At 38.5% G+C, this 72089-nt stretch overlaps 1 protein-coding gene across 4 annotated transcripts; it reads left to right on the top strand.

The window, feature by feature from the left end:
• The first annotated feature begins 21701 nt into the window (after nt 1–21701).
• On the top strand, nt 21702–52336 carry LOC147637431 (MADS-box transcription factor 6-like). Of its 4 annotated transcripts, none has more exons than XM_086798874.1 (7): nt 21702–21954; nt 25357–25435; nt 28558–28619; nt 28749–28848; nt 28966–29007; nt 48597–48733; nt 48844–49078. In XM_086798874.1, exons 1-7 carry the CDS (start codon nt 21758–21760, stop codon nt 48848–48850), a joined length of 624 nt encoding a protein of 207 aa, XP_086655000.1. In that variant the 5' UTR covers nt 21702–21757; the 3' UTR covers nt 48851–49078. The 4 variants fall into 4 exon arrangements, with proteins under 4 accessions (XP_086655000.1, XP_086655002.1, XP_086655003.1 ...); XM_086798876.1 differs by lacking the exon at nt 48844–49078 and adding an exon at nt 48074–48164 and having other exon boundaries at nt 48597–48722; XM_086798877.1 differs by lacking the exons at nt 48597–48733; nt 48844–49078 and adding an exon at nt 52297–52336.
• Nucleotides 52337–72089: the final 19753 nt, after the last annotated feature.

Genomic DNA, 72089 nt, shown 5'->3' with positions numbered 1-72089 from the left:
TGTCAATGGATGCGATGAGATGTGAATGTGATATGATGATATCTGAATGGATGTGATGTAATGTGAATGGATGGATGAGATGTGGTAGATGTGAATGGATGAGACGTGATGTGGATAGATGTGATGTGGATAGATGTGATGTGATGTGATGTGGATCTAGATAGATGTGAATGGATGAGATGTGACGTGAATGGATGTGATGTGATGTGATGTGGATCAGGGTAGATGTGAATGGATGAGATGTGATGTGATTGGATGGAATGAATGTGATGTGATAAGGATAGATGTGGGTGGAATGTATGTGAAGTGATGAGGATGCAATGAATGTGATGGATGTGAATGGGTGTGATGGGTGTGATGGATGTGAATGGGTGTGATGAGATGTCAATGGATGCGATGAGATGTGAATGTGGTATGATGATATCTGAATGGATGTGATGTAATGTGAATGGATGGATGAGATGTAAGGTGGATGAATGTGGATCTAGGTAGATGTGAATGGATGTGAATGGGTGTGATGGGTGTGATGGATGTGAATGGGTGTGATGAGATGTCAATGGATGCGATGAGATGTGAATGTGATATGATGATATCTGAATGGATGTGATGTAATGTGAATGGATGGATGAGATGTAAGGTGGATGAATGTGGATCTAGGTAGATGTGAATGGATGTGATGTGATGTGGATAGATGTGATGTAATGTGATGTGGATCTAGATAGATGTGAATGGATGAGATGTGACGTGAATGGATGTGATGTGATGTGATGTGGATCGGGGTAGATGTGAATGGAGGAGATGTGATGTGAATGGATGCGATGTGGATATGGGTAGATGTGAATGGATGTGATGTGAATGGATGAGATGTGATGAGGATGGATATGACGTGATGTGATGAGGATCTGAATAGATGTAATTGGATGTGATGTGGAGGAATGTGATGTGATGTGGATAGATGTGATGAGATGTAATATGATATGATTGGATGATTGGATGATTGGATGAGATTTAATATGATATCATTGGATGATTGGATGAGATGTAATATGATATGATTGGATGTGATGAGATGTAATATGATATGATTGGATGAGATGTAATATGATATGATTGGATGTGATGAGATATAGTATGATATGATTGGATATGATTGGATGAGAATGGATGAAGACAATGGGAATACATATGACTGGATGTGGGATAAGTAATGTGAATTGATGTAGAAGAATGTGGAATAACGAGAAACGATGTGGAATAATGTGGAAAGATGAGAGTTCGTTAGAAACTTTTATGACCTATTTTTAAATGACTGTTTTATGTTAAGAATGCTAGGGAAGAATTTTGAACATCTTGTGAATGAGGTCGTGGAGACCCAAGTGATAAAGTTGTAACAGCTGACAGAGAGTCAACGGAGGATATCTCACGTAGCAAGGTCGGCCGAGGTCTTGACCAGCATCGGTTCGATTTAAATGGTGAGCTTCCCGTATAGTGGATATGAGGGACCAAGGAAGCGGCCTATGAGTGAAGCGTTAGGTGACCTGCAAAGGAACCTAGAGGGTGCTGACCATACGGTGCTCGAGCTCTGGGTCGCCAAAGACACCCACGCGTGCGTCGAGGAAGAGAAATGGAACAAGGAGTTAGAGTTGGTTTCTGAACTCGGGCATGGATCTGGTTGATTGTCCTTGCTGGTCCTCAAAGGATGAGTCCATGGCTCTTTTTTATGGATCTATTGGTTGATCTTGCTGATCTTCAACAGAGAGTCCATCCGGATTTTCTTATGTGATTATATTGCCAGGTACTATGAGCTAGGAACTATTGAAAAGGCCCCTGAGTGAACAAGTGGTGAGCGTTCTAGTTGCCAATGATGCCACAGGTACACCGATGAAGGAATGATTGAAAATTAGAATTCAAGCTGGATATTTTGGAGGATGATGATCAGTGATACTATGGTTTCATTAAAAGGTTGTTTTAAAGATAGCTGAATTTGTTAAACATGCAATTTCATATTGGGTGTGTAAGTGGTGTGACTATCTTGAAGTTTGCCTGAAGCGCCAGCTAGGGGGCCTGGGAACTATTTTCCCTGGTACCCGGGGCAAAACATAACCAAATTTCTAAATGGATCCTATCACTACAATGGTTGGCTAACCCATGGGATTAGGCTGGACTGATGGATCCCTAAAATGAGACTTAATTCTGTGAGATCCCTGTTCCCACCACGCAACGGATTCGGGGTACTAGCAGCGGTAGTAGCACTTCTAGCGCGAGGCAGGGTCCCACACTCAGGGCCTCGTCCACAGATATTCGGACAAAAGACTAATCCGAAAAAACTTCCCTTATCCGGAAAGCACGGGCGATTCCTCCAGGATAACTTTTTACTCTAACGTAGTCAAGACCATTAGATCACACTGATCCGACTGCACCTATAAAGATACTCGGTCAGATCAAGGAAGAAACTTGCACTTGGATCATTGGGATCAACGCTTTTTTCCCCATCAAGAGGCACAGCCGTTGATTCTTATCCATAGAACAATTACTATCCGGGACTTACTTCATCTATCGTAATAACAGAAATTGAGTCTCGATTTATGGATCCATCAGTCCAGCTTAACCCCATCCAGTCCCATGGGTTTAGCCAACCGCTGTAGTGATGGGATCCAATTAGGAATTTGGTTAGGTTTTTTCCCGGGTACCAAGGAAAAGAGTTCCAAGGCCCCCTAGCCGGAAGTTCATGCAAACATAAAACAAGTCACACCACTTACACACCCAATATGAAATTGCCTTTTTCTTAGCATCAGCTAACTTTAAAACAATCCTTTAATGAAACCATAATATCACTGATCACAATCTTCTAAATTATCCGGTTGATTCTTAATTTCCCATCATTCCTTCATCAGAGTATCTATGGCATCATTGGCAACCAGAACGCTCACCACCTATCCACTCAGGGGCCTTTTCAATAGTTCCTAGCCCATAATACTCGGCAATATAATCACTTATAAAAATCAAGATGGACTCTCGTTGAAGATCAGCAAGATCAACCAACAGATCCATATAAAGAGCCATGGACTCATCCATTGAAGACCAACAAGGTCAATCAACCAGATCCATGCCCGGTTTCACAAAACAACTCTTACTCCTTGTTCCAATATCTTCCTTGACGCACGCGTGGGAGGTCTCCCCCTCCTTACCAAGGTGTCAAAAATTTATCATTTCTCCAAAATATCTCATTTTTTTAGTAATATCTCTTAATTTTTAACTAATAAACCTTGTACTAAGTCAACTCTTCATCTTATGTGAGCATTTACTCATTTTTGGGTATTTTCTTTTATTCTTTGGATTTATCTCATCCCAACACTTGGATTAATCTTATTGGCCCATAGGAACCTTAATTGGACCATAATCCAGAAATTTTTGAAAATCTAGGCTAAGGTCCCTTATATCATTTTTAATTGATTCCTAATGCACATTGGAAAGTTCATTTTGAACTTCTATTTCAGGGGAAACCATTTCAGACACTAGGAGGATTTTTATATCCAAAGATATCTCAATTTTGGATTACCTCTCTCTAGGCCAAAATAGGGTAAAATAAGATCTTTCTCATATTTCAGAGAGGGGAATAATTACAAGAACAGAAGGGGAGGTTCTTACACCTTTACACCACAAAAACTGGAGGGAGGAATCTTACAGGCTATCTGTTCCTTTCCCTGTCCCAAACTTGCATGTTCTTGGGGCTTCTTAGCCGCATCCTCTTTGGGTAGTGCATCTTCTTTTTGGTCTTCCTTCTTCTCCTTTTTGGCTCTTTATTTTGAATTGAACATGGTTGTTGTCAGCACAGCAGATACAGGCTGATCTTCCTTTTGTGTTTAGGCTGTTGATTTTTCCAATTTGGTCCTTCAGGTTATTGTATAGAACCTTGTCCCAAGCCACCTTCATTCTTGCTTCACCGCTTTCACCATTCCAAAGGCCTTCCTCGACATGCAATATGGCTTGTGGGCGAGATTGATCATCTCCACCACAAAGAGAACTTGCTTCTATTGATCTTCATCCATAGTGCCCGTGATTTTGAATTTGTTGGTCTTGCCCTCTAGCAGTGGGCCAAACTCCTTTATTAAATCCCCCTCATTGGGGCTAGCTTGACCTCAGCCTCCCCCTTAGCCAGCAATTTGGATACTTCAGCAACATATAGAGGGTTAAATAATATTTTCTCACCTGCTGATGGGAGCGTGATGATATTTTATTTTTGCACCAATTGCTGGCCTTGAAGTTTTATTGAAGCTCCTCCCACAACATCTCCACAAACTCCTTTAATCCCATCTTATGTAGCTAGTGGGCATGCCTATCTACCTCCTTGTATAAGGTGGATGAGAGGTATTAAAATTCTACCATTGTTCTAGCTTTGGGTGTGCTGGGATTGAGCGACAGCAGGCATGGGTGAAAGAAGAGTTTACAAAAATAGTAGCTTAGAACGTAAGGTAGTAAGAATTTTTTTCATGTGAATTTGTGGCACAAGTGAAACAATATTGAATAAGGCCGCAGATGTACGTTTCCTTCCCCTTCGCTCCAAACTACTGCCTGTGTGAGTGGTGCCACCAGAAACTACCACTGTTACTTCAACACTGATAGAGAAAGGCCTTGAGAAATGGCAAAAAGGGCACATAGAAACCAAAAAATTGGGCTCCACAGGAAACAAGATCTGTAAAATCTGCCCTACTTTAGAATTTACTATTGCTCCCCTTGCAACCTGCGCACAAACTCGCTGTGCTCCAAAGCAAATCCTATCCTTCAGTACTCGGGCCCACGAAACAGTTCCATATTCAACTGACTTCAAGAAATTCATAACCCTCACAGAGATAGTGTAGGTCTTGGCTTGTAACCAAATTGCTTATGGGAACCACCTTAACAATCCCTAACTCCTAGATTGGTGCAGCTAGATAATTATGCTCTCCAATAACTCTTGTCCTGAACTCTGCCTCCATATCCTGTGCGGTCATCGTCTAGACAGCCTGGATGGCACCATCCAAAGGCAATGAAAGACGTTCCTAGATAAGCTGCACAGTCAGCTCTCTACCTTCACCATTGATTTCCACCATGTCACCACCTTGAAGCTGCTACTCTGCAGAGCAGCCAATAAGCCATAGGGTGCATTGGCACATGCAACCAATGGAGGTTTGCAAAAACCCTCATACTCATGTCATGTAGACAAGCATCAGTACTGGGTAGCTTGAGGTTCTGAATAGGAGTCAGCAGTAGAAACTGCGCTAGGGCCATCATGCTTGCAGACAGAGCGCGCGAAAGAGGAGAGAACTCGCAAAATGCTCAAAGAAGCAAGAAGGTATGCAAATGCAAAAGTGAAAATCCAAAAATAGAATTTGCCTCTTTGCATGCAACAACTCGGACAACGGACCACATCTACATGCACACGTTTTCTCAAACTTTGGGCAAAAGATAAGATTGTATCTTTCTCCTCATTATTTGTGAAGGAGATCATCATGAAAGAGACATCTCCCCAATGAAATCCAAACCCCACTTCTGCAAAGGCTCAAGTGGTAATATATGGTGTAAGAGCATGCGGTCTCTCTGTGAATGGCTGGCCCATCCTCTGGCACACATCGCATTTGCGGTCTCTCTGTGAATGGCTGGCCCATCCTCTGGCACACATCGCATTTGCGCACGAACTGCTATGCATCAAAATAAACTGTTGGCCACTACAAGCCATCTTGGAACACTTTGCTTACACTAATCTTCCCCGAAAAATGCCCTCTCGAGATTCTGCAATGGGATTCCCTCAACACGGTCTCCTGATCTTGCGGTAGTACACACCACACAACACATCACCAACATTGCGGTAGTATAACTCTCTAATGCAAAATTCAAAGGAATGACTTCGCAATGCGAGCTGCCTCCGCTGATTCTTCATCAAATGAGTTGGCATAGCACCTGTAGAAAAAAAACAAAACATTTCCTCATACCATGTCCAAGGCACGAAAAGAGGCAGAACTACATCAAGAACTACATCCACTTCATTTGACACAACAAAAAGCAAAGCATTCGAAAACTCGTCATCCACTCTTGTAGCTTGTTCTCCAGAATCTAGTCTTGAAAGATAATCTGCTACTACGTGCTGCAATCTTGGTTGATGAATGAGTTCAAAGTCAAACTCTTGTAGTAACAGCATCCACCTTGCTAATCTTCCTATTAAATTCTACTGCCGCACCAGATAAAGCAACGCAGAATGGTCCACATGGAAATAGAACATTCTCCCCAAAAGATAATGCCGAAACTTCTTCAATCACTGAATAGATCATGCCTAAGCACTCTTGCTCTTTTACTGAATAATTCTTCTCTGGAGGATAGTCTGCGGCTTGCATAATAAACATGTCCGAACCAGCCAACACTCTACTCCTGCATTAACACACATGCCAATTGTTGTATTTGAAGCATCCACAAAGACATGAAAATACTTCTCCCAATTAGGTGGCATCATAAAACTGGTGCACGAGACAGTTGTATCTTCAACTTTCGATATGCCAAATCACATTCTTCTGTTCAAGAAAATTCTTTGTGGTCCACATGAGCCACCACATTTAGCGGAATCACCAAATGCCCCAGAAACCGTAAGTGTCGCCCATGCCACCGAATTTGACCCAAAAACCGCATACGCACCTTCGGATTTACAGGTGCTGGAGCTTGCATCATAGATGCCACCTTATCGGGATCCATAACAATGCCTTCTTGTGATATAATGTGCCCTAGTAACTTCCCACTCTGAACCACAAAGGCACACTTCACTGGATTTAAACTGAAAGATACCTCCTGGCATTTCTGAAAACACAGTCGCGCATATGTTCCAAATGCTGAACAGAGGTCCCGAACACACTAAGATCCCGAACACACTGAGATCATCCAGAAAGACCCGCATGAAGGCTATCAAGAATGGCCCAAAAATTTCATGCATATCCCATTGAAAGGTACCCGGGCATTCCTCAAGCCAAACCACATCACTATACATGCAAACACGCCCCAAGCTGTGATGAATGATGTCTTAGCTTGATCTTCTGGTGTCATCTAGATCTGATTGTAGCCACTAAACCCATCTAGAAATTAATACATCTCATGGCCTTCCACATCATCCAAGATGGTATTCATGTATGGTAACAAAAAAGGATCCGGAAACAATAGCTGCATTAAGTTTCTTGTAATCTACACAGATGCATATCTTCTTATTCTTATTGGGCACAATAACAATCGGAGAAATCCACTCCGGATTCTCTATTGGAGCAATAAACCCAACCCACAGGAGACAATCCAACTATGATCTTTAGCATACTTAGCAACATGCAGATTCATACTGTACCGATGTCTGAGTATTCCCATGCAAAGACATCCATAAATTTTGTCAAAAGATCCACCAGAGCCTCCCGAAACTTATCCAGCAAACTACTGACTTTCACTGGTTTGGATCCCTTATCTTTTCCCAAAAAGACTGTCTCCAGAGCATCTTCCTTTGACTCGGGTAACTTTGCTCATTTGCATCTCAAAAGCTCTTTCTTGGTCCAAAATATCTTTCAGATCAACATCTGGGGAATGACCATCCGTAAAACGAGAAATGGCTCCCCAAGAATCCTCTTCGGAATAGGAGCCGCTACATCCACTACACAGTGGGACCAAATCCACATTAGCCTCTGCAAAAAATGATCTTCTTCATCTTCGTTGAAGCCTTCAGTCATATTCACTATTTTTGCCATCACTGGCCAGACTGCACTACTTAGCTGTGACGATGCTCTCGTAATGATAACTTCACTTTTTTTGACCTCGCCGAACTGTCATCTGACTGTGTCCCCAATTGTGCCACACCTTGGCCTGCCGCAACCATCGACGGCCCAACAAAAGATTCTTTTCCTGATTGGAGTCTTCCATACTAAGAACCACAAAAGACATCACAAACGAAATTCCCGCAACTTCAATCACTATTCCCTTCAAAATGCCAAGAGGATGAACTCGACGCTGGTCAACCATCCAGACCAAAAATGGGGTCGGTTCCCAATCAAACCAACCCATCTTCTCACAAGCCATCTGCATCGTAATATTGACACCCATATCGCTGTCAGGTAAAAATCTGAAAGGTGTTTTGGGTCTGTGTACATATGGGATGCGTGGTGTGTGAATAAACTTTGCCCTGAATGCCCTGGCAAATGTATAGAGTGGGTGGTTTTGCAGTGAGCTAGTATATGCATGTTGTTTTTTTCGGAGCAGATGCTGGAGATTTGGAAGTTTTTATTGCAGCAGTATGGTGTGCGGGTGGTTGCCAAATGCAGGGCACCGACCAATTGGAATGTGAGCCGCCTTTGTGAGCATGGGGAATGGTCGTATTTTGGTAAGTCATTATGCAGCTGATGGAAGGCTGTGGATAGCTCTTGTTTTGGAAGGTCGTGGGCGCCGTTTGTTCAGGAAAAATACAAGGAAAGGAAGAGCCCTTTTAGCATTAGTGTGTGGCCATCATTTTGAGGCTTTAAAAATAAAAAATATATACATTAATTAAGTGGCCACCTTGTAAGGGTCCACATGGAAGCACTGTTTTTTGCCAGCACAATGGAAGCCGCCTCTAGAAGGTTGGCGAGGAGGTGTGAAGAATCGAGGGCCGCCTCGTTGAAAAAGAAGCGCTCGGTTGATAGCTGCAGAGAGAGAGCCGAAGAGAAGAGCCGACGTTGTGTGCTGGGGCTGGGGGGATTCTGCAGACCACGGCGTGGAAAAGAGAGGTTGGCGCCTTGTGCAAAAAGGCTCTCTGCGAGGTGTGCTGGGGCGGCTGGGAGACGCCAAACACAACGTGTAGAGGTGATTCTGCAGAGGTTTAGAGAAGGGCCACCGGGTAGAAGAGAGGAGACCGCCTTGCTGCAGAGGCGCTGTAGCAGACAGGCGTGAAGAGGTTGAGTAGTCACCTGGTGCTCGAAGGTCGCTCTGGAGTGTAGCTGCAGACGCGAAGAAGGCGTGGTGGCCCCCAAGGGTACGAGCGATCGCTCTCTGGTAAGCAGGGCTCGTCCAAAGAGAAGGCCGGGGGTGGTTCTACTGACAGGTACACGGGCTGGTGTGGGCCGCGTGGGTGAAGTCTTGGTGGTAAAGGTGCTCTGGTGAGTCTGCAGCGAGTGGAAAAGGAAGTGGCCACCTCACATGTGTGAAGGTCGCCCTGGTGATTAAGTGAAGATATGAGGTTGCCGCCTTTAGGGTCGTCAGTTGGCAAGGATACTGGTACTAGAGGCGACTGAAGTTGAGGGTAGTTGGGTTGGATGCAAGAGAAGGTGATGCTGCGTTGAGTAGTTGGTGCTGGTGTAGAAGAGATTGTGCAGAGGCTCTATGGTTGGCGAAGCTGCTGGTCATGACACACAGAGAGTGAGAGCTGCTGAAGTTGAGGGTTAACTGGTGGGGCGCCCTCTGAAGAGAGGAGTGGCTGGTTTTGTGTGGGCGACGACTCAGGCAGAGTGGATGCTGACCAGAGAGAGAGCCTTGGTTTTTTGTGTGTGTTGGCTACAGTAGAGGTGCTGATGTGTGGGCTGGAGACAGTGGGGCTTGCCTACGACACTTGGCAGGTAGCAGCTGGACAAAGAGTAGCCGGGCTACAGAGGAAGTGAAGGAGGGTTGCTGGTGGGGCGCCCTCTGAAGTGAAACAGAGACCGGGAGACAGAGGCTTGGTTGTCAGACGTAAGGGTGAATTCCCTTGGCAGTAAATCCTGGCCAGAGTCGTGGTTTGGTGTAATTGCTGAGTTTGTACAGTGTGGTTGGTGCTGTATATGTTTTTACTGAATGATCATCTGTTTATCGTGGTTTTGAGCTGTCTTTATGGTGTGGGTGGGTGGTGAGCCGTGAAAAGTGTTCCAGTCGGTGGCTGGTGGTGCCCCCCTTTGTGTTGTTGTATCAAAGTTTGGGAGGTGAAGGGCTATAGAGGCATGGTCTTTTTTCTTTTTTTCACCTCACATTCTTCTGGTGCCCCCATAGAGGAGAGCTCAGGTATTTCTCTTACGAGGGTGTATGCCCCAGAGTAAGAGATTGAAGGAAGGTGTTTTCTGGTTTTTCTTGGGATTTGAGGTGAAGCTTGAGGATCAGAATGATGTCGTATCCAGAGTTTTTTGGTGGTCCTAATGAAGATGTGGCAGATTTTCTTGAAAGGATGGAGGTTGCATGCATAAGCAACCATTCTTGAAAGGCTGGAGGTTGCATGCATAAGCAACCATATCAATGAGCCGGCACAGGTATTGCGGCTGCTGAATATATGTTTGAAGGGAGATGCGAGGGTATGGTCCAGATCTTATGAGGAGTCATTGAAGGATGCTGAGCCACGCATTTCTATGACTGAGGATGGATTGAAGACTGCACTTTTGAACAGGTTCAAGAAGGTTGAGGATCCAGATAGAGTTTGGCATGAAGTGCAGGGGTTGACACAGGGTGAATTGGAGCCAATTGATGATGTGAAGAAATTCTCTTTGTTGTGGGAGACCTTATGCAGGGCTTTGGGGGATGATCAAGTACCTCCGGACATGATGAAGAAGGATCGTTTTATTGCAGGATTGAAAGGAGGCTTTGGCTGGAAGGTTGAATTAAAGAAGCCCAGATCTTATGAGGATGCGGTGGAGATAGCCAAATCAAAGGATTGGAAATTGCAACGGATGAACCAGCTGGGGATGGTTCCAGTGCAGTGAGGCTTGAAATGAGAAGGGTAGAAGCGGTACCATGAGAACCATGCTAGAAAGAGTGCAACCGACAGAAGTTTAGGTGAATAATGCCATACCACAGGGGACAAAGGTGGTACCCATAGCTATTCCAGCTTCTGATGAAGGGCTTAAACAGGACATGAGGCAAATGGTGGATTGTATGAAGAATCTGAGTCTGAAGATGATGAACATAGGTGGTGGACGTGGCCGAGGCAGAGGCTATAATCAGGAAGGGATTGAAGGTTAGGCAGGCTATGGAAGTGGCCGTGGTTTTGGCAGGGGTAGACGGTTTATTCCTACATGCTCGAATTGTGGTGAATTGGGACATCTAAGTACATACTGTGATAAGCCTCAGCGAATGGGGGGTGATATGTATCCTTTACCCTCTCAGATTCCCAACAGGGCAAATGATTATGGGATTGAAATTAGAGGTGAAGCAGGGACCAGTGGGTTGACAAATGAAGAGAAAGGTAAAACTAAGGTGATAGATGTGGTCACCCTTGAGAAGACAAAGGAAACAGAAGCTGATGTGATGCCTTTGGGGAAACGGATGCCACAGGAAAGAGAAAGCAGGGATGCTGCAGAGCCTAGCAAGAAGAAAGGTAAAGTGAAGGAAGGAGGGGACGTAAAGGTCAAGCAGAAGAGGAAGTCTCGTAGGAAGTTTCAGGTAACTGATTTTCCACTAGGGGTTGGGTAGGATAGCTATAATTTACAGGAGGACATGGCTGGAAGGAAGGCTAATATTACTTTTGGGCAATTGATAGAGTTAGCTCCCAACTTGAAGCGTCAGTGGAAAAGACTTATGAACCTGAGAGAGAAGGAGCCTGCCAGAGGGATAGTGACTGTTTTGTCTGTTCAGGAGTTGCCTGATATATGTCCTATGGTGAATGTATGGTACAAAGGGAAGAATCTGGGAGAGGCATACATAGATGGTGGAGCACAAATTTGTGTAATCACATTAGCAGCTGTGGAGAGGCTTGGTCTTAATATCACTGAAGCGTCTGGTTTCCATATTCGGTTGGCCAATCATCAGAAGGTCAAATGTTTAGGTATGATCAAAGAGTTGGAATTGCAGGGTTTTGATGTAAAGGTGCTTGTGGATTGTCATGTTATGCCGGCAGGACTGGGTGCATTCCCCATCATATTGGGAAGACCATGGCTGAGAGCGGTGAAGGCTGTTCAGGATTGGAGGAAAGGAGTCATTACTCTGTATGACCGGAGAGGGGATAAAAAGCAGTTTAATATGGATAATCAGAAGCCTGTTCATGATGAAGAGGAAAGTGAACCTGATTCAAGTGTTGATGATACGACCAGTAGCACCACTACTAGTGAGGGAACAGAAGACACTTCATCCACCAGTGAGGAGGATGCAGACATGGATGCCCTGGTTATTGATGAGGAAGTGCTTGGTGATGAGGTTGCTCAACAAGAAGAGGCCATATAGGAAGAATGCGAGGAGGTACAAGTGAATCATGAGCAAAGGTATGCATGTGATGTGAAAGAGTCTGCTTTTAAGTATTTGGATGATAAACCTTTGTGGGATGAGTGGGATATAGAAAGTCTGCAGGATGATGAGCCTGAGTTGGAGTTGGATGATCAGATGTGCATTAATGTTAAGAAAGCCATGAGCAGAATTTATGCTATGAAGGAGGAGCAACGCCAGCAGACTGTGAATAATGTTGATGCTATGGATGAGATTATGGATGCTATGATAGATGAATTTCTTATTGGCCGTGATAAAGATGAGCATACAGGAACTGAGGTGGATGCTTTGGCAATGGTGCCTGTTGAAAGGGAGTTTGTTTTGCCTGTGGTGGTTGGCTTTGATGGTGATGCTTCTTATGTTGATGGACCAAAAAAGGGATGTGCACAACAGGTTTTTCTTGATGAAGCTTTCATCAGTTTTTACCCTTAGCAGGAATTGCTTCACTGGTTCTCCAATGTTAGTGTTGACCATATCAGTGATTTTGGAATTGAGATGAGGCAAGATGGTGTGTATGTCAGAAGCTTTGTTTCCAGAAGTTCTTATGATATGTTGTGGGATGTGGGATGGCAAACTATGCCTGGGAAAGATGACAGTGTTTCTTTGATCACCTGGAATAGAGATGTGTTGGTTACCCTGTATGATGCTCAAAGAATTGACGGTGGAGGGAAACATGGTCATATGCTTGCTGCTGATCATGAATGATTCAGCAGGCTAGGGGTTGGGCAAAGTATGTCAGGTAAAAATTTGAAAGATGTTTTGGCTCTGTGTACATATGGGATGCGTGGTGTGTGAATAAACTTTGCCCTGAATGCCCTGGCAAATGTATAGAGTGGGTGGTTTTGCAGTGAGCTAGTATATGCGTGTTGTTTTTTTGGAGCAGATGCTGGAGATTTGGAAGTTTTTATTGCAGCAGTATGGTGTGCGGGTGGTTGCCAAATGCAAGGCACCGACCGATTGGAATGTGAGCCGCCTTTGTGAGCATGGGGAATGGTCGTATTTTGGTAAGTCATGATGCAGCTGATGGAAGGCTGTGGATAGCTCTTGTTTTGGAAGGTCGTGGGCGCCGTTTGTTCAGGAAAAATACAAGGAAAGGAAGAGCCCTTTTAGCATTAGTGTGTGGCCATCATTTTGAGGCTTTAAAAATAAAAAAAATATACATTAATTAAGTGGCCACCTTGTAAGGGTCCACGTGGAAGCGCTATTTTTTGCCAGCACAATGGAAGCCGCCCCTAGAAGGTTGGCGAGGAGGTGTGAAGAATCGAGGGCCGCCTCGTTGAAAAAGAAGCACTCGGTTGATAGCTGCACAGAGAGAGCCGAAGGGAAGAGCCGCCGTGTGCTGGAGCAGGGCTGGGGGGATTTTGCAGACCACGGTGTGGAAAAGAGAGGTTGGCGCCTTGCGCAAAAAGGCTCTCTGCGAGGTGTGCTGGGGCGACTGGGAGACGCCAAACACAACGTGTAGAGGTGATTCTGCAGAGGTTTAGAGAAGGGCCGCCGAGTAGAAGAGAGGAGACCGCCTTGCAGAGGCGCTGCAGCAGACGGGCGTGAAGAGGTTGAGTAGCCATCTGGTGCTCGAAGGTCACTCTGGAGTGTAGCTGCAGACATGAAGAAGGCGTGGTGGCCGCCAAGGGTACGAGGGGTCGCTCTCTGGTAAGCAGGGCTCGCGCGAAGAGAAGGCCAGGGTGGTTCTACTGACAGGTACACGGGCTAGTGTGGGTCGCGTGGGTGAAGTCTTGGTGGTAAAGGTGCTCTGGTGAGTCTGCAGCGAGTGGAAAAGGAAGTGGCCGCCTCGCGTGTGTGAAGGTGCCCTAGTGATTAAGTGAAGATATGAGGTTGCCGCCTTTGTGGTCGTCAGCAGCTGGCAAGGATACTGGTACGTGAGGTGACTGAAGTCGAGGGTAGTTGGGTTGGATGCAAGAGAAGGTGATGTTGCGTTGAGCAGTTGGTGTTGGTGTAGAAGAGATTGTGCAGAGGCTCTGTGGTTGACGAAGCTGCTGGTCACGACACACAGAGAGTGAGAGCTGCTGAAGTTGAGGGTTAGCTGGTGGGGTGCCCTCTGAAGAGAGGAGTGGCTGGTTTTGTGTGGGCGACGACTGCAGGAAGAGTGGATGCTGACCAGAGAGAGAGCCTTGGTTTTTTGTGTGTGTTGGCGACAGTAGAGGTGCTGATGTGTGGGCTGGAGACAGTGGGGCTCGCCTACGACACTTGGCAGGTAGCAGCTGGACAAAGAGTAGCTGGGCTACAGAGGAAGTGAAGGAGGGTTGTTGGTGGGGCGCCCTCTGAAGTGAAACAGAGACCGGGAGACAGAGGCTTGGTTGTCAGACGCAAGGGTGAATTCCCTTGGCAGTAAATCCTGGCCAGAGTCGTGGTTTGGTGTAATTGCTGAGTTTGTACAGTGTGGTTGGTGCTGTATATGTTTTTGCTGAATGATCATCTTTTTATCGTGGTTTTGAGCTATCTTTATGGTGTGGGTGGGTGGTGAGTCGTGAAAAGTGTTCCAACCGGTGGCTGGTGGTGCCCCCGTTTGTGTTGTTGTATCAAAGTTTGGGAGGTGAAGGGCTATAGAGGCATGGTCTTTTTTCTTTTTTTTCACCTCACACCGCCATCAATTAAAACTTGATCAATAACAGTCCTCCCATGATAAACCACCAAAATCTCTAGAATGAATGTGTTTGTCACCAGAACCTCAGGGATTGGTTCTTCCTAAGCTTCAACCGGCCGTAGCCACTACGGGGGACACCATACCTAGATCAGCTATTTTCCAATAGGGACTGGTGAAAATTTGGAAATAGCTTCAGTAATTGTTCCAACTTAATTTGAAGTGGTGCTTGCAAGAGTTCATCCCAGTCATTTCCTTTTGATTGCACCTGTTGTTTGTGGAGGCAGTGTAGATCCTTCCGGCACCTACATTTTCTCAACTTCAGTTTTTGGTACTTGCTCCTTTACCCAAGATGTAACTTGATGCCGCACTTCTTCCTGTACTGGCCAATCAATGCTAGCCTGTTCTACTGCTTTAAGTTGAGGCCAATTCTTCTTTCCAGAGCGTGTGACCATGCAAACTTCTGGATCTCCCTGGTCCACAAGGGGCTTAATTTGAACCATAGACACACTTGGTTGCTTCTCTACTGCCGTTTCTTGTTGCTCTGCCTTCCTGCGGTCGTCATACTCTTGCGCCTCTTGGCACTTTGATCGCCAATTCCCTTCCTTTGTGCAGAACAAATAGATGCGTAGTCGATCGTCGCCTCAGCCACCCTGACCACGACCATGGCCTCCTCCTTGACCCCAACCTCCACTAGAGTAGCCATAAGCATTATCCGAGCTGCCCGCTGCTTGCGCAAATGCCATCGTAGGATCTTTTTCCTCTTTATCCTTCCATCCAATGGAGCCTCTTGCTCATTGGCCCCTCCCATTATAATAGCAATCACTGGTATTATGTAAATTAGAAGTACGGATGGTACACCATTTCTCATTATGTAAATTAGAAGTACGGATGGTACACCATTTCTCATTTAGTGCACACTCCATAGCAGGATGACCCGGATTGTGGCACGTTGAGCACAATACCTCTTTCAATGACTTTGCAACCGAGGATCCCCAAACATTGCCGTGCTAACCTTCCTGCACTTGTGGGTCTTCCTGGTCTCTTTCATCGGTTCGGCATTCGAATCTTCGCTACCACTATTAGAAGAATCTTCATCTGGACTCTCCTCATCCGAATCTTCAGAACTACTGTGCTTCTTCCCATGAGATGAGCTTTTCCCTATTTTTATTTTGGATTTTTGCCTGCTGGGCTTGTCTTCATCCTCCAAAGATTCTCCGGCCAAGATTGCCCTAGCAATCACATTTGGTAGTGCCGTGGAAACCTTATCCACAGTCGCCAAGGCTGTACCCTTCTTGGCCTGCATCTCCTTTATCTTGTCTTGAGTGTCTTCCTCTTCTTCCTTTGTACTTGCGTCATGCATGAGCACCTCAGGATAAACAACCACGAGTTCTCGATCGTTACTCTGGAAAATTCGCTCCATCTATACTTAGAAGAGTGATAGAAGGTCTAGATTCTCTTCCAGAACCTTCTCTTGTTCGTCATCTTCCACTCCTTCCAAGTAGTTTAGGCCTTGTCATAGACTTTATATGCGACGGTGTGAGCATGGTGATCGGATGCTAGTTGGAAATGTCCTCTTTATCTCCTCTCTTGTGAATGAGTTTGATGACTCCACCATGGGGAGGGCTGAATATTTCAAAGGATTCCCTGCATATCTACAATAGCAGGCCTACCATCACATGTTTGAAATACTTAAAGAATTCAACAGGGAGGCTGCTGAGCCAAGGGCTCTTACCATCCTTCATCTCATCAATGGCTGCTCAGATCTTCCTCATCTAATTCTGTATCCAGCATGACTTTCAGAGAGTCTGGTAATGGAGCTTGTTTGCATTCCTTTATTTGTGACTATGATTCAACTCTCTCTCTAGAGTTTGATACAAGTGAGATAAAGATATTCTTGAAATGGGTTCTCACTAGTTCTAGGTTCTCCTCCTCCGTGGACATTGTGGTACCCAAGATGTTTTACAGAAGAGGCGTCTTGTCTATGTCCATTTTTTTCCTCAGTTTCCTCAATTTGTTGAAAGTCTCCTTCGATGGTCTATCTCCTTTGCCTGCCCACCATTCTCTCTGAAAGATGATGAGATCTGAGTAGTCCATCTATTCTTCCTTTCTCAAGTCTTCCCGTATGTGGATGGCCTCACTTTGTAGAGACGAGTCCCCCTCATTGATCTTCTCTTCGATCTCTGATAGCTTGTTATACTTCTTCTGTCTTCTTTCTCTTCAAATTTCTGTGACTTTCCACATGGTACTGACCAAAATCTCCTGAGTTAGGCAAACACCTACGCTCCAAGTCGCAAAACAGGTGTGGGTTGGGAGCAAAAATCTCTCCTCCAGATAGTTTCCACCTTTTCTTTGAGACGGATTGGAGTTCAAATATTTTGGGGTCTACATGGAACCATCCAACTCTCACCCTCACATTGGTTTTGTGCAGTTGAAGGTTGATTGAGAGGTGATCCGACATTTAGATGGTGGTGTGGACTTTCAGCTCAGATTTGAGAAAGGCTAAGTTGATGGATGATGCCACATAAACTCTATCGAGTCTGGATTTTTTTAAGTCATAGCCTACCTGTTGGTTGCTCCATGTAAATAGGGATTGTCCCATGTAAACAGGGATCTCCTGGAGGGCATGGAACTCATCTAGGCATCCTTTTGAGCACCCTAACGACTTTACCCCATTCTCTGTATCTATGTGTGATGTTTTCCACCATATTGAAGTCACCTACTAATATCACAAAGTAGGGGATTGCCAAGAGAAACTCAAAAGGGCTAGTTTGGAGTAGTACGGACCCGAGGCATAGACTGACACCACCTCCCATTTGTCTTTTCGATATGCTAGGAGAAATGAGACCCACCCGTTTCCTATGTCAATCTTGACTTCAGTGATTGAGGCTTTAACAATCAAGTGGACTAGTATTTCCGTCCCTCCATCTCCATGAACGTGGGACGTGAAGTGCCATTCATAATCCAAGGCTATGTTGCTGAGGTTGGTTACCACGGCCAGTCCTGAAGCTTTGACTTCTTGAAGACAGATCACATCAGGTCGAAGGCCCATTTGAGAGAGCCATGCCAGGGCCTATTTTTCGCATGAGGTCCTTCATGTTATAAGACAAAATGTGGAGACTATCCATCTAAGTTTTCTTGCATGTCCCCTTTGGCTTGCCACTTTCTCCGTGGAATGTTGTGATGACGGGTCTATTGTGTTGGGGCATTTTACCACCTGAGTATCCATGGCTAGGGGAGGTTACCATTGAAGCCTAGGGTACTTGTAGATTGACAGGGCCTACGGTACCGTTGAACCCGGAGAGTGCTTCTTCTTCTGCTTGGGAGGGCTCACCGTAGTCCATAGCATTTACCTCTCTTCTTAGGACCTCATCATCTTCCTCTAGTTAGGTATGTCCTCCTCATCATCTTCCTCCAATTAGGTGTTAGGTATGTCCTCCTCATCATCTTCCTCCAGTTAGGTGTTAGGTATGTCCTCCTCATTCCTTGGAAGGTCTGAGTTGGGAAGGCTGCAAAGTGATTGTTATGGTTGTTGCATTGGGGAGTGTGGTGTTAAGTGGATTTTGTGAACTCTAAACTCAGGGGGGTCACTCATAAATATGTAAGCATAACACATGGGTTCAACATAAGGGATTTTTAAAATCCCCTTTTCACACATTTTTTACATACAGAAGGGTACATTTAAAGGGGGTATTCACAGGTTAAATAGAAAAAGGGTGTATTTTATTCATGAAAAAATCACAAATAAGGGATTTTTAAAGTAGGCCTGAACGCACGTGATACAATGGGTTTACATATAGTGAACCTCCTGAGACTCTAATATGCACAAAAAAATGCTGGGATTGCTACGAGGCCTTAGCTAGAATGCATTCTTTAGCTATGATATCATCATTGTACATATAGCATGATTTGAATACATGATGAGAATAGGGTGATATCTCTTTGATCAATATTTCTCGGGGAAGGATGGCTTGCAATAACTTAATGCACACTAATGGAGTTGATATCATGGTGACACACTAATGCCAATGGTTTCTCCTAGACTGGTAGTTAAAATATGTTGAGGATGTTCATTGTGAAGGACACTAAATCACAGGATACAAACTCTCGAAATAACCTAGAAGAACACTTCACATGTATGTTCTGAGAAGCCACCGTGTGCATAGACTTCTTTTATGGCCACCTTTTAATTCTGATCAACAAGTGTAGAGAGGGTGCAACTACTCCCATAGAAGTTTTTTTTGGAAAGAAATCACTGAAATTTTCTGACAACTGATGGGTGTGTAGGGTTGTTGGCCACCTTTTATTTTTTTAGAAAATATATATTATTGAGAGAGCTTCTCTCATATGCTTCTGAGGGCGTCGATTTGCGCAGAATATGATTTAGTTTTTTTTCTCTGAAGAAGACCAAGTTATAGAGGGGCTGGCTGTCTTTGTATAAATTCTATGAAGGCTCTACATGAATGTTGAGAGGTGATCCAGAGAAGATTGGGTTGTGTGTTTGGCTTCATCGTGTTTTCTTTCGAGTTTTTTATTGTGTTGAAGCTTGTCTTGCCCTTACATCTGTTGTGGTTGCAGTACTAGAAGAGAAGCATTGAAGGCTTGGAGGTTCTTGTGTAAGGGTTTTTTGAAGGCCTCCTATCAGAGATTGAAGCTTTGATTGGGGAAGCACTTGATGATTCTCATTGTGGTATCGTTGGCCATCTTCTTGGCACATATCTCTCAGCCTTACAAGTGACTGTCTATAGTTGTTGTTTGTGGATCTCTCTCTCATAGTAGAGAGGATCTCTCTCTCATAGTAGAGAGTTGGCACATATCTCTCAGCCTTACAAGTGACTGTCTATAGTTGTTTGTGGATCTCTCTCTCATAGTAGAGAGTTTCACACATATCTTTTCCTTATCATCAAAATTTCAAGAAGGAACGCATGCTACAGAGGACATCAGTGTTGTTCCAATTTTTTAGAACAGCAGCCAGCAAGGAAAAAAATACGGGCTAATCTTCGCCAATTGGCGGGGTTTTTCAATATAAAAATCGCTCGTATCTTAAAACTGTTTTTTCGCCTAAATTTTGGCCATTTTGAAGGGTTTTAGAAAATATTCGCCCAATTTTGGACATTTTAGGCCATTTTTTGGAAACATTCATCCTCCTAGTTTCTATAATTCTAGATTTATATAGGAGGAATAATCACCAATCCACCTACACTTATATATTCATGCAAGCATCTTTTTCTTTACTCTCGCGGCGGCCAGGTGGTTTCCCCCCATTCTTCCCCTTCTTAACTTGCTGAAAGACATATTCCTCAACCTTCGTGCCTTTTACTTTGCTCTCGAGGGCCGTAGTTCTGGGTATTTGATAGGACAGTATCTAATGTAACGGTCCTTCGCCCCACACTGGAAGCACACATTAGGGAGGTTCTTGTAGTGCACAAGTTGGCTAACAATTTTTCCCCCTCCTACATCTATGTGAATAATCTCAGGGAGATCCATAGAGATGTTGAGTTTGATAAGGGCTTGTAGATGCCATTTCGGGTTGAACTCTTGCACAGGACGGGTTCCCGAAAGTTTGCCCAGAGGTTGGGTGATGTGTGCCACCAAGGGATGCAAGTGCATAGGTAGGTTGGGGAGTATCGACCCACACAGGGCACAACATTGGCTTCGGGCCTTGTGGTGGTGAGAACTTGGGCGACCGTTTGAATAGCACCCCAGAGGAGAGTTCCTGAGCATCCTTTGACCCGTCCCCTATTGCATTGAGCGCAATGTCAGCTGATTTGAACAGAGAAATAAAGTAGTTATTTGGGAGATAGTAAGTTTTCTCTACCCTCGGGGCCTAGTTGGTTCTCATACAGCCCTTAATGCATAGGCTAACCATAGCTCTAGTCTGGTAAATGCTTTGCCATTCCTGTATTAGGCCTACAGCAAGAGCAATAGACATTGAAGTGCCTATTCCAAGGGACCCTCTAGGTTCTTCCGCATTTGCAACACCTCCTCCAACAGGGGTTGGTAGGTCCCGTAAAGTGTGCTCCAGTATCCTGTGCTCCGTTTGGCCCAGTATAGTCAAAGATGGGGACAATAGGCGCTCCGTTTGCTCCATGGCTTAGTCTGCAAGTTTCGTGGTGGTGAGGTCTGTAGGCGAAGCTTCCCCCTCCACCTTGGTTACCACTAGCAGCTGCACAGGGAAGCTCATTCCGTGGTGGCAGCGGTTGCAGAGGCACCCGAACTCCTTGTTGCATGTGTCGAGAACGAAAGTGATTAACCTCTATGGCAGGGAGGGAGACATTATCACCCCATGCATTCCAACCTGTCACTTGCATGATTTCTGATTGATTACGAACCAAACCACCACAAAATTCGGTGGACAAAAGGTCAACTATTTTGCAATAATCGTTTCTTTTCCAACCTTTTTTTTCAGTCTTGCTTCCTTCATGCCCAACGTTAGGCCTCCATCTCTCTTCCTCACCTCGTGAAGCACCTCCTGCATCATGCGCCTTCCCTGTTGTTGGCGATGCAGGGGCAGCTCTCAATACTTGCCTCTTCCTTCCACTACCCCCTACTTACTCAACAAAATGAGCTTGCCTCAGAGCTTGTTAGATATGGAAGTGTTCAACCTTGAGACATGTAGCCTTATTAAAAAGATTGTGGTATAGAAGTGTTTCTATTTATAGATGCAAGCCTTTACATAGGAAAAGGAAAGCATCATTATGTGATGTGAGTATTATCTCCAACAGGAAAAGCACAAATGTAGTGGTGCTCATGGTAGTGCTTTCTTTTTTACTGCAGTAATCTGTGAAGCAGAAGAATAAATGTTTGGGAAGGACTTTGTTGGAGCATCACTCACTAGCTCACTTTTAAAAAGTAAAATAAAATGGCAAAGAAATAAGATAGTGGAAAGCCAGCCCATTATTAAAAATAAATATATATTCTGCGCGCACCAGAGAGAGGCTGTAGCTTCCGCTTGTTTTGTTGTTTTGCTGAGTGATGATGGAGCGCCAAGAAGCAGGCGCCATGGCTATCCGCCAGCGCATCGAGAACCCCGCCGACCGGCAGGTGACCTTCTCCAGGCGTCGCACAAGCCTCCTCAGGAAGGCTTACGAGCTCTCAGTGCTGTGTGACGTCCAGCTGGCGGTCATCGTCTTCTCCCCTACCGGCCGGGTCTCCGAATTCGGTAGCCCCAGGTAGGCCGCCACCCCCCCCTCTCCAATCTCTGCTTTTATTATTGAGTGTAGAGAGGACCTTCTGCCGCTTTCTTTTAATGTTTGTGTCCGTCTCTGTCTTTTATTTTGTTTGTTTTGATTGTTGTGGTGGTTTGTTTGGTGCCTCAACCATGTGGTCTAGTCTCGTTTCTTTTCTTCTCTTCTCTATATTATCTTAAGGAAGAGTTTTACAAAACTGCCGTGTGGCAAGAATTTGGAGGTTCCGGAAGGGAAGAAGGAGGTTTGAGGAAGTCTGGGTAGAATTTGATTTTGAAAGCTTCAAAAAACGTGCGAAACACGGGTTTTCAACTAGTACTATTTATGGACTATCTTCTTCCATCAATATATAGGGATACGATCTCCGAGTGTATTCTCCCAAAAAGAATCATCACTAAGGTTTTTGGCCTTGCTTTTATTTTAGTACCAAATCATCCATTTTAAACACTTGTTTCATGCATTATTTATTGTCTTGTTCTCTCCCTCTCCTCACATCTCTCGTTCTCTCTCTTCACCTCCTTGTTTTTAAGCTCACTACTCCACTCTCTCTCTCTTTTGTGAGAATAACATAATAAAGTGTTCACATTAAATCATAATTAACAACAACTAATCATGATTAATGCTAATGAATGGATGTAACGCCTTCAAAGGTGCAATTACTCTAGCCTACGAGCTTTATAACATGGTACTCATCAATTAGTATAATAACAACTTTTATGGTAAAGCTTACTCATGTATACATGAGTTTGAAGGGTCTCTTTAAAACCTTTCATGGTATGAGAGTTTTTAAAGCTCCAAAGCCATGATCTTGGCAAATCGACAAGCCAAGCCACTTTCGATCGCCCACCCACTGTCCACTCAATATTTCGTGCATTCAACCATCTTTCCACAACATACGACGTTTACTTTTGAAGAACGCTAAAAGTGCCATTATCAAGCTCTCATGGGTGCAGTTCGCCATTCGTCAGGGCATTGAAAAGATCTATCCATTATCAATGCATATAAAGAAAACAATTGTTCATCTTCAAATCTTTAGATTGTCATTTTTGAGCAGAGGTGTATCATCGGGTGGTTGCAAGATCTATCCATTATCAATGCATATAAAGAAAACAATTGTTCATCTTCAAATCTTTAGATTGTCATTTTTGAGCAGAGGTGTATCGGACGTCACATTTTTCATTAAAGCACTACCTCCCTCAAGGTCGTCTCTCAAACGATTAGGAGAAGATCAAAGAGCATCTCTAAACCATCACATTATCAACATACCTACAACTTATGCAACACTAGTATTCAATGACGAAGCCATAGCAAAAATTGTCAAAAATCACCATCGACGGTCTTTGCAATTCGAACCAACATAAATGAAGTTAAAGACAATTTGTTATAACCTTTGTTTTCAAACCTTAATGAAAACTTTGTGTCAATTAACTTAGCTAAGCCCTTGGTAACATGCTCCTTTATACATTTATTAAAACTACTAATTATTAAATTAATAGCCTCTTTATGCAATTCTAGCCTCAATGGACTCTCCATTCCCCAATCATGCATCAAAATGAGATTTCACAAACATTTAAAAAAAAGAGTTTGTACTCATAAATAAATAATGACTTTCATAGCCCTCCTTTAGCCTTCGAGCTCTATAACATTATATTTATCATCAATAATAAAAACTTCATGTTGTTCAATCACATTGTGTCTTGCGTAAAGCTTACTATTGTGTATACATGAGTTTGAAGGGTCTCTTTAAAACCGTTCATTGTTCGTTTGCTAAGTTTGGTTAATTTTCTTGCTATTTTTTTATCTCAAGCTCAAGGGCACTCAACATCAAATCTTTAGATCTTGTAAATGATTGTAGCGTGGTCAGCTTCCATCCATGCAAGGAGGGGGGCCATCCCAAACATTTGCAAGATGACACATATTAGCATTATTAACTCTATTTCAAGTCCTAAGTCAATCAAGAGGGAAAGATGGATGGATGAGATTCCTATATACCATACATCATAAGTGAGTTACTAGTTAGCACGGTACTTCTCATCCATTCCACCAATTGCAAAAAATCTTTTCGCTATTTAATTACTAATTTTGCAAAACGCATGCCTTTTATAACCAATGGGGCTTGGGAGAAGTTTTATCGATCCAATTCTAGGTCTGTCATTTACCTTATTACCTAACCCCTCCATAAACACAGAAAGCTTTTTTAGCAATCCAATTCTAGCTCTTTCATTTGCCTTGCAACCTAACCTCCATAAACACAGAAAGCTCTTTTAGCATTAGTATCCAAGATTGTACTTGTCACCACGCGATGAGAGTATGAGAAATCTCAGCTTTATTATGAGATTTAATATCCATTTTCCCTAACCCACCGATCTACTTAGGTCTACCTAGCTTGGTCCAAGCTAGCATTGCATAACGTCTTCTCCCTTTCACTCCTTGCCATATAAAGGTCTTCATTAACTTGAGAATTTAAGTCTAGTGTCTTCTTTTAAAGTACAATTATGGAGTATAGACGTGGACATAATCCATTAAGATGGTATTCAATATAATAATTCTAGAATGAAAAGGCAAGTCCTCATCAATGACCTTCATCCTTATTGGTGGGTAGCCAAGGTGTTTGAAGTCCTTATTCGTGGCCCTTATCTATTATCTAGTCTATCAAGTCCATATTGTGGGTAGCCAAGGTATTTGAAGACTTAGTCATTGTTTGATAACCTAACACATCCCATATAGAACCATAAAATGTGTCATCTTTAGGTAGCTAGTGAGCCTATATTTTTGTATAAAGCATTTGTACTCAAACACTTCTAGAAAGCATTGTACAAGGAGTAAAAAGCTCTTTTAACATTTTCATACGAAGCTTCCAAAAACAACATTGAGTCACCAATAAAGGATTATAAGAAACATTGATCACAATTGTTTAAAATGTAGCTTTACAACTTGCCTTTATTTAGCATCTAGGCCAAAGTACACAAGTAGATGGCAAGATATAGAAACACAAAACAATGGGGACAAGGGATCCTTGAGAATAGATATTTTCTATAAGGATGAGCCAACCATAAAGCCATTTAACATTAGTTATGCCTTAATTTTAAAGGTGAGAGTGTAGAAGATGTTGGAGATGAGGTATCTACTTACAAAGTATCCTTGTCACAAGAACCACATGGTGAGAGATAGGGAGTTACTTTGTACGTTTGATCATTGCAATTTAATAATGCATAGAAATGTTTTGATTTATTTTCTTGGGGGAGTTATTTGTGATTGCAAATATTTGTAAAGAATTTTAATTTTTTTAACTTATCAATGACATGCTCATCTAGAATAGTCTTACGAATAAAGGTTTCTCTTTATTTAATATTATAGCTCATGATTTATTGCTTTTGTTTCTTTTAGTACATGTGAAATCTTAAAAAGATATCAAGAATCAATTGGAAGGACACAAACAAATGGAAACATGATCCATAATCGAGAGGTATGGTCATATTATTCAAATTATTGTCCACATTACTAAGATTAGGTTGTGATAAAATGCTATAAGTAGTTGTTTATGGGTATGTTCACTTGTATTTTTCCCATCATTGGCCCTTTTGTCGGTTTGTATGTCTCTCTCTCTCTTTGTGTGTGTGTGTGGAGTGCTTGGGTAGTGGTTTTAAGTATCGGTCTTCTAATCAAGCGCCATGCTCGCACTTTGGTGCCATCATATTAATTTCATGTGATATTAAAACTATTATTCCTTCTCCCTCTCTCCTCCTCCTCTCTCTCTTCCTATATATGTATGTGTGTGTGTGTGTATCTATGTATATATGTATATGTACATGTACATGTAAATGTATGCATGTATTTATGTATGTATGTCTACATGTGTGTGTGTGTGTGTGTGTGTGTGTGGTGTTTCTATCTCTCTATATTTCTATCTAAAATTTATACTAGTTTCTCTTTGGTATATTTTTTGGTAGTCCTTTACTTTCTTCAAATTTGTTCATGATGACGAGCTTAGTTTGTATGATAAGATGTTAGAAGATGACACACACACACACACACACACACACACACACACACACACACATACATATATATGTACATTTCTATATGTATACATATGTGTGTGTGTGTGTGTGTCCGTGCACCTAAAAGTTGAAGAGATTCTTCTTTTGCATATTTTAGTTAGTATTTTACTTTGTATCCTCAAATTGAAGAATAGTTTTTGTGAGACACATACATATATACATACATGTATATATACATGCATATATACATATATACATACATGTATATGTGTGTGTGTGTCTATATACGCATACACACTCATACATACATACATACATATATATATATATATATATCATTCCAGCCATATCAAGACACAAATATGTGATGGTAAGACCTTGTGCAAATGAGATTGTGTATGTAAGGTGCATGGCTAGATTACAGAGGGATTAGTGTTTGTAATTGGTTACAAACTCTTCTATACCCTCTTACAACTTCCCTCCCTCCTCCCTCTGAATGAAAGTAGAATAGCAAAACCAAAATTGTGTACCCCACCCCTCCCACATCACCCCTTCCCTTGCATCTCCTCTCTCCTCCCTCCCCTCCCCTCTTCTTCCTTCTATCCTCCCTCCCCTCCCCTCTTCTTCCTTCTCTCCTCCCCCCACCAAAGACCTTAACTCTAGTTAATATTATAACACATCATATATTTCAAGTGTGCATTTCTTATTACATTTGTTCTTAAAGATTGGTTCACTTGCCATCAATCATTCCTCTAAATCTTTATACCATATATGGTATGATGTCATAGTAGGTATAACATAATTTATAACTTTATGTATTTTGATAAGTTGTGATACATGACATCTCTTTATATCTCACTAATAGATATTCCCTTTTTTATGTCCCATATTTATAGATAGTTCATTATAGATTCTTAGTTGTTCCAAATCATGTATCCAGGGATTTCACTGATGTAAATGAGAACATGTGAACATGTTAATAACATATGTTAATAACACAAAAAATCTTGTGATCACATGTTATATTCACAAAGCTTTCACAAGGGCCTAAAAAAATTATCTTTGTCGGGCATAAAAAATCTTCTTAGGTGGCCACTGACCTGCTATTATGTGAAGATGGTAACATGAGAATATGTGAATAGCTTATTCCCATGTGTAGCCAAGCTTTTAAGGGGTTCCCAAATGGCAAGTGACCTGTTATTTTGTAAACGGTAACATGAGAACATGTGAATAACTTGTTCACATGTGTTATTATCACAAAAAATCTTGTGATCACGTGAATATTAAATCCCTGCATGTATCAAAACTTTAACTCCTCTTGATTCAATAAAAATATAACCATGCCAAGTAATATTATTTTTATCAAGTCTCTCAAATTGAGCTCCATCCATTCTCACATCTTAACAGGGCCAAAAAAAGGAAGAGTATGCATAACTTTACTTGATTATTGTCCCTAGATAAGGATTACATAGTTTCAACTTTACTTGATTATTGTCCCTACATAAGGAAGAATGATGGTTATCTTATGGATTCATGCCATTTAATACTTCTTCGCATTTATAATCTTTAATGGATAACATACTCAAATGTGTGTCATTGCATAGGTATTATAATGACCATATATATATATATATATATATATATATATATATATAGAGAGAGAGAGAGAGAGAGAGAGAGAGAGAGAGAGAGATTAACATATGTGAAAGGCCAAATGACCTATGATACTTGATACATAACTAAAAGACCAATATGTATTGAGCTAAATCCATGATCCAAAAAATAAGATCTTACATGTAAAACATCCTGTTAATCCACTAGCCACTTGAGATGCTATTCAAGCATATTGGCTAGTTATGTCTTGAGCTAAATCCATGATCCAGAAAAGAAGATCTTACATGAGAAACATCCTATTAATGAACTATCCATATTCCATGCAAGCATCAAGTACAATCACCTTTGTTAAAAATATATTATCTCTTTTTTGGGTAATGTCTTGGGTTTTTGTTTGGGCCAAAAGTCATCAATGAGGGAACTACCTTCATAGACTACCCACTTGCCCTCTTTTCAGCTACTCTAACTTTGGCTAATTTTGTATTCTTTTGCTTAAGTTACATGAGAGAGAGAGAGAGAGAGAGAGAGAGAGAGAGAGAGAGAGAGAGAGAGAAGGGTGGAAGGAGAGAAGTCTTTTGTTATACATATTGACAATTATGATGTGTTCTAGTATGTACTTGTCTTGCTTCTTTTATTATGTGGTCATTGTGAACCGTATATACATAATATTTTTCTAGATTTGATAGGATTTGTTTTTGTACTTTATTTCTTCTTTTATATTTGGTCATTGAACAATATATGTATATAATTATAGTTTTTATAAGGACTTTTTTAAAGTAAATAAATTCTTACCATTGATACAATAGATATAGATTGAAGAAGTCACTATGATTAACAAGAATAATGAAGATGAGATGAAGATATGATAGTTTATGTGTAGACTTTAGAAAGAAACAATTCAAGTCAACATTTATATTTTATCAATGAATACTAATCTCCTCAATATGTTTATATGAAAATACTTTTGTGATAGTATTGGAAAGCCAAAGCTCTTTTGTTACAAAAGGAGTTTCAATACTTACAAAATAAACAAAGGTAAGAAAACATCTTGAGATTTGGTTGTAATATGAAAAGTTCATATCATTTATTAGACCTTGGAAAATACAAGGCTATATGTATTTGTAAACATTTCTCCTCACAATACGTCTTCTTTTATTTCTACAGATTTCTGATGGGTGAAAACCTCACGTCTTTGCATCTGAAAGACCTTGAGATTCTTGAATCAAAGCTTCATGTTATAATCAATAAGATAAAAGAGAGAAAAGTGAGTATATTTAAAATCAGTTTTGGGAACTTTATTACTAGAACTTTTTTTAAAATCATGTCATAAAGCAATGTGTTAAAATTCACAATCTCTCTTATGTTTTAAACATGGATTTAGATTCAAATATTTGAGGTTCAAGCCAAAGAACTTGGCAAGAAGGTACATTTCTTAATATCTTGTTAGCTTAATTTTTTACTTTTGATAATATGTCAATATTTTGATGTTTCACATGGGTACCATTTTTTACACATAGGTATATGAAGGAAACACAAAACTATGTTAAGATTCAAGTGATGTGGCATTTTTAAACAAATTAATACGTAAAGAAAATTAAATCTTCATAGAATTGTACTCTCACATGCACTCACACGTAGGTGGATATTTTAAATGTATACTTATGCATACACAACCATGTGTGCATGTAAACACCCACAACCATGTGTGCATTTTAAATGTATACTTATGCATACACAACCATGTGTGCATGTAAACACCCACAACCATGCACATGTGCATATATACAGATGTGTTCACTCATACGTGCATATGTACATAAACATACATGCATGTTTACTCATATAGAAATATTAGCAAGCAAGATTGTAGTAGGCTATAAATGTGTTCACTCATATGTGCGAATGTACACAAACATACATACATGTTCACTCATAAAAAATAATTGGCAAGTGAGATTGTAGTATCAATAATTTTCTTTTGGTGTCAAACACTCCTAGGATTGGATAGCACTGTAACACGCGGAAGCTCTGGGAGTCTTCTTTCAGCCCTAAACACTATTGGCAACATGCTGATGCAAAACGCAGATATAGAGAGAGAGTAGAGAGAAATGCTAGAAATTCAGGTATCTTCATATAGTACAAAAAGGTACTCTTACACAGCCCTAGGCTGCCTTCAGAGAGTAGAGAGAGAGAGAGAGAAATGCTAGAAATTCAGGTATCTTCATATAGTACAAAAAGGTACTCTTACACAGCCCTAGGCTACCTTCATCTAAAAGGTGAACAACACCCAAAGCTGTCCCCCTATGGGACTCCTAGAGACCCAATCCCTAGAGGATTGAATGAATTGAAAGAGGAGCTTCTTGGCCTATTTATAGGCCTTTATTTTGCTTGGGGAACTGGCCGACCAGCAGTCACGGCCAGCAGCCCTGGCTTGTCCATTCATAAAATGCAGCTTTGCCCTAGATTTGATCCAGCCGTCTCTGATAGGCCAGCTGTCTCAGTTTGGTCCAGCCGCCCACCTTCTGTAAGCAGTCGACCGCACCATCTTCTCCAAGCCTTTCTTTTCCTCCAAGTCCATACTGCCAATAGCATTCTGTGCTCCTAAATTCTGGTTCTAACTATCTTTTTCTGGTTGCCTTCCTCTGGACTAGCCAGGTACATGGCATTGATCATGCACATGACATCCCCCTCTGCTAAACTTGATGACGGGATTCCAACCTGCTCTTGGATGACTGTCATCATCCCAAATCTTTTCCCAAAGTCCCTCTGTCATCTATCCATCCCTGACAACCCTTTTCTCTGAAAGCGCGGCCTATTCTCCAAACTACTATGTCGTCTCAGACTAAGATCTATGCATCTGTTCCATCTAGTCCACAATCCATTCTTGCCCTGACTCTGAACACCGTCTTGGTCTTCATTCCTGAGAAATGAGTCTGGCACTCTCACATCACCCTTGGAGGATAAACCTCCCTTGGGACCGTCGCCCGAGAACCTATCTGACTCACAAGACTGCCATCCCCTTTGGCTTTGTGGAACACCACCAACAAACCTCCTGGGAGCTCTTCCGATTCTGTGTTCCTTGCCTTGGGCTTTGTATCCTTGTACTTTCTTGTACCTTGGACCTGTACACCATCATATGGGACTGAATCAGTGTTTAGTTTTGCTGAGCCTGATGCTCTGATACCAATGTAACACGTGGAAGCTCTGAGAGTCTTCTTTCAGCCCTAAACACTACTGGCAACATGCTGATGCAAAATGCAGATATATAGAGAGAGAGAAATGCTAGAAATTTAGGTATCTTCAAATAGCACAAAAAGGTGCTCTTACACAGCCCTAGGCTGCCTTCATCTAAAAGGTGAACAACTCCCAAAACTGTCTGGACCCCTATGGGACTCCTAGAGACCCAATCCCTAGAGGATTGAATGAATTGAAAGAGGAACTTCTTGGCCTATTTATAGGCCTTTATTTTGCTTGGGGAACTGGCCGGCCAGCAGTCCTCGCTTTTCCATTCATAAAACGCAGCGCTGCCCTAGATTTGATCCAGCCGCCTCTGATAGGCCAGCCGCCTCAGTTTGGTCCAGCGGCCCATCTTCTGTAAGCAGCCGATAGCACCATCTTCTCCAAGCCTTCCTTTTCCTCCAAGTCCATATTGCCATTAGCATTATGTGCTCCTAAATTCTGGTTCTAACTGTCTTTTCTCGGTTGCCTTGGTCTGGACTAGCCCTGAGAAGGTACATGGCATTGATCATGCACATGACAAGCACCTAGGCTAGTCTAACATGGTTTTCTTCTAATGAAAGGGTAGTTAAAACATGAATAAACTAAAGAATGAACATAAGATAATGTGAGAAGAGCATTGATTTCTAATAGACATCCATTATGTGTATTACAAAAGATTAGAGAAGCCTTTTTTCTTTTACATGTAAATATATGATGAGGGTCCATTTCACTTAAGAATTGATTTTTCACTTAATAATGACACGACATACTACATTTTTAGAACGAAATATTTTTAAAAACATAAAAATAAATTCCTTTATGCATCTTTCTATGCATAAAATCAAAATTAATGAGAATAACTCTTTTGAAATAAAAACGAATTCCTTTATGTATCTTTCTATGCATAAAATCAAAATTAATGAGAATAACTCTTTTGAAATAAAACGAATTCCTTTGTGCATCTTTCTATGCGTAAAATCCAAATTAATGGAAATAACTCTTTTGAAATAAAAATGAATTCCTTTATGCATCTTTCTATGCATAAAATGAGAATAACTCTTTTGGAATAAAAATGGATTCATTTATGCATCTTTCTATGCATAGAATTGAAATCTAATGAAAATCACACTTTTATAATTAAAAATATCCAATATGCATCTTTACATGCATAGAATTTAAATATGATGAAAATCACACTTTTAAAATAAAAAAATATCCAATATGCATCTTTCTATGCATAGAATTTAAATATGATGAAAATCACACTTTTATAATAAAAAAATATGCAATATACATCTTTCTATGCATAGAATTTAAATCTAATGAAAATCACACTTTTATAATAAAAAAATATGCAATATGCATCTTTCTATGCATAGAATTTAAATTTAATGAAAATCACACTTTTATAATTAAAAAAATCCAATATTCATCTTTCTATGCATAAAATTTAAATCTAATGAAAATCACACTTTTATAATAAAAAAATATCCAATATGCATCTTTCTGTGCATAGAATTTAAATCTAATGAAAATCACACTTTTATAATGAAAAAAATATCCAATATGCATCTTTCTATGCATAGAATTTAAATCTAATGAAAATCACACTTTTATAATAAAACAATATCCAATATGCATCTTTCTATGCATAGAATTTAAATATAATGAAAATCACACTTTTATAACAAAAACAAAATCCAATATACATCTTTCTATATGCATAGAATTTAAATCTAATGAAAATCACACTTTTATAATAAAAAAATCTCCAATATGCATCTTTCTATGCATAGAATTAAATCTAATGAAAATCACACTTTTATAATTAAAAAATATCCAATATGCATCTTTCTATGCATAGAATTTAAATCTAATGTAAATCACACTTTTATAATAAAAATATTCAATATGCATCTTTCTATGCATAGAATTTAAATCTAATAAAAATCACACTTTTATAATAAAAAAATATCCAATATGCATCTTTCTATGCATAGAATTTAAATCTAATGAAAATCATACTTTTATAATAAAAAATATCCAATATGCATCTTTCTATGCATAAAATTTGAATCTAATGAAAATTACACTTTTATAATAAAAAAAATATCCAATATGTATTTTTTATGCATAGAATAAAAATAATACTTTTAGAATACACAAACGAAGGGGATTACTCTTTTTGAATAACATAAAGATAAAACTTATTTCTACAAAATTTAAGAAAATTTTGCCATAACCTCTTTTGTATGGCTGATCATTTTTTAATTTTTGCATTCTAATTCTACTTAGAATTTAACCCAAGATGAATTTAGTACTCTAATCTAATCAATTCTTATTTTTTTGAAAGAGCAAACAATACGAAAAGTTTAACTCTATTTAATTGATTACACATCTTGGATAAAGAAGGGCTGAATTCAATGAAGAGAAGGGGGAAGCCTTTCTATCAAGGCATAACATCCAATTTTAATTTAAAAGAAGCAAGAAATCATAAACCATAGAATAGAATTAAAAAAACGTAAAATTTCTAACTTACATGGAGTTTTGTGAGCTATCCTTTGGCTTGATGGATTGAGGGTTCTACTCTTAATTTGGATCAAGAGTGGCTACCAATTCTTTGTAGAGAAAATAGTCAAAAATAAGTGAATTATCAATGAATTCAATGTTTTTGGCTCTAGGGAGGAGTAGAGTAACAGTGCATAAAACACTATTAAACTTTTACAAAAGGGGAGGCTTCTATTTATAGGAAAAAGTGAGCCTCTAACCAAGCAAATTGATTCTAGATCAGTTTGGTCACTATTTATAGGAAAAAGTGAGCCTCTAACCAAGCAAACTGATTCTAGATCAGTTTGGTCACTTTTTGATCATTTTTAGGTCAGTTTAGCTTACTTTTTTATTCTAGTTGAAATAGAAGAGAGGAGAGATGAAATATCTCATTATTTGAGACTTTAAAACTCCACCACACATGTGAAATAGGCGGCGCCTCCTTCATGAGGAAAATTCCCCCACACTGAGGTGTCAAAAATGCATCATTTTCTCTAAATATTTCTTCTTTTTTAACACTAGTTTGGTACCAAAAAAGGACACTTAAGTGTCCTTTTTCGGACGATGCAAATAAAATGCTACTTGCGCTAGGAAAGACATATTCAAAATCCCTCTTGAGGAGTTTGAATATGTGACCTAGTGTGTCTTTAAAAAATGTAACCTTGCAATTTGGATGCTGGCACGATAAGGAATTACACCCATAAATAGGACTTGCATGAGACTGCAACTCAAGTTTGAGAAAACCGGGCACCTAAAACCTTTGTTTCATGATTCTTGAGAGAGAATTTAGAAATTTTAAAAAATGTAGCACGATTGAAAAACTAAGATAGCGCTCAAGTAGCAAGATTTACTTGAGTTTGGGACCCCAAAAAATATGTATTAACTTGGTTTTGAACTATATAATCATTTTTGATTGCCAATTTGCACTCGGATTGACCCTGATATCTCTTAGGCGGTGGAAGGTTGGAATCACCTTCTAGAACTAAAAGCCTTTTGAAAGGTGATGGTGCTGTATTTGGTGGGAAGGCTTGACATTAAAGGTCTTGGAGAAATCCTTTGCCATCTGCACTGCTTCGGCCATGGAAACTGGCTTGGCGTTCTTCACCAAAATATTCAAAGGTTTGTTCAGTCCCTGAATGAACCTGGCCATCAGCTGCGCGGTGGTGGCGAGTAATTAAGGAGGAGATACTTCAATAGTTCTGCTCCCCTGGGTTAGCTCTAAGAACTCGTTCATCTTTGTTTTCAAAAAGCTGGGAGGACAGAACCTCGTCCTTAGGTAAATTTTGAGATCATTCCATGTCTGGGTATTCCGATCAGACGGTTTGTCTCGTAGTGGTTTCTCCATGTGCCACTCTGGCTATTTCTACTATCTTCAGCCTTGCAAGAGCCATTTTGCTCTTCTCATTGTACTCGGTGTCTCCACAGAATCGTGGGATAAAGATACTTGCATTATCATATAACAATTCATTTAGAACATATCATTCATATCTTTAACACAATAATGGTCTATTAGACCGAAATTTCCATCTGAACAGTCCTCCATGGGGGATTTCAAATTTTATTATTATTATTTTTTTAATTTATCATCCCTTAACTTGATCCACTGGGTGAAGATCCCATTCATCCTCATTGTGGTTTTGCTCAGTTTATCGCTTTTCAACCGAAAATTCAAGAATTATTATTTTTCAATCAGAATCCAATTCAACTCATTAGTTCTCAATCAGAATTTTAAAATCATATCAACCACATTCGAATTCATCATCTGGATAGTATTTTTGCTTATAATTTCAAGATCTTAGATTTGATCGTATATACTGCCAGTGAAGAGCTGTAGTTATACCCTCGGTATATACGAGTAGTCACGGCCCTTGGAACTATAAGGTATATACATCATGTCTAGGCCTCAAGAAAGTCAAGGATTCCATACAATTGCCGTACTTCCATCTGAAGACCCAATTATCAATTTAGGAATTTCATTCTGAATATCAATTTGTATGAGTTTCATCACACAATTACAACCTTTTACTGCTACTTCACAAATTTATGACATTCTTGGCTTCTCGGTTGATCCTCATTAGCCAATTTGCTCTGATACCAGCTGTGAGATCCCTGTCTCCACCGCACAATGAATTCAGGGGTGTTAGCAGCGGAAGTAGCACTTCTTGCATGGGCCAGGGTCCCACACTCGGGGCCTCGCCCACGAATATCCGGACAAGAGACCAATCCATCAGTTCTTCGGAAACCGAACCCGAAAAAAACTTCCCTTGCCCGAAAAGCACAGGTGATTCCTCCAGGATAACTTTTCTCTAACGTTGTCAAAAGCCTTAACTAACTGAGCTGATCTGACCAAACCCGTAAGTCCCATAGTCAGATCAAGGGAAAGATTGCACTTGGATCATAGAGACCAACGCTTTTTTGCTCATTGAGAGGCACAACTGTTGATTTTTTTCCATAGAACAATTTTTATCCAAGATTTACTTCATCTATCGTACCAACAAAAATTTAGTCTCATTTTAGGGATCCGTTAGTTCAGCCTAACCCCATCAAGTCCCATGGGTTAGCCCAACCACTCTAGTGATGGGATCCAATTAAGAATTTGGTTAGGTTTTGTCCCGGGTACTAGGGAAAAGAGTTCCCAGGCCCCCTAGCCGGATATTCATGCAAACTTAAAGCTAGTCACACCACTTACACACCCAATATGAAATTGCCTTTTTCATAGAATCAGCTATCTTTCAAAACAATCATTTAATGAAATCATTGTGTCACTGATCATAATCATCAAAATCTCAAGTTAAATCCTTTTTTCCAATCATTCTTTCATCGATGTACCTATGGCATCATTGGCAACCAGAATGCTCACCACTTGTCCACATAGGTGCCTTTTCCATAGTTCCTAGTTCATAGTAACTGGCAATATATTCACATATAAAAATGGAATCTCCCTTGAAGATCAGCAAGATCAACCAATGGATCCATATAAAAGAGCCATGGACTCATCCGTTGAGGACTAGCAAGGTCAATCAACCACATCTATGCCCAAATTCAGAAAACAACTCTTACTCCTTGTTCCAATATCTTCCCCGACGTACTTGTCGGTATCTTCAGCGACCCAGAGCCCCAGCACCATATGGTCAGCACCCTCTAGGATCCTTCGCAGGTCACCTAGTGCTTCACTCATAGGCCACTTTCCTTGGTCCCTCATCCACCGTATCGAAAGCTCACCATTTAAATCGAACCGAGGCTGGTCAAGACCTCAGCCGACCTTGCTACACGAGACGTCCTCCATTGACTCTCCATCAGCTATTGTAACTTTATCAGCTAGGTCCTCATTCACAAGACGGTCAAAATGCTTCCCCAGCATTCTTGACATAAAACAGTCATTTAAAAACAGTTCATAAATACAATTTCTATAACGAACTCTCGTCTTTCCACATCAATCTACATTACTTAATCCACATTAATTTTATATGCATTCCTATTCTCCTCTAATCACATCATTTTCCATCTCAACACTTCTTTTCTCAATTAACCTCATCAGATCTCATCCACTCAAATTTACCCATACATCTCATCACATCACATTCATTAACATCTATCCAGTTTACATCGCATCTTATCACATCCATTTCACATCACATCTCATTCATTCACATCCCGATTCACATCTCATCATCACATCCATTCACATCCCATACTATTCATTCTCATCCCGATTCACATCCCATACTATTCATTCACATCCCTTATCATTCATTCACATCCCGATTCACAGGCTATCACATTCATTCACATCCCTTATCATTCATCCACATCTTGATTCACATGCTATCACATTCATTCACATCCCATATCATTCATTCTCATCTTGATTCTCATGCCATCACATTCATTCACATCCCTTATCATTCATATCTATCCAATTTACATCACATCTCATCGCCTCAATTCTCGTTCATACCCATCACATTCACATCCACATATATTCTTCCACATACATCCACATCCATACTTATCACATACACATCCACATCTTTCCCTTCACATACATCCACATCCATCCTTTCACATACAAACATCTACATCCATTCTTTCACATACATCCACTTCCATTCTTCACATACATCCACATCCATTCTTCACATACATCCACATCCATATCCATTCTTTCACATACATCCACATCCATTCTTCATATACATCCACATCCATCTATCCATTCATTCACATTTATCTGATTCACATCACATCTATCCATCCATTCATTCACATTTATCTGATTCACATCACATCTATCCATCCATTTATTCACATTTATTTGATTCACATCACATCTATCCATCCATTCATTCTTTTATAAAAATCAACTTCAGTGGGAATAACACCTTTTTAAAAATCCTTTTATACATCTATTCATACATAAATTTAATTTTAAGAAAAATAACACTTTCGAAATAAAAATAACTCAAAATTAAATTAAATATACATAAAAGCATAAAAAGCACATGGAAAGAAGCATGCAGGAATAGGTCCTACTCAACAATATTTGACAAGAATCCTCTCACACAAAGAGAAATTATTGAAGACTAATATATTCAAATGATGAATGTCACTTCAATAAATCAAATGAGGAACTGAGAAACACAATCTCGTTCTGATGATTATGTCTACGTTCCTTTGGATCCTTCCTCTCTTCTCCCCCATTCTTCACATATCTTAGCTTCCCCACTAGCAAAAATCACATGTAACTTTGCTTACGATTGCCAAAAACAAAGTGAGCAAAAAACCCAAAAAAATGCTCACAAAATATAGAAATGCAATCACTTGCAAAAAACCCCAGCCCCCCACCCCGTTAGGAATTCCCAATAAAGCACTAACCTTTTCATTCCACTAACTAGCTTTTCTTCTTCCTTCTGGAGGAACAAAGACCATTGAGCGTCACTCTACATCACACAAATCATCTACAAGCTTGTCAATTCTCCCCACACAAAGGTTTTCAACACGCGATCACGATCGAGGACGCAATTGCCATTAGGAAGGGGAGAATGTTAACCCATTCCTAGGGTTAACAAGAGCTCCTACCATTATCTTATATCAAGAAGTCAAGGTAGATACACCAAAAGGAATAACTCTTTTGAAATAAAAACGAATTCCTTTATGCATCTTTCTATGCATAAAATCAAAATTAATGAGAATAACTCTTTTGAAATAAAAACAAATTCCTTTATGCATCTTTCTATGCATAAAATCAAAATTAATGAGAATAACTCTTTTGAAATAAAAACGAATTCCTTTATGCATCTTTCTATGCATAAAATCAAAATGAATAACTCTTTTGAAATAAAAATGAATTCCTTTATGCATCTTTCTATGCATAAAATGAGAATAACTCTTTTGAAATAAAAATGGATTCCTTTGTGCATCTTTCTATGCATAGAATTTAAATCTTACAAAAATCACACTTTTATAATAAAAAATATCCAATATGCATCTTTCTATGCATAGAATTTAAATCTTATGAAAATCACACTTTTATAATAAAAAAATATCCAATATGCATCTTTCTATGCATAGAATTTAAATCTTATGAAAATCACACTTTTATAATAAAAAAATATCCAATATGCATCTTTCTATGCATAGAATTTAAATCTAATGAAAAACACACTTTTATAATAAAAAAATATCCAATATGCATCTTTCTATGCATAGAATTTAAATATAATAAAAATCACACTTTTATAATAAAAAATATCAAATATTCATCTTTCTATGCATAGAAGTTAAATCTAATGAAAATCACACTTTTATAATAAAAAAATATCCAATATGCATCTTTTTGTGCATAGAATTTAAATCTAATGAAAATCACACTTTTATAATAAAAAAATATCCAATATGCATCTTTTTGTGCATAGAATTTAAATCTAATGAAAATCACACTTTTATAATAAAAAATATCCTTTCTGTGCATAGAATTTAAATCTAATGAGAATCACACTTTTATAATAAAAAAAATATCCAATATGCATCTTTCTGTGCATAGAATTTAAATCTAATGAAAATCACACTTTTATAATAAAAAATATCCAATATGCATATTTCTATGCATAGAATTTAAATCTAATAAAAATCACACTTTTATAATAATAAAAATATCCAATATGCATCTTTCTATGCATAGAATTTGAATCTAATTAAAATCATACTTTTATAATAAAACAATATCCAATATGCATCTTTCTATGCATAAAATTTGAATCTAATGAAAATTACACTTTTATAATAAAAAAATATCCAATATGTATTTTTCTATGCATAGAATGAAAATAACACTTTTAGAATACACAATTGAAGGGGATTACTCTTTTTGAATAACATAAAGATAAAACTTATTTCTACAAAATTTAAGAAAAATTTTCCTTAACCTTCTTTATATGGCTGGCCATTTGTCAATTTTTGCATTCTAATTCTACTTAGAATTTAACCCAAGATGAATTTAGCACTATAATTTAATCAATTCTCATTTTTTAAAGAGCAAACAATACGAAAAGTTTAACTCTATTTAATTGATTACACATCTTGGATAAAGAAGGGCTGAATTCAATGAAGAGAAGGGGGAAGCCTTTTTATCAAGGCATAACATCCAATTTTAATTTAAAAGAAGCAAGAAATCATAAACCATAGAATAGAATTAGAAAAAAGTAGAATTTCTAACTTACATGGAGTTTTGTGAGCTATCCTTTGGCTTGATGGTGGATTCTGCATAAAACACTATTAAACTTTTACAAAGGGAGAGGCTTCTATTAATAGGAAAAAGTGAGCCTCTAACGATTCTAGATTTTTCCAGATCAGTTTGGTCACTTTTTTGACCATTTTTAGGTCAGCTTTACTTACTTTTTGGTTCTAGTTAAAATAGGAAAGAGGAGAGAGGAGAGATGAAATATCTCATTATTTGAGAGTTTAAAACTCCACCACACATGTGAAATAGGCGCCTCCTTCATGAGGGGAATTCCCCCACACTGTGTCAAAAATGCATCATTTCCTCTAAATATCTCTTCTTTTTTAACTAATAACCTTGTCCTTAGTCAACTCTTCATCTTATGTGAGTATTTACTCATTTTTAGGAGGATTTTCTTTATTTCTTCAGTTTATCTTCTCCCTACATTTGGATTAATCTAATTGGTCCCTCGGAACCTTAATCTAAAATTTTCAAAACATCTGGACCCTTAGGCTAAGGCCTTTTGAATAGATTATAATTTATTTTTGCACCTTCTGAAATTCTTTTTGAACTTCTGTTTCGGGGGAATTTATTTTAATAAGAAGAGATATTTTTCCATCCAAAAATATCTAAAAATTGAATAATCACTCTCTAGAATATTTTCTCTTAGGTAGAAACAAGATCTGTTATTATTCTGAAAAGGGGGGTTGATTACAGGGGAAGAAACTGGACATCTTGAAGGGCTGGGAGAGGAATCTTACAGATCTTTCCAGAATGGTAACGTGTCTTATGATGTTGCAAGGTCATGGATTACAATAATACATTTTTAGAAGTCAACATGCAGTGGAGAGTGACATGTTGATGTGTGGTGGAAGCTTATCCCAAAAGTCATAATCTTGCATCATGAAACACCCAATAGATTTTATTGTGTTCCTGTCTCAATAAGCTTGATCAAAAGTTTTGTTCCTAGAAAGTGGCGTGGGCTTCCCCACCAGGTCTCTCAACAATCGATTAGCAATCCTTGGTGATTATGCTAACACCATCACTGCCATCCAATATTGTAGAGATCATCTTACCTTTATAAATGATAGGTATCATGATGTTAATTTCATCTCTTTCAAAGTAGTTTCCTAGCCTGTTCATGGGCACTTTTGGCTATTCTTTTGTTTTGGGTATGGAAGAAGAGCTTTCAATGTGGCACATCACATCCTCCTCCTCTTCAGGTTCAAGATTGTGGGCTCTTGAGTTCTTTGTCATGTATTTGGATCATTCTCTCCAAAATTAAGAATTTACTTGTAAAAGAGATCTCTGATCTCAAGAATTTACTTGTAAAAGAGATCTGATCTCAAGACTTGAACTTCCAAGGCTATGAGGCCTACTATTTCCCTTGTGTAATATCCATGCTCAATTTTCTCGTACTAGCTCGGAGGTGTGCTTGGGCCTACCAATGTGTGGGGGATATACAATGATCCTTTCGTAGGAGGTGGTTGCTTTTGATTGGGTTGAAATGAAGTCCTGTCCTATCACATTGAAGAAAATATTATGGTGAATATGATGACCCATCTAAGGCCCCATCTAAGGCCAAGTTTTCCCTCCCACTAAGTTGGTTGCTTCCATGGGAGGTGGTTTCTTTGATGGGGTTGAAATGAAGTCGTGTCCTATCACATTGAAGAAAATATTATGGTGACTATGATGACCCATGTAAGGCCAAGTTTTCCCTCCCACTAGGTTCTCCTATAATGTATCTAGCCAAATAAAATCTCCTTGGATTAGTTCTAGAGGAAGAGACTCCAATATTTTCCTTTTGAATACTCTCAAGTTCTCTTATTGGTTCTATGTTTGACACTTGAGTAGGGTATGAGATACATGCTCAAGTGGGATAAGTGGTTTGTTACTTGACCACATGCTTAAGTATTGGATCTAGTTCAGCCTCTAGCTTACTTATCAGTGCTTGGGTTTTTTCATTCAGCACGGGGTTGGGGTACTCTTTTATTTTCTTTGGAAGGTTTGCATAGTAAATGGGTTTATTCTCTTTGGGAAGAGCTGGTCTTTCAGTGGGAGATCCATTATTGTCTTTCACGAGGAAGGTATCTTGGAACTATCATCTAAACCAATGTTAATGTCACGACATCGTTGCCCTTAACACAATTGATCATGTGTTGTATTTTTGCATGGTGATCTTTGAGATTTTCTTCTTTTGGACCTTTTAGTCTTTTTAGGGGCTACTATAGCCTTTGTTTGGGGCTTATGACTCATGCTCTTTGGTTGCTATCTTTGAGGTTGAAGTCTGAGCTTTTTTCTTCTCTTAACTGTCTTGGATGTTTCCTTATTGTTTGGTAACTGTCATCACCTTAGTTTGGATCCTTGCGATGACATTAAGGGGGATTTTATGAATAAGCCTTCCTTGTACACAAAATAAGTTAAGGCTCACTAAAGTGGCTAATTCTCCTTTGACTAGGGTGATTGTCACTTTGTTGGGAAAATCATTGAAAGCATATTCAAATCCACACACACTTGTAACATCTACCTTTGTATGGAATGCCATTGGGTTTTGGCATTGGATTATAAGATGGAGCTAGAGCACTTGTGAGATGGCTCTATGAGGAAACTTTAGGACACTCAAAAACACAGTGTAGGCCTTTACAATGAAAACATTGAAGAGGTGGTATGCATGACATGTTATTGAAGTCTCTTTCCCTTTATTGCACCAGATCCTTGAAAAAGAAGGCATAGTCAATGGATGGGGTTGTTCTTTTCTAGATATCCATATGAATTGTACTATTTATATGGATCCTATTACTTATATGACTCGCAAATTTTCATTTTGGAATGTTAGAGTCCACTAGCAAAGTCATTGAGTAGTGTTGTTGTACCAGTTCAATTTCAGGAGTAATCAGTTAGGGTGTGAAAATATGAGAGGTGGGTATGGCATTGGTGGTGGTTTGTACATACCTCTCGATATAGGGTTTTTAAAAATGAGCACATGATTATGGGCCAATTGAGAATCATTTCCTATGGGCGGTAGTGCTAGTGTGGTTGCTAGGTGGTGGTGCCATGTTTCCTTGGTACAAATAATGGATTATATCATTGTTCCCATGGCAATAACAATGAGGAAAATATTGTTGTTGTCGAAGTCTTAGTAGTGGACACTCCGTGCTTATATGGTTCTGGTAAAAAATTGTTCACTGAACCATATCTCTTGGTGGAAATAAACGTGGGTGTCCCACTTGACTAATTGGCATGGTTGGCCTTGGGGTTGCCCATGGGGCTAGCCTTGCCACTGTAAATGATTGAGGACATTTTTTGCCAACTCGTCGATGCTTATGTCCTTTATTAGGAATATACCTAGTTTTGGTTGGACACCCTTGGTCGATGTGTCCTCTATCTCTTGGTTTGGGTGGATAACTTCTACATCCTTGTCTTATAAGGTTCATTGCCTCGGGAGCATACTCATCCAAGATGTACTGTCTAGACCTATAGAAATTGTCATCAAGCGTGTTGCTCTTGATACTGATCATAAAATTTGTTGAATGAGCGATAAGTAATGTAGTCTCTTGTAGGGGGTTGTATCTAATGTGGGGATACTCAAGTGGTTCTAGTAATGTAATCCCATTTTCTTTTACTCTCCTCTTACTTCATGTTATAGATCTATGTGATAGTTCTCTATTTAACTCATTGGGAAAGCATCCCATAATGAATGTGTGTACAAGACTAAATAGCTGGCCTTTTCATGTGGGTTTAGAGAACTAAACCATTGGCCTTTTTTTTCTTCAAGGAAAAGTGTGAATGAGCGAATCTTGGTGGGATTATTAATCATTCCCATGACCTCCCAAATTTGATCAAACTTCACTAGATACTAAATGGAATCTCCATTTCCATCAAACTTTATCCAACTTCTCTAGATACTGAATGGGATCTCCAGTTACACCAAATTTGTTCATCATCGTTTGAGATGTGGATTGGATTTGTTTTGCCCAAGTCTGAGCCTCTAGTAGGTATTATGGTAACCCCCATTCCCATTTCAAATGCCATCTTAAGCATATATTTTGCATATTTACAAACAAGGAGGCGGATGTAAAGGAGTGGTTACACAAAACCCTCTATTCCACGGTTTAGGAATTCTTGCCCCATGGGGTTGGGCTGTCTAGTTTCCAATGGGACTTGTCCAATGCTATTAGCTTTATTTGATGTTACAGGATTGCTATGGCTAAGGAAAAATTATGTAAACACCCTTGTGAATTTATTTGGTTTGAGGTAGTCTCAAACATTGACTCTTTACCTTTACCCGCATTCCCTGTTCTTCATCTGAATTAGAACTCGTTTCTGTGGTGAAGGGGCTCCTACAATAAGCTCTTGTGGAAAGTTGGACTCCTACTTACACTGTGTGTGCTTGCTATTTTTTTTATTCCTAATGGTATAACAAACGAGACATGTCTCAATATCATAAAAATATGGTTGATGAACTACTTGGTGGTTATGGTTAGCTTGGGATAATCTTAGCTCAGGATCGACACCAAATGTTTAAACATGCTAGCATCTAACATGGTTTTTGACCACTTTCTAAAGGAGAAAAACTTGAGGTTCTTGGCCTTAATTCCGCTCCTTTACTGGAGCTTTGCCCAAAAATAGAACGGAGTAATTCCCTTTTCATGAAGTTTATGGTGCTATTTACATAGCCAGTTGGTGAATTTGGGGCTTGGAGGACCGTTGGCAACTCTTGTTTCTAGATGTTCCATTGTTCCTCCACTTATGTTTGCATTTGGTTGGCCCATCTTGTCCTAAATATCCTCATTTAAGGTGGATATAAAGGAGTTTTTCCTTATTAACAAGAAAGCACTCTATTTTGGGGTTGAAGGTTAAGTGAGTTTGAGGAAGCACTTTGTTCTCAGTGCTAATCCTTTTCTTAGACTACTGAAAGCTAGGTGGGTTTGATGAAGTGTGCACTATTGGTGGTTGTGTTGTTATGTTTCCAATAATTAGTCAAGATCGAGTTTGCATAAAGGGTTTTGCTCTAGTGAAGCGGCCTCTACTGCTTTCCTGAAGTAGGTCTGAAACTGATTCAATATATGTTTCCTCTCCTCAAGCTACAAAAACTGTGTTTTTTTCCTCACATTTTATATTGGAGTTTTAAGATTTATTGGTTTTTTTCCTAGGCTCATGTCTCTAGGTTCACATGTGTGTTAACTCGTGCCTCAATACTCGTGTCTCTCGGCTTACTTATGTTGACTCACTTATATTCTGACTCGCATCTATTCTCACACCTTTTATTATATGAACTAGGAACACATACTTTATTTTTATGAAATAGGCCTATTTGGGGCACATACTTTTATGTACTAGGATTATGAAAGGGTGGGTAAATATTGGGTAATAATTATACTTTAATTCTCTACTAATTACAAAGGATAAGAATTTTCCTTGGAAATTGTAATTGGTTACAGATTATATGAGAAGAAAATCCTTAAAGGACATGAGTAGGTATGTCCTTACAAGTCTTTACGGCAGTTATATTTGGTTGGTAGTACAATATTAGAGATACTACCTCTAGAATCACATTTGGTTGAATCACTCCGTTGTCACACCAGAATGCTTCTTACTAATGGGGTGAAGAAAGAGCTCTCTATGCCTAGATGGAGGAAAAAAGAGATAGTCTTTGCAATGGTTTTCTCTCACTAAAGGTGGGGGAAGAAGAGGAAGCTAATATATGAGGAAAACCTACAAACAGTCCTATCTAGAAATTAAGCATCTATCAAGCATCATGCAAGATTCAATAAGGAACAAGCAAGCAAGAGTAATGAAGAAGGGGAGCTCATAAGTATTCTATTACAAGGAATGATTGTGTAACGCTTATTGTAATAAAATGATTTATATACAAGTGACTAGTTTTCACACTAGGTTGGTCAAACTAAAAATGGTGTGACCTTCTATTACTAGTCTAGCAAGTATATACATAAAATATTTATACTTTCCTCCCTATTTGACATTAAGAATAAGGTAAGGTTGCTTTATATGTTCTAGCATCATCTTATAGAAGATAAGTGCCAGTTTGAGCAGGTAAGATGGCAAAGCGCCTTACGGTAGTTCCGATGAGTGAAACTATGTTAGCCTACAAAGATAAGTGCTAGTTTGAGAAGGTAAGATGGAAAAGCACCTTATGGTAGGTCGAGTAGGTGAAACTATTTTAAACTAGGTCTTACAGAAGATAAGTGCTAGTTTGAGCAGGTAAGATGACAAAGTGACTTCCGATAGGTCGGGCGGGTGAAACTATGTTAACCTACAGAGTGGTTAATAGTAGTGTAAGGATTTTCTTATATGTTTGATAACATCTATCTTTATTTATAGCCATAACTAAGACTTTTTTAAACCCTACATGTCTTGAGAAAAGAACATCATGGAAGTTCTTGAGATTTTTGTTCCTAATTAGGTATGTAAAATATATGTCTGAAGTAGATATTTCCATTGTGAATTCTTCTCAAGCTAAGAATTCAACACTCCTCATAGCTATATTTTGAACAATGGAGTCAAAATGAGTGTTAATTCTTAATGCATTCCTAACTTGTTCTTTTAGTTCCAACCTTATTATAGTGATAACATTGCACAAGGGTCCTTTGCTAAGAGCATCAACTTATTTCTTCTTGTGTCCATTAAAAGACAACTTTATTTGTATATAACAATGTCATTTACTTTCATTATCTCTATTGAGAAGGAGAGTTAGGGGTAGATAAATACTTGAGACCTAGTATGTCCTCAATTCAAATTGTTTTCCCACAACAAAAAATGTCTTCAATGCTTTGGGGCAAGTAGTACAATATTAAAGATTGGGGGGTTCACTAGAAATATATTTGAATGTCTCACATGAGCCCAAAATATATGTGAATGTCTCATGTGAGCCCAAAATAAGGTATTGTTACCTCATTTTTTGGGGATAAATTTACAAAAATGTATTTATAGGTTTTTTAATGAATTATGAAAAAATGTTGTTTGTATACCTGGGGCCATTTTAAATACTTAAAATTCAAAGATAAGAGATTTGATATAGCCCTCTTCTTGCCCCCCCCCCTCGCCACCCGAGAAGTTCTAGGTCATGAGCATAATGTCTCTTCTCATGCTTCTTGAATTCATAGGCTATGACTATCCTATATTGGGATAATACTTAATTTATGCAGTTCCTACTAGTGTCACAAGTAACCATAAAATGTCTACCAATCTCCAAAATCTTGGTAATACAATTCTCCCTTTTTTGATGAATTCAAATGCCTTAATTTTACATTTCTTTGTTTATAAGAATAAAAAATCCTATTTAGTCAAGTTTGTAAGAGGACTAGATATCTTCAAAAAGTCCTTGATGTGTCTTCTCCCATATTGGGCTAAGCTAAGGAGGCTTCTTACATCTCGGACACAACTAAGATCCATGTGTAGAAACATTTGCTTTGACTATGTCTCATGATCCATGTGCTTTTACATGGTCATTCTAGAATAATTACTTCGACCATGTCATGGTCCACGTGTATATCACCCCACTGAGGCAAATTATTTGTTTGGTCCTTGGAAAAGAATCATCTGGACATGTTTCAATAAAGCTTGTTGTTCCTAAGCTTTGATAAAAAGCCTTCTATAGATGGATTTTATGATGTTTCATTTCCTAGAATAGACAAATATGTTTTCTATGAATACAAAAATTAAATACTCAAGATGACCATGATGTATATTATTCATGAGACATGAAATTTATGGAAGCATTTATCAAACCAAATGGTAAGACTATAAAATCTTAGTGTTATCTGGTCCAAAAAGTCATCTTCAAGATGTATTTATATTTTATTTGAATCTATTGGTATCCTGATCGATGATCAATTTAAGATAATTAATTTTCATAGGATAATTAGGCCAAAAACTCATCTTTTGTAATAATAGTTGATCATGTAGATGAGGACCCTGATTTTCAAAAGATCACCCAGGTTCTAAGATTAGCTAACTTTGTGTTCCTGCTGCATTATCCCACAAGGTTCCTTCATTTTCTTGGCCACATTATCTATCAAGGTTCCTTCACCTGTCACAACATCAACGAGAACATTTGGCCTTGGAGGCCTAATTGGGTATGGTAATAAACATGGATTCTTTTTTGTATTTTCCTAGGCCTTTGGCTGAATAGACGTGATTTCTAAAGGTGTGATTTGATGCAAAGGTTTCATCATGAGTTTGGGTTTGAGAAATGGGTTACATGTTTGAATTATCAGCTTCATAATAACTTGCATGCATGTAGAGCCTTGTGGGAGATTATGTACTTAACCTTAACACATAACCCCAAGTTAACAAAATGTGTAAAACTTACCTTAAGAAACCAATGAGCTTAAAGGATAAGGAGAATGGATAATGAAAGTGACACTGCTTCTAAAATTATCATTTGTTTGCATGCACTATACTTGTTTTTTCCCTCAAGGTATTATTGTCGTATGCAACTTACAATGATTAGAAATTTTAGGAATAGAGCATCATGTGCATACATTAACTTATCAAGTTGAAATTAGATTGTAGAAGCCCAGTCAAGCATTTTCTCAAGTTGTGTAACCATGGAGCGCAACTTTGTGGAGACCTTTCCAAACATTTGTGCTTCCAAGGAGAAAACTCAAATCATAAAAGATTTTGATGTTTCTTTGGAACTTAGGTAAATTTTCTAAACCTTATTTGAATAAACTATTTCAAGCTCTTAATATCTCAAATTAATGTATCAAAATAAAGCTTTTTTTATATTATAGATTGTTCTCATGATTTCAGGTTGTAGCCTTTTCCTTATCAATATCATGATGCATATGGACATGTTATAAGCTTTTGACAACCAAGGAATGGTGCTATAAATAATGTATCCCTTGCAAAGAATGATCAACAATGCAATAATTGTAAAAAATGGTCATGAAGACAACAACAAACCATATATTATTTAAATAACTTATCTTAGATGGTGGAGGTATAGCTAAGCACATGTAATTAGTAAAGAGAGAGAGAGAGAGAGAGAGAGAGAGAGAGAGAGAGAGAGAGAGATCATGCATTAGACTTCACATTAATAAATTGGAAGCTTTGTGTGAAGAAATTTGGACTAAGAAATGGTAGCCAAATAATTTGGACATAGTTAGAAAGCTATGTCATGTAGGTAAGATTTGTTCTTCATCATTACACATTACATGTATTTGATGGCGATTTTGTATATGTTCAAAAATTGCAATCTTTTACTATATTTACGTAATTAGTTCTTTTAACACAATTGTCAAAGGGAACAAATAAGTTGGCTAGAGAGTTTGAACACAACACACATTTAATACTATAACTATTTAATAAATTTATATCTAGATTGGTGTAGAATTTAAAAACAATACACAATTAAATTTGTAATCATTTAATGCGTTATATGGTGGGTTCTTTAATCCTCTAAAAATTCATTAAAATTTATAATCATGCTATAGAGGGATAAAATGTGTTGGCTAGTGAGGGGTAAATGTATTGGTGAGTTTAAAAAGAATACACATTACACAATAAGAATATTTTTTAAATTTTTTATGTCTTATTTTTGCAATATTTCAATTGAACTATTTGTAGGAGAATTTAGAAATTTTGATTGTAGAAAATTTTCTTGTTCGAATTGTAGAACATAGTTATAAGCATTAACCATTTCTTTCTTTATAGCTATTAAAGACAAGTAAATAGGGAGGATTTAGCTTCAAGTATTTAGGAGATTTGTAATTTATAATACTTATAAATTTAGAGGTATCCTTTAATCTAACTAGATAAAGAAAGACCACTTAAAAAAAAGACATATTTCCTAATAAATATCCAAACCTAGTTAACGTAGTTGAACATATACCATGTATATGCTATGTGTTATTTACATATACATATATATATGTGTGTGTGTGCGTGTGCGTGTGCGTGTATGTGTGTGTGTGTATATATACATACATACACACATATATACATACATACATACATACGTTACTACAACATGTCATGGGCATAGCAATGTTTAGGCCTTCGGGATGTGGCATTTTGTTGCTATGATCAGCAGAAAAATTTCACTACCAAAAGTAGTGACAATAGCAACGAAATGTTGCTCTGCTATTTTGTTACATCAAGATTTATTGGTGATTGGCTGGATTACTAACCTATTGGCAGTGTTGAGATAATACAAAAGTATCTTTCTCATCATTCCAAAACTTGGTAGAATCAATTTGAAAAAATCCATTTGGATGTTTCCTCATGGTTGCTTGAGCACCTCTATATATCACCGCCGTGAACCATTTGACATCAAAGATAAATGCTCTAAACCGAATCTCAAGAATATCTTGAATAGTTTAATAATACTCAAGATTTTCCTCTATGACATTGGTATCATGTCTACTAGCTTGACTTTCTTGCTCAAAAGTTTCCATCACACAACAATTAAATGTTTTTCTTTTAGAATCCACACGCTTCGTACGAAAGTGTCTTCCCTCTGACCATATTACATTATATAGTTTTTACTAACATTAAACAAAAGCATGATATTTAGTATAGTGCATTAAACAACTAATGCTTCATCTAGTCTTCGTTGCCTTCCTTTCCCTTGTGGCACATTAGTGATTAGTCGGTCATCCTTTCGTCTATTGATTGCATCCTTGTATCTCTTAATCCACGTCCCCGTGATGAGACTATTTAGAATGTAGAATGTATTCACCTTTTGGCCTAATGATTCATCTAGTCTTTGTTGCCTTCCTTTTCCTTATGGCACATTAGTGATTAGTAGGTCATCCTTCTCATTTCTCCACAATTGTGGCATGGAAGGATTTAAGCAAGAGAGATGTTTTGAGATATACACAAGAGACTCTTGCATCAACCATCCCTCTTCCATGCCTGCTTCTGGCCTTTCTCTTTGTCTCATAAATTCCTTTAAGGTTTTCATGAACCTTTCAAGAAAAAACATTCATTGAACATGAGCAACACCACAAAGTGCCATTTCATCAACCAAATGCACCACAAGATGGAATTGGCTAGTGAAAGTTATTCTAGGAAAGTTTTCCTCAATCATACACACTGCCTCAATAGCATTGAGACGAGCCATCTCAATGGATGTAGGATCTATCTCCTTTAAGGATATGTACCTACATACGTCGCAATCATGTGTGTTGTTTATTATACATAACTTGTGATTGCATGAGAATACCAAATATAAAATATAGCTTAGATAGTGAATTCAAGAGAAGATTCATACCTAACCAAGATTCCCATTTTGTAAATAGCCTCTCTCACCTTGTTGTCTCCACAACCAACTATTGCTATTGGAATAATAATTATGCATAGAAAAAAAATGAAAGTTAGTATATGAGCCTACAAATTATGTACCATAAAAAGAAACCGAATAAAAGAATATTTGAATACCTATAATATTTTGTTCCAATAATGTGTCTTGAGGCTATATAATTGTACCTCTCCTTTCTTTTTGGTCTTTGTGAACGTACCCTTCAATGAATGCATTACTCCCATTGGTGTACAAAAAGAGACAATCAAACTTTTCACCTTATTGTGCTCCTTCTTGGTTAATACCCATGGTGCCTTTTGTAAAACTATGTTACCACTCTCACCTACAATTGGAATTACACTTTGAAGGCGTCCAATGTTTTGTAAGTCATCCCTTGCACCCTTGGTATCTCTTTTACCAATTAAATGGTCCCAAATATTTATTGCCACATTCTTGAAGCTATGCATGGGATCTAAGAGATGATTGATCTTCAACTCACACCAATATGAAAGTCGAAAGAAGATTGAGTGTCTTGATTTCCCATCGGGTGGTGGATTTGGGGTGTTTCTCCATGCCTCAAATCAATCTCTAACTCTTATCATCACAAGTGGTGAGACATCATGTTGTACATACTTTGGATGCGGAGGGAGAAATCAATGATGTTTTTCATACACCACCTTCTTTAGTGTAGAGGGTCTTTTCGAAACAAGTTTGCAAAAATTTGACCTTCACCCCGTTTTTCTAGAGAGAGGAGGTGTGGAAATCCTTAAGGGGCAAAAATGAGAGTCCATATTTCACCTAATGCAAGGAGATAAAGCATTATATGACCTTTCTTGAATTCCACCCATGGAGGGAGGTTGTAATCCACCAATACAATGCCATGTTTAAAACTATTTTGTAAGTAATTTATTACTAAAATGGTATATGTACTCACTCTCTCTTTTATGTTTTAAACCATTTAGATTCAAATGCTCGAAGTTTAAGCCCAAGCAAGAGCTAGGTAAGAAGGTACATTTCTTTATGTCTTGTCAACTTGATTTGTCTTTCAATAATATATCAATAGATGTCATTTTTTTATACAAGTACATGAACTAGTGATGTAGACATTGGTGAGACCTACCTGGGTGACAGATTCTATACTAATACTACTGGCATAGTGGTGAGATTATTGGTGATATTCCACCATTGGTTTACAGGCTTTGTGACACACCCACTTTCGTGTATACGTTGATATCATAGAGTAGTTACATTGATTTTATCCTAATTGCCTTAACATAGTATTAATTACATCAAAATAATAGTATAAGAGACCTTTAAAAAATAAGAGGTGTAAGATAGCTTAACATGTTTCCATTTTTGAAGTATCTTCCGTCCTCAAAGCTTAGATGGTGAGCTTTATAGAGATTGCATGTAAGTTATAAGTGAGAGGAGGTAGAGCACACCAATGCTGATAATTGGTCTTTTGGGTAGTTGCAATAACTTCACCTTCTTCTTCAAGCTCTATATCATTGTAAGTTGCTATACTTTCCAAGGTTCCAAGAGAGTTAGTGAAAATAGAAGAAAATCGAGGAGAAACAAAAAGAGTATGACGTGATGGTTATGAAGATGGTGTCATAGTGGGGGTGGTGTGAGAATTCTTTTTTTGGCTAAGGTCATTTATGGATGTTAAGGAATCCTTCTTTTTTTGGTTCCTTGTCTCCAACTATTGGTGGCTTGATGTTCTCAAAGAACCAACATTTTCAAAATGGTTCTTGTCTTCATCGTCACACTGGGGTAAGCATTATTTGGTTCATTAAATAGGCCCTTCTTGCCACATTGGTTTGCACTTGAGTAAAAACTTTATGGTGCAGTAGAACGATCCCCTCGGATTATAGAGATTGAACTGTGGTGGTGGTAGATCGCTAAATGTCTTTCCATTTTTCTTTACTTTGTACCACCCTACATTTGCTAGCTTTATAGACTTTGCTTGAGTATATCTTATATTATTGGTTTTGGTGTCAATGTGGTATCTCTGCAAAGGGATTCCAACATCTAGGGGGGTTCACTACTAAGAACCCCTTTGTATCACGTGCATTCAAGGGGTATTAAGAAAACCCCTTACCTGTGATATTTTCATGAATTAAATGACCCCTTTTTCTTTATGGACTTATGGGTTTTTTTTTCAAAATCAATTAAAAAAACCCCTTGTGTAAATGTATTTTTGTAAATTTACCTTAAATTTTTGAATTAAAAAATCCCTTCATTTGAACTCACGTGGTATGGTTACATTTTTTAGGTGAACCCCTCGAGTCCAACATTAACTCTTCATCTACTAGTACTACTTGAGAATATTGGAGAATGCAACACTAGTACTTTTGGATGAAGGGAGGTTAATCAAAGATGTTCCGTGGAGTGTCAAACTATAGAGTGACATATCAATAGAGAAGTAGAAAGGTTTAAGGATTATAAAGGCGATTTGGCAGAGAGCATGGTAACACACCCATTTTTGTGGCTTCGCTTAACACTTCGTTTACCCACTTCTTGAGCTCTATTTCTAAAGTAGCTTAGCTTTTGAAATAGCTTCATCATGAAAATTTAAGATCTCTGCATCTTTGTTGGCAAGTCCATTTTAATGTATCTCATTGCCTTCGTTGTTTGCAAAGCTTGAGATGATCCGTGTGGTTCCTTCTCAGCTTTTGCAAAGCCTCTTGGTTCCTTCTCAGCCTTTTCCAAGACTCTTAGCTGATTGACTGGATGGCCATATTCTTGTTGCATCATTATCTTTAAATGGAGATCTCTAACCGCCGATACCATTGTGTACTTTGGTTCTATATCGTCAAACTCAATTGACCATGGCATTTAGTCACTCCAAGTTTTGTTTATTCTTCTTTGTTAGATTTGTAATATTGAATTTCTTTTATTGAGGACTCATAGATTCAAAGCACTTTGCACCATGTCCACATTCAACTTTTTACTAGAACTTTCCTATTTTCATTATCCTTGATTATCCCTTCTTTGGTGGTGGGGTTGTATATGGAGATATAGTGAATAACCCTCTGCAAATGAACATCTCATTGTGTCTCTCATTTGCATTAGGCCAATTTCTTGAATTGTAGCAGCTTGTTAGCCTGTACATCCAATTGCTTAAGACGTTACCAAAGCATTGAGGGCAACACCGCAAAGCTCTTATTATTTCCCACTATGATATATTTTTGGGGTGTACCCTTCAACTAGTTTTTCAGCTCATTCCTTAAACAAGAGTCAACCCCCCCCCTTCCTTGTCTTATGCTTCTTTAATGATGTGGTCCAAATTCAACCATAAAAGCTCATTTTAATATTTCAAAGGCAATCATCTCATCAAGCATGCTTCAATAGTTTACTGAGCTATCACCATATCCACTTAGCCTATCCAAGACCTCATACAAAAGAGGTCTCTTTAAAAGATCTTGAGAAATTCCCTCAAATAGTCACCCCAAAATGATGACAAAACATGTAATGCCTTGTTTTAGTGTAAATTATAGCTCAACGTTTTTTTGGTTTCTCCACCACTAATGTAGAAAATCACCTTCTATTTGGCTCTAAAGTTAGCTCAATACATTTTGAACATTATGCCTAAGCTCTGATTCATCAATGGCTTCATATAGATACTTAATTTTTTAATTAATAAAACCATATTTTATTTCATTTTTATCGCCTATAGCTATAGCACTTAAGAGCCTTTGCCTAGCTCACCTAGCCTCATATAAAGCTCATATGAATTCTCAAAGAAGTGTATTAGGTCATGACATTTACCTAGTCTACCAATTTATGTGGGTGATAGAGCTCTTGAACCACTATTCTACTAACCTAAGAGAGGAAATTAAAATGGAAGCTTTTTACTATTTGAGGGTGATGGAGCCATTTCATTGTTTTCATACCCCATTTGAGTCCTAAAATGCATTCATATCAACAATCTTCATAGCCTTCCAATGTAGAGGTAGGTTGCCACCATGAAGCTTCTTCATTAGGTAACCCTCGCCATTTGTCTAGATATTCCATCGATGTTTGATTACAAAAGACCCTTTCTCTTGTGCCCAAAATTATCTCCAGCACATACTCAATCATTCCCTCCTCATTCATTAGAGGTATCTCATCATGCACAAGCACTTTCGGCCCAAGGTAAGCTTTAAGATGTGATACATGAAACACATCATGAATATTTATAGTAGGTGTGGTGGTTCCAATCATCTGCACCACCAACATGCCTCACAACTTTGTATGGCCCATAATATTGGTGAGCTAGCTTGGTATTGGTGTTAGCACCATACTTGTCTTTGGATCCTTAAGAAAACTTGAACCCCTTCCTTGAACTCCAATGGTCTCTTATGGCCATTTGCATAGTGCCTCATCCTTTCTTGAGAGTGCCTCATATTAGCCTTACATTGTTGTAAGAGTGTATCCATCTCTTCCTTCTCATTGAGATTACTCCTTGATTTTGATCCATCATTGGCATATTCATTTTATACTCATAAAGTCCCTAATAAGGTGACATGCCAATGCTCTCATGATGTGTGATATAATGAGTAATTCAAGGCAAACCATTCATCCCATACACCTTGTGTATCATAGTAAAACATTCATCCCATACACCTTTTGTATCATGTCAATGATGCCTTAAATAAGTTTCAACCCACTTATTAACCCTTTCTATTTTCCCATTAGTCTCGGGGTGATAAGCTATGTGAGGAGTCAAAACAATCCCCATGATCTCAAATAAAGTCTTCCAAAATGAACTCATAAATGTGACATCACGATTCCTCACAATTTTTTGTGGTACTCCATGCAATTTGAATAGATGATCCACAAATTTCTTTGTGACCATAGATGCTGAAAATTTAACCTTAGAAGGAATGAAGTGTGGTATTTTTTTTCTGTAGTCTATAACCACATATATGCTATCCCATCCCCTCCTTGTGTGAGGAAGTCCCATGATGAAATCCATAGAAATGTGCATCCATTTTCCCTTGGGAATAGGCAAAGGCTTAAGCAAACCACTAGGCTTATGTGTGGGATCCTTGTTTTGTTGGCATGGTAGACAACTAGTCACAAAAGCATGCACATCCTTCCACATCTCCTTCCAATAAAAACTTTCATGCACTTTATCAAAGGCCGTAAATAGCCCCATGTGCCCCAATAATGGAGAAGAGTGCATTTCATCAAGCACCATTTTCTTGTAGCTTAATGTAGGCACAAGATAGATCTTATCCTTATAGAAAATGAGTCCATTATGAAGCTTGTAATATGATAATTCTTAATGGAAAACAATGCTATAATGTTTGCCATAATGATGCCACTTTCTCATCTAAGAGATTATCTTCTTGTATTTTCACCATCCAATCATTATGCACCATTAAAATTTTCATTAATGAACATGCCCAAATGCATGACAATGCATATACCCACAACATTCTCATCTAGAAGATACTCTTCTTGTATCTTTATGATCCAATCTTTATGCACCATTAAAATTTCCATTAATGAACATGCCCAAATGTGTGACAATGCATCTACCTACAACATTCTCCTTTCCCTTCATGTAAGAGATCTGAAAGTCATAATGTTGTATAGTGACCACCCAATTTTTTTACTTAAGAGAAAGATTTTATTAGAACAAGAAATATTGGAATACTCTATGACCATGGTTACACCAACATTTCTTGATCATAGACATTCATAGCCATCGCCTTATCATTTAACTTTTGGCTCTCAAATGCAATCACTCCTCCATGTCCTTGGAACAAAACAGCCCCAACACCTCTTCCACATGCATCGAGATTGTACCACAAATGGTTCTGTGAAGACTGCACTTACAAGAATAGGGGGGTTGATGATGTGAGAATTCCTTTAAGCTCCTCAAAGATATTGTTGGCAATATTTTCCCAAAATAAATCCTCCTTCTCTTAAGCTTATGCATAAGAGGAGTGACAATATGTGCATGTCTCTTGATAAATCTACCATAGAATGAAGATAAGCCCAAGAACCCTCTTAATTGAGTAGTGTTGTAGGTGTAGGCCAATTTTTCACACACTCCACCTTCTTAGGATCAACCATAATGCCATATTTACTCATAATATGTCCAAGATATTCAACTTCTTATGACATGAATGAGAAATTACTCTCCTTTGCATACAATTTGCTGGCCCTCAAAGCATCTAAAACAATCCTTACATGTCTCAAGTTCTCTTTATCACTCTTTCTATAGATCAATATGTCATCAAAGAACACAAGTATGTTTGCTCATAATATGTCCAATATATTCAAATTCTTGTGAATTGAATGAGCATTTACTCTCCTTTGCATAGAATTTATTAGCCCACAAAGCATCTAAAACAACCCTTACCTGTCTCAGGTGATCTTACTCACTCTTGCTATAGATCAATATGTCATCAAAGAACACAAGTATCCACTTGTAAAGGAAAGTCTAAATCACTTTGTTCATTAATGCTTGAAATGTGGCCAATGCATTACACAACCCAAACAGCATGACCAAGTAATGATAAAGGCCTCTTTCAATGTATGAAAAGCCATTTGTGCTCATCACCCTCTTTGATCCTCAATTGATAATATCCCAACCTCAAGTCAATCTTGGAGAAGTAGCATGAATCCTTCAACTCATTCAAGTACATCATCAATTCGTCAGAGAGGGAATCTATTTTTTATTGTTGAGTTGTTTAGATCTCTATTATCCACACACATCTAAAAGGTGCCAGCTTTCTTCTTGCCTAAAAACATGGGAGATGAAAAGTGTGATTAACTAGGAGTCACCCATCCCCTTATCAATAAACTCTTGTACTTTCCCACCTTGCCTTTCGGCCCTCTGCCCATTGCGCCTTCCCCCCTTGCTCCCCTTTGTGCCCCCTATATTCCCCTCTTCCTACGCACTGCCCCTTCCACCCTATGCTTTCTCTCCCCTGCGAACTGCTCCATCTCCCTCTGCCTCCTACCCTAGGCCATTAACCTCCATGTGCACTCTATTTCAAAAATACCTTCTCTCCCATATGCACATGACATTTCACGTGGTCATAAATATGTGGTCATGGCATTTCACGTGGTCATAAATATGTGGTCATGGCATTTCACGTGGTCATAAATATGTGTAATGGCTTGGGTGGTACTTGTAGTTTCCTTTACCATCCAATCCATTGGCCTCCATGATCACTCTTGAGAGTTACCAAGTGGTCAATGGTGTTATGTGCACGATGGAAGCGTGTTATTCCTCCTTTGGTTTTCTTGCTATTTTCTTCAGACACTTTTAGGCTCCATGATAGTTCCAAAGTTATAAAGAGAGCTATAATAGAATCAACCATGATGGTGTGATAGTTATCCAGTTGATTCTTGTCACCTTCTTTGTAGAGGGGTTTAATCTAGTTTATAGTCCATTCATCTGGTATCCCATGTTGTAAAGCTACGTTAAACATATCACAAATCCACCATGGTATTTGTCATCTCCCTGGTACATTTAAGCATTTTATCCTTAATCCCTTACATATCTATGGCTTTGTAACTTGATAACTTCTTGAGTTCAGCTCCAATAGATTCACTAGTAAAGAAACATGGAGTACTAGAAAGAGGGTCATCATGTAGAGGCATTCTTGCCTCATCCTAGGAGTATAGTTCCTTGTAGTATGCATTCATGTCTTCATAAGTGAGAAGTCACTTGGAACTTTGTGTTTCTTTTCATTAAAACTTTCCACATTATTTTGCCATTTGTTGTGCTTGCTTGATCCCTTCTTGAACTTCATGTTATCTTTTTGGCCTTCGAGCAAGGGTATGGAACCTGTTTCAATGGCATGCTAATAACCTTCCTTATCTCCATGTAAATTAAGATTAATCGCTTCTTGTTGCTCACTTTGGCATTTGATATCAATCCATTTTTTTTACGAGAAGACTTTGAGCATTTATTTCCTCTCAAAGTGGAATTTATGAACACTTTTCTGTTTAAGCATTCCCTAAATAGAATCCACATTCTCTCTATGGAGAAGCTACTTTAAGAGAAGAAGAAAGTCAATGACACTACTATCATTTATTTCTTGCATGTGAAGGCATATATCTTTGGGCTAGGTTTATTTCAATGTTCCCTACGATAGCTAGTTCAATTAACATAGATGTGGGTGTTTCCTTGAAAGTGTTCCACCATTGACAAACTTATTGGAGGCCATCCCCATGGATAAAGACATGGGGCCAAGTTGTTTTGTTAAAGATCTCAAAGCTGGCCATAGCCAAGGAGGCAAGTTTGGAAACCTACACCCATATCAGTTAAGCCGATGATATCAAATAAAGGGTCCCATGGGATAATATAATAAATGTTTTCCCATAAGTTTAAAAAGTGAAAAAATAGATAGGGTGAAGCTCTGCTATCTTCCACCACTATAGATCCACATTATTCCCCACTATTCTACACCATCACAAAGTCACATCATTCTACACTACCATGGAGCCATGCAATATAGTGCATGGAGTAGCATAACACGGTAGAGCTACATCACACTTGGGGTGGTGAGTCTACATCACCTCACTAATGAGAAAGGTTTCCTTACATTAAGGAAGCCTAGAATCCTATTCCCCAATTGGTTGAAAAGGATCCCTCACATCGAAACCTCTCAGAGTACACCACTTAGGTTAGCCAGAGAGAAGGGTGTGACTGGAATAATGGGATTGTGAGTGTAAGATTCCTCAGCGTGAATTATGAATAGGCTCTACTTCAATCCCCTGTAATCATTCCCTATTTTCGAATACAAAAAAATATAGTTTTTCCTTGTTTTTGCCTAGAGAGATGAAAATTTCTAGAGAGTGGTAATTCAATATTAATATATTTTTGGATAAACAAATTCTCCTAATATCAAAAATATGTTTCCGTGAAACAGAAATTCAAAATAAATCTTCCAAGTGGCATTAGGAATCAATTAAAAATGATTTAAAAGACCTTAGCCTACGGGTCAAGATTTTCTGAAAATTTTGGATTATGGTCTAATTAAGGTTCGTATGGAGCAATAAGATTAATCCAAGTGTTGGGATGAGATAAATCCAATGAATAAAATAAAATACCCAAAAATGAGTAAATGCTCACATAAGATGAAGAGTTGACTGAGTACAAGATTTATTAGTTACAAATTATGAAATATTACTAAAAAAAAGAGATATTTTGGAGTAATCATACAATTTTGACACCTTGGTAAGGAAAGGGGGAGCCTTCAAGGAGGCACCTATTTCACACATGTGAATGAATTTTAAACTCAAAAATATTAAGATATTTTTATCTCTCCTCTCTCCTGGATCAAACCAAATAAAAAAGGGAGCCAAACTAGTCCAAATCTTGTCCAAATTCAGCCTAACTGAAGCAGGAAAATTCTAGAACTTAGTTGGACTCGGTTAGTGGCCTCCCTCACCTATAAATAGACCCTCATTCTTTTGTATTCTCATCTGTGAACTAGACCATGCCAGTATTATCTTAAAATAAATATATTTTCTATTATCCCCTAAAAATCCTCTACATTTTGGAGAGATTGGAGCTTCTCTCTCTCTTCAACCTACCTTGGAGCTTTCCTCAACATACTAACCAATTGATTGGTTGGGCGCCTCTCCTAGGAATAGCAAATCAAGAGATAAGGTGTGACTTTTATGGTTTTTTTCTTAATCTTCTAAATGTTTTTCACTTCTCAACCCCTCTCAAGCTTGAGAAGTATTCAATTGAATGGTTTTTCAATGCAAATGAAGCTCTCTGATGAATTTTAATTGATTAATCACATAAAGTTTACATTTATGCTTAATTGAGGATGTTTTTTTATGTATATCTCTCTCTCCCCCAAAGAATGATCATTCCTATGACCAATTCTCAATTCAAATGATGCTTCTCATGGAGCAATTGCTAATTCTAAAATCAAACTCTATGCCAAAGAAGTGGCTTTTTTATGCTTTAATGTTACATAAATTATGGTAAACTTAGGAATTAAGTCCATAAATTGGATATTGGTCCAAATGATAGTTACTCTATCATAATCCTATTACTAAGTCTTATTCTTCTAGAAGATATTGAAAGTTTTCAGTAAAAATTTTTTAAAATAAACACATAAATCATTTTTATCCATAATGTGAAAAGAGGACTTCCTACCATATTCTAGGATTACTCATCATATGTTAAAAGAATAATTATCATCATATACATGGAAATTTAATTTTTAATGTTTATGCATAAATAGTTAATTAGAGAAAAAGAGAAATTTTTAGTAATTTCATTTTTATGATAAAAGAGAAATTCCCATGATAATGGAGATCCATGTATTCCAATGGAGAAAGAGAAAATTTAGAATACTAAAATAATGGATATTTTATGTAAAATTAAAGTAGAATTTTAGATAAACTATTTTTATGCATGAAAGATTTAAATGATGAAAGAGGAATTTCCATCATAATTGGAATTCAATAATTTAAATGGAAAAAGTGAAATTCTTGTCATATTTGGATTAATGGACATTTTTATTCAATTTTAAGAGAAATTTTAGTTAAATTTATTTTTATGCAAAGGAAAAAATTAAATGATAAAAGAGAAATTCCCATCATACTTGGAATTCAATCACTTAAATGGAAAAAGTAGAATTCTTATCATATTAGGATTAATGGATATTTTTATGTAATTTTTAAGAGAATTTTTAGGTAAAATTATTTTATGCATGAATAGATTTAAATGATGAAAGAGGAATTTCCATCATATTTGGAATTCAATCATTTAAATGGAAAAAGAAGAATTCTTGGTATATTGAAATATTGAATATTTTTATTTATTTTAAAGAGAAATTTTTGATAGATTTAAGTTATGATAAAGGAGGAATTTCCATGACATTTGGATTGCACTCATTAAATGAGAAAAAGAGGAATTTCAAGCTTATTAAAAAAAAAAGATATTGGTATTTAGTTAAAAGAAAATTTTTATGATATTTAAGAAAAGAAAGATTTGAATTAATTTTAGGTGTCAAAAGATGGATTTTCACCATAATTCTATCTAGGGAATCAAGGTTGAGAAATTAAATGGTAGAAAGAATATCTTTAAATATTTTATGTGGCTAAATCACTAAATTGGTATTTATCCAAAAGTAGATGTTTATCTGAAGAAAATCCTTGTTAGAACTAAACCGAATGATTAGACTATGAGAGGGACAGACAATAAACCTACTTGTCCATCTCTCGATCTGAATCAAGCAAAAACTTCGTGACCAATTCCAGTTCCTAAATACAAAGAATAGACCACCCTTGAATTAAACTAGTTTTCCTTTGACCGAAATCACTAAGAATCTAGTTGGACAATCATTCAAATGATGGGTAGATTACCCTGATGAGAGATCAAGGATTCTCATTATGAAATTGGAAAATTAAGGAAAAAGGGATTTTTGTGGAACCAATCTCAAACTAGGAATTTTACTTGCATAGAATCTCTGTTTTCATTTAAAGGACTGTTTTACGCCAGAATGCTGGAGGAAGCATTTGGCATGTGTTTTACTAAGAGAAGGTTCGTTGTGCAACAGCTGGTGGGGAGTCGTCGAGGGACGTCACTCGCGTCAAAGCCTACCGAGGTCTTGACCAGCCTCAGTACGGTTCAAATGGTGCGCTTCTGGTACAATGAGCGAGGACCGAGGAAGTGGGCCCTGAGTGAAGTGCTAGGACACCTAAGGAGGATCCTAGAGGGTTTTGACCAAGTGATGCACGGGCTCGCGGTTGCTAGGACACCCATGCGTGCGTCGAGGAAGATTCGGATGGACTAAAAGGAAAGATTTTTGTGAGTCAAATTTTGATACTGGATCTCGTTGATTGGCCCAGTTGGTCTTCAACGGAGAGTCCAGAGAACACATTTTGTAACACAATGGACTCAGAATTCTGGAGGATGATGATCAGTAATATTATGATTTCTATTGAAGGATTGTTTTAAAGCCAGCCAAATCTGTTATAAATGGCAATTTCATATTGGGTGTGTACGTGACGTTAATTTTTGCATGAATCGTCGGTAGCTAGGGGGCCTGGGAACTCTTTTCCTCGGTACCCAGGAAAAACACAACCAAATCTTTATAAAGGAATCCCACCAATACAGTGGTCGGGTGGTTGGCTAACCCATGGGCTGGTTGGGTGGTTAGCTAAACCATGGATCGGAGGACTCCTGTGAAACAATTAAGATGCGACTAGTTACGTTAGTTAGATTAAGTCCTCAGAAGACCTTTTTGTGGGAGGGGATCAGCGGGGTTGTGCCTCGTTAGAGGAGGGAAAAAGCGGTGATTCCATGGACCAAGTGCAAGTCTCTTCTTGATCTGACTATGTGACTTCAGGTTTGGTCAGATCAGTTTAACTAATTAAGACTTTGACTCGTTAGATTAATTCCCTCGTTATTTGAAGATTATTCCATGACGGAATCGCACGTGCCTTCCGGGCGAGGGGAGTATTTCCAGGCTCGGTTTCACAGGAACTACCCGGGCTAGTCTCTTGTCGTCCGAACATCCGCGGGGTGAGGCCCCGAGTGTGGATCCCCGCCCCAGGTGGGAGGCCGACGCCGCTTCCACCGCCGCTGGCACCCCTGGAGGGGGGTCTCACAGCTGGTATTAGAGCTGGAGAGGGGTCTCACAGCTGGTATTAGAGCTTTGTTGAAAGCTAATAAGGAGAAATGAGTTCTTATTAGAAGATCATAATAAAAACTTAGAAAAAGTATTTACATATTGTATTTTCATTCCTTAAGATTCATTAATGAAGATTTTTAATCAAAGAATTTGATTTTATAGATGGATTATAGATGGAAGTTCCACACTTATCTGGTGTTCCTGACCTCACCCAGTCACAAGACATGACTGCGTTCACCTTCGAGCATCTCATCTCTTCCGCTCTACAACTCGAACAAGCCGAGCCAGACTCACGGACCATTTTGAGGATCTATATTTCCCTGACCCAGTGGAGAGGGGGTAGCACAAGTGGTTTGCAGGGCAGTATGTTCACGCCTCTTATGACCAGCATGCGATGCTAAGGCAGAATCTCATTAACCATGATCCTGATGAAGCTGAAAGTGATACATAGTGTTATTTTATATCACTCAAGGCCTCAAAATTTCAGACTTTCTTGCCAAATCTACAGACTCCTTAGTCGCTTTATTCCTAAGGAGAAGATAGTAGCTCCCTTGGTAGTAAGGGAACATTTGTATCAGGGCATGTCTATAGCCTAGTATTGTCGTCTTATGCATCTCCCGAGGAGATTTTGACTTCTGGAGCCGAGCTGCTCTATGTACATATTGCAACCTTTCTATAAATAAAGAAATGTTTTGTGAAAAAATTTCCTGTTTTATAAGTGATTGTTTATGGACGAACTGATAAAGTAAAATCTGTTACCGGACATATCTTATAGCTCTCCAATAAGATCATTTATCTTGTTTAAGAAATTATTTTCTGAACCTCTTAAGTCTTAGGATCTCGTGGGACGATATCAAAATAGAAATTTAATAATATATCATTTTTGGTAGAATCATGAGGCGAGGAAACCGTGGTGGTCGTCAAACCAGGACCCTCTATCTGAAGAGGAAGAGCTTGGTCCGACGTGGCTAATCGGGGGGGTCATGAGGCTCTTCACACAACTCAGCTAGGACCCTTCAAAGGTGAAGGGGAGAACTTAAGCGAGGCTGTGGAGAAATGGGTGGAAACTATGGAAGAATATTTTCATGTTACAGGCTACAATGAGCGGAGCAAAATGGCTCTTGCTAGGTTGAAAATAGTGGAATCAGCCAGGGTGGCATGGAGGAACCATTGTGACACCAACCCTCTGGACAGGAATACCAAGTCCTAGAACGATCTTAAAGCCTATTTGAGGAAGAGATTTTGTACTCCCAGGTTCTTAGAAATCAAAATGAATGAATTTTTAGAGCTAAACCAGGGGAGCAAAACCATCAAAGAATATCACCAGGAATTTTCTCTTCTACTCAAGTATTCACCACCTCTAGACGAAGAGCAACTCATGGCCAGGTTCATTCGGGGAATGAACAAACCCTTGGACACATTGGTCAAGAATTCCAAGCCTGTGTCCATGGCAGAAGCTATCAGAATGGCGAAGGATTTTGCCAAAGCTTTGATCGTAAAAGTCCCACCAAAGCCAGCTCCCTCATCCTTCAAAAGATTCCAGACACCAGGAAGTTCTCCCAACCTTCATCCTCCAAAGAGACACCAAGGTCCCAACTAGAATCTGGAGATAGGAAGCTTCAAGAATGAAGGAAGACCTTTCCCTCGAAGTACTTTCTCAGGAACTCCGGCTCTCTTAAGAATGCAAAGGGAAGAGCTTCGAAGTGAGAACAGGTGCTTTAGATGTTAGGGGTTTGGGCACTAGCTCAAGGATTGCCCATCTCCTTCTATGGGCCAAGGAAGCCAGGGTCCTAGAGTTCAGAGATAGACTCCTTTGTATAAGTCCAATCAGGGTCCCTCGTGCCAAAATCAGGGTAACCTCAGAAGAGTGCCAGCTCAGCCCCTATAGCCTCCATGCAAAGCAGTCTCCGAACTCCGTCCCAGAATTAGAACAACCAAAGAGAGAGAGTTTCACCTTAGACTGCAGCAGCTAGAGTTTGTCACTATAGCTAATGAAGTGGAGGAAGAAAAAGGATAGATCTATGCAGCAATAGAGCATCAGGGAAATAATCGTCAATTTTCAGTCCTCCAGACTCCAGCAGAGTACCAAGATAAGCAATTCAAGCTTTTGATTGATTTAGGCAGCACTCATTCTTTTATTTCCCTAGGATGTCTGCGTAAATTAGTCCTAAATCAAAAATCAGGGAAACCTATGCAAGTGGAATTGGCCAGTGGAAAGATTCTTTTCACACACCTTGAGATAGACATTCAGTTTAGTCTAAATGGGAACATAACACAATGCGAGTTCAGAGTCCTACCCTTGGGAATCTATGATGGAATCCTTGGATTGGATTGGCTCCAAAAGAATCAGGCTGACATTCATTGTCACAAAGGAACCATCTCTTTCCTTGACCTTCACGAGAATAAAGTTCAAGGAACTAGAATTTCTGGATCTCCAGTGCTACAATTAGTCAAGGCTTCTAAATTATTAAAAGGGCTCAGAAAGAGGCAAGCTGTTTATATCGTTAAGATAAATCCAATAGACATAAAATGCAAGGATAAAGAACCAGAGTGGTTAAGTGAGTATGCAGATGTTTTCCCCGAAGAGCTGACTAAGATGCCTCCGTCTCGCGAAGTAGATCATGAGATCGAGTTAACCCCCGGAGCTCAGCCACCAGTGGCTCAGCGTGCATACAAAGTGCCAGTTAAGACAATTGTTAGAGCAGGGATTCGTCAGACCCAGTGTCTCACCTGGGGGTGCACCCATTCTCTTTCAAAAGAAGAAAGATGGAATGTTAAGACTCTGTATTGACTACAAAGGATTGAATCAATTAACAATTAAGAATAAGTATCCTATTCCTAGGATTGATGAACTTCTAGATCGGTTAAGTGGGACCCAAATGTTCACAAAGATAGATCTCAAATCCGGGTACTACCAAATCAGAATCAAGGAGCAAGACTCCCAAAGATAGCATTCAATACTCGCTATGGGCATTATGAGTTCACAGTCATGCCGTTTGGATTGACTAATGCCCCGGCAATGTTTAATCGTCTTATGCAGGATATTCTCATAGAATACTTGGATGATTTTGTTCTTATTTTCTTTGATGATATCTTGGTATACTCAAAGAATGCTACATATCATGAAGATCATGTGCGCAAGGTCTTGGAAATCCTAAGGAAACACCTACTCTTTACAAAAAAGAGCAAGTGTTCTTTCTCTGTCGAGACCAGGTGGAATACTTGGGATTCATAGTATCAAAAGATGGAATTTCTCTTAACCACGCAAAGATCCAAGCAGTCGTAGAATGGCTAGAACCCAAGACAGTAAAGGAAGATAGAGGATTCCTAGGTTTAACTGGATGGTATAGGATCTTTATACCTAGGTATGCTTAGATAGCATCCCCCTTAACTAACCTTCTCATCAAGAAGAGTACCCTTTTTCAGTGGACTACAATGTGTCAGCGTGCCTTTGATAAACTAAAGACAGCCTTAGTAACCAACCTTGTCCTTAAGCTACCAGATTTTACCAAACCCTTTGAGGTAGTTACTAATGCCAGTGGGTTTGCCTTAGGCAGTGCTCTTATGCAGGAAGGTCATGCAGTGGCCTATCAATCCAAAAAACTCAGAACACATGAGAGAAATTATGCCGTCCACCATGACTTAGAGTTACTCTCAGTAGTAGTTTATGCTCTGAAGTTGTGGAGACATTATCTTTTGGGACAAAGGTTCACCTTGATGATAGATCATCAAAGTCTGAAGTGGATCTTCACCCAAAGGGATCTCAACATGCATCAAAGGAGATGGATGCAAACCCTGCAAGAATTCGATTTTGAAATTAAGTATTGATCGAGGAAAGAAAATGTGGTTGCAGATGCGCTCAGCAGAAAAGCCTCCTTGCTTGCAATTACAGTGGTGGCAAATCCATTCATCAATGAAGCAAAGATCATGCAGAATAAATTCTTTGCCCCTATTGTGCTACCCTTCTGATATAGGAAAGCAAGACTCCTTAGGAAATGAGTCGAGTTCTTGGGTACAAATTGGAAGACGGATGCATGTATTATAATAATCGCAATGTATTATAATAATCGCAATGTATCCCCAATGATGAGGGAATAAAGGGAAGAATTCTAAGAGAAGCCCATGATAGCCTGATAGCTGGACATCTAGGGTTTATAAAAACCTATATGTCTGTGAAGAAAAGCTTCTTCTGGCCAGGACTCAAAAAGGATGTACTTGATCATGTGCGAAAATGCTTAATGTGTCAGAGAGTAAAGGCAGAGAGAGTCAAGATGCCACGAAAATTGTAGCCTCTAGACATTCCATAGATGAAGTGGGAATGTATCAGTATGGACTTTGTCACTGGATTATAATGCAATCAAGTTACAACTCCATTTTTGTGGTAGTTTGACAGGCTAACCAAAGTTGCCCATCTGATTCCAGTGAAAGAAACATACATTGCAATGGATGTTGCCGCAGTTTTCCTTAAAGAAATCTTCAGATTGCATGGCTCACCCAGGAGGATAGTAAGTGACAGAGATCCCAAATTCACATCAAAATTCAGGACTACATTCTTCGAAGCAGTAGGAACTTTCTTGGATCTCAGCACAGCCCATCACCCTGAAATAGATGGCCAGACTGAAAGAGTGAATGAGGTAATAGAATATATCCTTCGGTCATGGTGCGCAGCAGGGAACCCAAAAAGTGGTTAAACCATTTGCATCTAGTCGAATTTGCTTACAATGCATCTTACCATCCAAGCATTGGGATGAGTCCTTTCAAAGCTTTGTATGGGACAAGATTGCCTTACACCGTTGACTTGGGGACCCATTGATCAGAGTTGAAATGTTCAGACAAATGCTTGATGACATGGACCAGCAAATGCAATCAATCTGTAAAGATATAAAGGCAGCCCAAGATAGGCAAAAGCAGTATGCAGATAAAAAGAGATCAGAGAGAGAGTTTGAAGAATCAGATATGGTCTTCATTCGAGTACGACCAAAAAGAAGTTCCTTATCCTTAGGGAAGTACAAGAAGCTCTCTCCTAGATACTGTGGGCCATATGGTGTTATAAAGAAAGTGAGCGATCTAGCCTATAAACTTCTTCTTCCTCCCCATCTCAAGGTACATAATGTATTCCATGTCAGTTTGCTTAAGAAATATGTACCCTGCCCGAGTCACATGCTTGATGATGAACAATTGATCTCTCCGACTCAAGGCCAGATAGTACTCCAACCTGAAGAAATTCTTGACATTCGGGAGAAGATTATCAGGAGCAGACTCCTTAGATAATTTTTAGTCAAGTGGAAGTTCTTCCCTTTATTAGAAGACGCCACTTGGGAGAAAGAAGAAGAGATGGCGAAAGATTACCCCCACTTTGCGAGATAAGGACATCTCATGCTTTTCAAGTGGGAGAGGATGTAAGATTCCTCCTCAACCTGAATAATGAATAGGCTCTACTTCAATCCCCTGTAATCATTCCCTATTTCTAAATATAAGAAAATATTATTTTTGCCTAGAGAGATAAAAAATTCAGTTTACATTTATGCTTAATTTAGGATGTTTTTTATGTATATCTCTCTCTCCCTCAAAGAATGGTCATTCTTATGACCAATTCTCAATTCAAATGATGCTTCTCATGGACCAATTCCTAATTCTAAAATCAAACTCTATGCGAAGCCAAAGAAATGGCTTTTTTATGCTTTAATGTTACATAAATTAATATGGTAAACTTAGGAATTAAGTTCATAAATTGGATATTGGTCCAAATGATAGTTACTCTATCGTAATCTTATTACTAAGTCTTATTCTTTTAAAAAATATTAAAAATTATCAGTAATAACAGCGGAGCTATGGCAAAATTTTTGAAACATAACACATAAATCATTTTTATGCATAATGTGAAAAGAGGACTTCCTACCATATTCTAGGATTAGTCATCCTATGTTTAAAAGAATAATTCTCATCATATCCATGAAAAATTATATTTTAATGTTTATGCATAAATAGTTAATTAGAGAAAAAGAGAAATTTTTAGTAATTTCATTTTTATGATGAAAGAGAAATTCCCATGATAATGGAGATCCATGTATTCCAATGGAGAAAGATAAAATTTGGAATACTAAAATAATGGATATTTTATTTAAAATTAAAGAAGAATTTTAGATAAATTATTTTTATGCATGAAAGATTTAAATGATGAAAGAGGAATTCCCATCATAATTGGAATTCAATCATTTAAATGGAAAAAGTGGAATTCTTGTCATATTTGGATTAATGGACATTTTTATTCAATTTTAAGAGAAATTTTAGTTAAATTTATTTTTATGCATAATATTTAAATGATAAAAGAGGAATTCCCATCATATTTGGAATTCAATCATTTAAATGGAAAAAGTGGAATTCTTGTCATATTAGGATTAATGGATATTTTTATGTAATTTTTAAGAGAAATTTTAGTTAAAATTATTTTATGCATGAATAGATTTAAATGATGAAAGAGGAATTCCCATGATATTTGGAATTCAATCATTTAAATGGAAAAAGAAGAATTCTTGGTATATTGGAATATTGAATATTTTTATTTAATGTAAAGACGATTTTTAGATAGATTTAAGTTATGATAAAAGAGGAATTTCCATGACATTCGGATTGCACTCATTAAATGAGACAAAGAGGAATTTCAAGCTTATTCAAAAAAATAGATAGACAAGAGTACTGATCCTCATGTAGATGCATTGATTGTTCCCATCATGCCACAAATTCAGCATGGTACTGAGCTTTGGAATGCTTGGTTTGGTCAATTGAGTTTTCCATCTCTTCTATGGTCAGAGTATCAAGATATGGTTCACCAGTTGCCACCTATGCAATGCCCCCAAAACATGTATGCTAAGGAAAGATGCATCTTCAGTACTTTCTTAAAGATCGCACAATCCATGCTACTCTCTCATTGCAACTAGTGTACATTGATATATGTGGTTCTATGAGGGCTCCCTCTTTTGGTGGTCATCTGTACTTTATGACTTTCATTAACTACACATGCTTCTGCTAAGTGTATGGTTTGAAGGTCTAGTTGGATGTCTTTTTAGCTTTCTGTAAGTTTGTTCTTCTTGCTGAAAATGCTTGCAACCATACGCTTCTAACATTGTGTACCAATAGAGAGAGGAATATTTATCAAATGCGTTTACTACTTTCATATTGTCCCATGGAATTTATCATTAGTGTACTACTTATACACCACATCAAAATGGTGTGGCTGAACATCAAAATCGGAAACTCATGGAAATGGCCAGTTGTATGCTCAAAAGCAAGGATCTACCTTCTAGATTCTGGCTTAAAGCGGTCATCTGTGCTCCTTGATCTGACCAAGTGACTTATAGGTTTGGTCAGATCAGTTTGGGGCATCTCAATATATGAAGACTCTTTTAGAGATGTAGAAAGATAACCAAGTTGAGAATTTTTCCCACTAATTGCTAATAGTCCGGGTCTGGATGTATATGAAGTTTGCATGATGATAGGTAAGCAGCACCAAAAACTCTTTCCACAAGAGAGACGTTTTAGGGCCAAGGCTCCTCTTCAGCTTATATATGCTGATCTTTGTGGAAAGATGAGTATAATTGCACTTGGAGGTTCTTCTTATTTTTTCACATTGATAGATGATTACAATAGGAAGATTTGGGTGTATTTTCTTAAGGAAAACTCTCATGCGTCTAGAAAGTTTAAGGAATGGCTTTCATTGGTTGAAACTAAGACATAAACAAAATTGAAGCAGTTTAGAATAGACAAAGGACGAGAATTCATGTCTAATGCAAACAAAATTGAAGCAGTTTAGAATAGACAAAGGACGAGAATTCTTGGGTTTCTATAAAAAAAAAGAGGCATAAAGCGGCAGGTCAGTACTACTTCTCACACTCCGTAGCAAAATGGTGTTATAGAACGTAAGAATCATGCTATTTTTGAGATGGAAAGGACTATGATTAATGGGGAAAGAATCTAGCTAAATCCTTTTGGGGTGAGGAAGTTAACACGATTGTGTATATTCTTAATAGGAGTGCAATAATAAAGATTGTCTAAGGGATAACTCCATTACATACCTACTAGGATAAGAAACCTTTAGTTGCACACTTGAAAGTTTTTGGGTGTTATGTATATATTCTAGATGCTTA

This window comes from Cibotium barometz, chromosome 6 (genome assembly GCF_041138505.1).
Source record: "Cibotium barometz isolate CiBa-2024 chromosome 6, ASM4113850v1, whole genome shotgun sequence".
NCBI lineage: Eukaryota > Viridiplantae > Streptophyta > Polypodiopsida > Cyatheales > Cibotiaceae > Cibotium > Cibotium barometz.
This window is presented reverse-complemented; position numbering and strand designations above follow the sequence as displayed.

What these genes read in the sequence shown, in the direction of transcription:
- LOC147637431 (XM_086798874.1), top strand. Translation starts at nt 21,758, where the DNA reads ATGATGGAGCGCCAAGAAGCAGGCGCCATGGCTATCCGCCAGCGCATC. An exon ending in TCCGAATTCGGTAGCCCCAG is followed by an intron (nt 21,955 to 25,356) that starts GTAGGCCGCCAC and finishes TGTTTCTTTTAG; the next exon opens with TACATGTGAAATCTTAAAAA. An exon ending in TACTTACAAAATAAACAAAG is followed by an intron (nt 28,620 to 28,748) that starts GTAAGAAAACAT and finishes TTATTTCTACAG; the next exon opens with ATTTCTGATGGGTGAAAACC.